Source organism: Hesperophylax consimilis, chromosome 3 (genome assembly GCF_061612785.1).
Source record: "Hesperophylax consimilis isolate HC1 chromosome 3, BYU_Hcon_1.0, whole genome shotgun sequence".
Taxonomy (NCBI): domain Eukaryota; kingdom Metazoa; phylum Arthropoda; class Insecta; order Trichoptera; family Limnephilidae; genus Hesperophylax; species Hesperophylax consimilis.
Window position 1 is genome coordinate 32351778 of NC_142838.1, and position 72089 is coordinate 32423866.

At 34.9% G+C, this 72089-nt stretch overlaps 2 protein-coding genes across 2 annotated transcripts; both read right to left on the minus strand.

Annotated features, from left to right (window-relative positions):
* Window positions 1-6861: 6861 nt before the first annotated feature.
* On the minus strand, window positions 6862-56732 carry LOC149425292 (uncharacterized). The gene is made up of 5 exons (XM_089650758.1): window positions 56159-56732; window positions 29654-29889; window positions 17393-17450; window positions 7631-7875; window positions 6862-7023 (listed from the first exon to the last, which is right to left on the minus strand). Exons 1-5 carry the CDS (start codon window positions 56730-56732, stop codon window positions 6862-6864), a joined length of 1275 nt encoding a protein of 424 aa, XP_089506884.1.
* Window positions 56733-66489: 9757 nt separating this feature from the next.
* LOC149425293 (mitochondrial import receptor subunit TOM40 homolog 1-like) lies at window positions 66490-67446 on the minus strand. Its single transcript, XM_089650760.1, has one exon. It carries the CDS (start codon window positions 67444-67446, stop codon window positions 66490-66492), a length of 957 nt encoding a protein of 318 aa, XP_089506886.1.
* Between the last annotated feature and the right edge of the window lie 4643 nt (window positions 67447-72089).

Below are 72089 nucleotides of genomic sequence, written 5' to 3' on the forward strand. Positions count from 1 at the left end.
GTGACCAGCATATCTGCGTATCATTAAAAAAGTGATGCGAAACGACAAATTCTCTCAAAAAAAGTGGAAATGTTCAAGAACATATTGATGAATTCGACAAGAAATTCACATAAAATATAAGTAATTCCTCGTACACTAGATTGAAATCAGATGTTACTAATAATGAATTCAAGGCAGCAGAGTCCAAAAGAAATACCTTCATAGTCAGTTCTTGCAGGGTTCTGGTTTCGGACAAAAATATTAATCGTAAAAATATAATTTTGTGCGAGGTTACTATGAACCATCCTATACCCGAGGATCTTATAATCGTGCATTTCACACTGCCAACACACAAAAGAATTATTTATTTTCAATTATCGAAAATCTTTCTTATGCTGCGTTTACACCTGATCTATGAGTCTACGAAAGTCAATTTATGGAACGAAAGTTCAAGTCGATTTAACTTTAGGATTCAATTCTTTTACAGACAAGCAATTTCATTGGCTTGTAATATCCTATCTCACAGAGTCAGGAGGCCTTATTTAAATTGGCAACATTGGTTTTCTTTCAGATCAGTAGCGAGGTATTCTTTAAAATTTTTGTTTATCGAAATAAATTATTCTCGTATATGTAAGTTTTTACAACACCCTAAAAACAAACAACAAAAATATTCTCGTATATATCTATACTCATACTGGACACTTGTAGTACCTACAATCGGGAAATTTTCTCATGTCTATGGGAAACCGGCGAATCAACATCATACAGAGAACTCAAAATACGTTTTTTTCGATCCAAGCATTCCGATTTTTTTTTCAGCAACCAAAGGAAATAAAAACTCTTGGAGCCGGGTCTACACTTCGACGCCATTAAACAGCTGATATTAATAGCGACTGATTTTTTTCAAATTTTTCCTACTAAATTCCAACTTTATCGGTAGGTATCTGTAAGCAATATCGGACATAAATCTAAGACACTGCGCAGAAAAGTAAAGTTCGGTACGGTTTGCAGCGCAGCCCTTGAGGGAATTTTATGCGCAGGGTGTTTAGTTTATGTCAATTGCTTACCAATACTCGGTGGCTTTACTAGAAAACGAAAGCTCAAATATAAAAAAGTTATACCAAAAATGAACACCAAATGTTTGAAGATGTATGTTCTAGTTTCCCGCTTGTACTACAAGTTTTCGGATACTGTGTATATTTATATGTATAAAGTAGTTTTTTCTGCACATCACGTGTCCGAGAAAAATATATTTAGAGACATAACTTATCTTCATAATGCGTAAACTAGATAGCCTATACCTACCGGCTCAAATTGAAGCATGATTGCCATTAAAAAAGGTATATACTTATTCTGGTGCCGTCTATTGGAGGTTTGTGGTTTCATCAGGGCAATTCCCCCTGCAGGCTGCAGAACAACTCTGTGGAACCGCATTTATCCTCATCATGTAAATTTCGCTGTCCGGATGAAGTTACACAGGGTTGAATTTCACTTACCAACTTTATTACACTGCCAGAATTGACGAAATTACACTTGAAGAGAATTACACCTCTTTAAATTACACATTTTTACTGGAATTTCACACGTCAAAAAAAAAAACTAAAATTAGGTTAGGTGAGTTTTTGATTTTACGTATTTATTCCCAGGAGGTGTAATTTAAGTAAGTAACGGTCTCCGTGGTCGAGGAGTAAGGCACTCACTAGCAGTGGCGGCTCGTGACTTTTGGGTGTACCAGAGTGCTAATATTACAAAAAGTGGCATTATTGATGTTGTAGCTCATAATGTCATCTTTCTTTTTTTTCGAAAATTCATTTTTTATGAATATTTTCAGGATATCCATGCGACGCACGGCCAAAGTAAAATTTCCTGAAAATCTTCATACAAAAATCAAATTTAAAAAAAAATCGTTTTGGATTAAAGAACACTAATAAAGTAGAATTTTTAAAACTTAACACTATATCGCGCCACTGCTCACTAGCAATCTGGAAGTCACGGATTCAAATCCCAGCGTGCGCAAGTAAATTTTATTTATTTTATAAGCAATAATTATTAGCCTGAAACACTCATCCACATTGAAAAATCTCCTGATAAAAGATACATGACGCCAACGGGACATGAACCCGTGTCCTTTCGATTTCCGGTCGACAGCTCTGACCACTGAGCTATGGCGGCTTATCTCTTATCCGCGAAATAATTCAATATATACTAGTGTTTCATACGCTAGTTGTTGACGCCAACGGGTATCTTTTATCAGGAGATTTTTCAATGTGGATGAGTGTTTCAGGCTAATAATTATTGCTTATAAAATAATTGTTACCCATTGTGCTATGCATAAAAAATCTTGTCTTAAACATTAGTTTACCAAAAAAATAATAATTAAATTTTATTTGATTCATTTGTGTTATTAAATCATTTAAAATAATTTAAGGTGTATTTGCAGCACGTCCAGAAGATACTCTCAGTATTTCCCTGGTACAAGAGCACCATTCAGAAATTAAACGTTGCTTGAAATGTCTATAAATAGCCATTTTTGGTGACCAGATCTGAAGAGCGGGGTACTTCCTTACCTTCCTCTTCCCCATCCCCTTCCCACTACCTTCAGCCTCACAACATACTCCAATTAGGGATTACATAGTCTCACTGGCTCCAGGCGGTTGAGAGCAATCGGGACTTTTGTGCGGTATTTACATTAAAAAAGGAAGTAGGTAATTTCGTCGTGTAACTGTATATTTCGACGCGATGAAGTATGGCCTCTTAATTTGTTAAGTTTTCAGCTGGATTATGAAATGGGTAATCTTGCATTAATTTAGCTTCCTTATAATATGTGAATTTTCTTATTTTTCTTATGTTATACAAGTTTTAATCATTCGATGAAGAACTTAAGATTACCCAACCTGTCAAGAGTATTTTGAGAATGCGCATATAGGTACCTATTTATTCACATTTTAAATGGTAGGTAGCAGTGGTGTTCAAAAAATGGCTGAAAAACTATGCATACCCTAAGAAAAACAAATGAAAATGTATTTTTTCCATAAATTTGTGAATATTTTTATATCACAATCGTTCTACTTTGACAAATGAATGTTTCTATCTGACAAAATTAGACTTTTCAGTTATACGATAAAATCGCCATTTTCAAATAGTCAAGGCGCAATGAATTATTATTTATAAAGTACACAGTCTACCTTAGGTCATAGTTCAGTGCAACCCACTGAGAAAAGAGTTAGCGAGTGGCAACCAGCTTTGACCTACCGAAAAAAATAAACCATCAAAATAATATACATACTCGCATATTAAAAAAATGTATTTTTTTCGTGAATTTGGAAAAAAAAAATTGTGAGCACATTTATTCAGTTGGCCACAACAATCAGCGGGAGACGATAATAATTTTTCCAATATTCAATTATTCGTACCCGATCTTAAAAAAACTACACAATCTACGTTTGGGCATAGAGCAGTGTACCGGTGATAGGTAGGTAGGTACCTATCTCTTAAAAAAACATTTCTGCCATATTCTATTAATTTTTAATCCGAAATAGGCACATGCATGCAACAAAAACAACACGAAAAGCACATAATTGCAGTATTGCTTTAGCGCAAAACAATCTAAAAAAACAACCAGCAGGGGCTTCCCGTATCCCCTCTGACGTATCTCCTGCCGCTGTGCGCTGATTGGCCCTAACAAGATTAGCATCGGTTGTTTTGTCTGATTGCTGCGGCCTGTACACTGTACACCCCTCCCCTCCCCCCTTGCACTCGGCACCCCCTGCACCCCCTGCCTCTGAGAATTGGATCAGCACCTACCCCCAGCTGCATAGTAGACAGTCGAACCATCTGAATACGGCGCTTTTCCGGGTCCGCAGCGTTTGAATTTGGAACGCGAATAAAACAGATTTTTCCATGTCATTTTTTTGGAAGTAAGAACTAAACTTACAAAAGTTTTTGCGTAGGTACCTACTTATTCAATTCTAGAATTTAACAAGTAGGCAAGAAATATATTTGTACCCACTGAAAACTCTCGAACGGTGTACGGAACGGAAATTTCTTGGTTAACGTAACTATTTCCAGCTCCCAATATCATTTTCATTTGTAAAAAACTTTGACTGGACGCCATTCTAATTGTTTGTTCCATATACTGTTCGTAAAGGATGTGAGGAAGTTTTCTGAAATAAATATTGTATCCGAAGAGTAACCTAGAATGAAAAAGAAAGCTGGGTAGTTACCTACTGTAAAAAAAACAGTAACATTTTTTTATAGAAACATTAATTTAATGATTTAACTTATACCTAGGTATGTGTATGTACATTTACAGCTAAAATAGATAACATTTTTACATTAAATAATAATATTGTGCTCATTTTTTTAATATAACGAAATACAATATGTTTGAGAGATTTTTCTTCACAAAATACAATAATTTCTGAATAAAAAACACCAAACTTAATTTTATTTACAAGCCATGCAAATATTTCAAATCTTGTTTGCAATTTCACTAGAACCGATATCTTTTATCGAATGCATGTAAAATTATTATTTAAAGAAATTCTTGTTACTTTGAATATTACTTATTACGGAATTCACCAAAAAATCTATTCGCCATTTTGCCAAGTTGACTGAATGTGTTCTGAAAGAATCTGAAAATGATTAAACATCAACTTCGTCATAATCATCTGTCGACGGAAGGTTATACGCAATGAAATAGATATTTTAAAGGTGACGATAACTCAGAACATCTGTACCGAAACTGTCTGTAGTTAGTGCTTTCACCAAGTGGGTTTTTGGAAACTGTTTGATACCCACACAAAATTCCGCAAACCTGACAAATAAAGTTGTTTGATGTTGGATACAATTAAAATCGAAGAATTATTATTGAAATAATGTTTCGTTGGAAACTCATTGGTAGGAAAATTAATGGCACCAATTTCTGTAGAAAGTCTGTCACTGAAAGAAAAAAATGCATAAATATTTCATCGTATACACGTTAAGAAAACTATTTATTTAAGAAGGACATATTATGCATACTGTTATGTAATCAGGATTATTAACACGCCATTAGATTTAACCACATTCAAATGGTTTTCCGACCCGTATTAAAACGAACGCGAGGGCCTGTTTTACAGAACATTTTATTTAGAATTGAAGGCTATATGTAATTAACTGAACGAAGATAATAAATCATATTTATAGTATTTTATATCTAGTACCTACCTAACCGCACTGGAGAGGGTATTTGGATGTTTACTTGTAAAAAATAAGTAGGCGAAAAAGAGAAAAGAGTGCGATTTTTTATGATTTAAATTTATGAAAAAAAAATTGGGTTCAGCTACTATGGGAATATGGTAGAGTAAAAAAATTTAAAATGCGCTTTGTTGGAAAATCCATTCTAATTTTAACAGTAGAATAGTTTCGCCATTTGGTCACAACTCCCTGCCAAATTTGCCTTGTAAAATGAAAACTTTGTTGTGGCCTTTCTCTATTGTGTAATCAGAAATTAATAACCAAGAAAAACCTCTCCACCGCATTAGATATTATCGAGGGCTTGTAGATAAACAACAAAAAAAAACATACAAATAATTTGGTTTGAATTTAAGTTAGGCGATGTTGTCTATAAAAAGAGATCTCAATCAGGGTCGGCCCTGAGCCAAACGGCGCCTGGCGCGAGTAAAATTTTGGCGCCCCTTGTGGAAACCAGTAGACGCCTTGGCAGGTGATCACTATAATCAATATTTTTAGAATGATTTGTTTTTATGAAAAATAATCTCAAGGGCGATGTGTCGGTTTGTTAGGTGTTAGGTATTATCAGTGCCTTGGCAATTTATTTATTACAAAATAATATACAAGATTTTAAAGTACGGGTTTTCCAATAAGAGGTGTTATTTTGAATATCCCGCTATTTCGGTAGATGTTACTTTTGAAGCTGTCATTTTTTGACATTTGACAAGTAAAAACTACGCCATTAATAAAAATGGAACGAAATTATTAAAATTCACTTGAGTAAATCAAATGCAAATCATCTTGAGTGATGAGGCCCATTTCCACCTCGCTGGCTTCGTCAACAAGCAAAATTGTCGCATCTGGGGCTCGGAAAACCCAAGAGTTATTGTTGAAAAGCCTCTCTATCCTCAACGTGTGACTGTTTGGTGCGGTTTATGGTCCGGCGGAGTCATTGGACCTTACTTTTTCGAAAATGAGGCTGGAGCAACAGTTACGGTGATTGGATTGCGCTATCGAGAGATGATTAATGATTTTTTATGGCCGGAATTGGATGGTATTGATCTGGACAACGTTTACTTTCAAAAAGACGGCGCTACGTGCCACACAAGCAACGAAACCATTGATCTTTTACGATTGAATATCAAAATAACACATCTTATTGGAAAACTCATAACAGTATGAAAATAAATATCTTTTTCCTAATTATTCTACTACTCCATAAGGTGGGCTCCAGGAGCTCGTGTTTATGGGAAGAGTAAGTGTATACAATAATAGTTATGGTGTGTATTTTTGTGAATAACGTTGGTTGACTTTAAGCCCTCAAATTGTTGGTATATTTTTCATATAGGTATTATGGTTATTTGACTTTAAGATCTTGAATTATTTGTATGTTTTTTTGTAAATAAGATTGTTTGACTTTAAGCCCTCGTTATATTATACGCCATTTCTTAGTTAGTTTTGTTTTTTTTAATTTTAAATGCAAAACAAATATTTGAATAAAACAGGTCCCTAAATCGTTCCTTGTATCAATCAATGGCTTTTGATTCATAATTTGGGGAGTTCGGTACCTCCCACCTCAGATTATTATAATAATATATATTTGAAAAACATCGCAATCAAATGGTTATTCTACCCGTATAATATCAACCAGTGGAGTGTGGTTGTGGTTTACCCCGGGGGCTGCGGGCGCTCCGGGGAGCGGGCCAGGAGCGCTAGGGCTGCGGCGTGGCGACGCGCCTTGAGCCGGAGGTCTGCTATGGAGGAGGATTTGCAGCGCGCAAGGGAGGCCAAACCAAGTGGGGAACCGAACAGGCCGGCTGCTGCTGCGTACTGTGGACGACACAATCATTATTACGGTATTTAGTAAGAAACATAATTTATTGGGTGATTGGAAGATATTATTTGGGGACCCCCTTTGAAAGCCATAAACCTACAGGAAAACAACAAACTACAAAATAATGTTTCTATGATTTTATTATTTTTCGGAACTTCAGCATCCCAACAATATTCAAATGGAGATCCTTTACTTAAAAAGAAATCTTTTTATATTGTTTAAAACGGAAACCTTTAAAAATACCAGCTTAACCGGCTAGTATGTAGCCTATTGGTTAAATTCGTAGCTAGCTAAGTCCTCCATCATTGCACAAACAACATTTTACGCTTATTTCCTGTGGCCTCAATGTGTATCATTTTAGCACCTACTCGGGACCCCCTTCCGAGATTGGGGCCCTAAGGAAAATTTGACGTAAAGACGGAAATGGCCCTGGTGAAAGGTCACGTCAAGAGACGGAATAACAAAAGATTATATGAATATGAATGAAACAAGGATTACGTATCAAATTTGAATTGTGTGGCGGTCTATCTTTTCTGCCTATCCTTTCGGGAAAGCAGACTGATGGTAAGTTTGTTATTATCTGATTTTGCAGGGTTAGTTTACCTGTTGGGCCGCAGCCGACAGCACCGCCGGATCAAAGGGCGAAAAGGCGGCCTGCGGGGGCTGCAGGGGCTGGTGGGTCGCGTGCCCCGGGTGTCCGGGGTGCCCCGGATGGGCGGGGTGCCCGGCGGGCGGGCTGGTGTAAGGCGGGGGCGCGGGCCGCAGCCTCAGCGCTGGCACGCTCACGTAGGGCGCCGCCCTGCACGGCTCCAGGGGCGTGCCGCCCGGGGGGCCCGACAGCACTAGTCCTGGAAAAAGATTTGTTTTAGTAAAGAGTTCAAGGTATATTTTGGACGTCGGGAAAATTGAATGCTTTCTACCGCTAAAACCACCTCAATCCAAGACAAGACACTAAATCAAGTTGGCCTGATATATATATATATATAGGTTCCCTCTATTTAACTATGTTATAAGCCATTCTAACTTATATAAGCACTTCATTGAAATATTTTGAAATATATTCGAAGGATCTTAAATAAATAACAGGCTAATATGATTCAGTGTCCTGGCCTCAGTTAAGGAGGTTTTGCTTAAAGTAGGTATGTGGTTTGTTTGTTATATTTACACACCTAAAAACAGCCTACATGCCCTATTATGGGTATTCTATGGTATCAACATGACGTCACGCTGTTCCCATCAAATCAATAATTCCTTTAAGGATGGTGTGATTTTTATTTTTAAAAAACCCATCGGGATTAGATAGATATGGTCCTGCCGCATGCCGATGAGAGCTCCTTTGTGATCTCTTTATCTGTCACAAGCGTCGTTTATGAGAAAAATGGAGAGGTTATAACAAAACTCTCAGCGTTCTACCTATCATGCTAATTTTCCTATTAATAAATGTATGAATAATATAATGTGGTACACCTACTTCCGAATGTGATAATCCCAGTGCAATCGGTTTTACCTACGTAGGTGAAAAACGTACAGTCAAAATAAATTCAATCGACACATGAAAAAGAAAAAAATGTGGAAAAAATAGAAATATAACAGAGCTCGAATTGTCACTTTTTCAGTTATAGAACAATTTTTCAGCTAACTGAAATCACAAACCGAAGCAGCGTTTGGATTCGAGTACTGATAAAGCAAAAATATACCATTCCAAACATATTAATAATATTGGATTCTTAGCTTAGAAGAGTTAGTTTCGGTAATATTTTCAGACGTTCTTAGGTACTTCAGAACAATCACTTCAATTTATTATTTACAAGGATTAAAAATCTCAGATAGAATACTCTTTCCTTGACTTCACTCTTTCCTTGACTCTCAGATAGAATACTTGTTTGTTTGACTATGATTTTTTAAATTTTTAATGTTTATATAGACAGCCCCGATTTACTTAGCCTAATTATCTTCCGCACACCAACTAGAACAACTCGATCAAAAATTATTATTAATTTCTCCAGCAATATCAGGACTGAGTCATTCAGATACTCGCTTGTACCTAGATTGCAAGCAGTTGGCAAAACATTTACAGAAATAGTAGATATTTTCAACTGCACAGAATTTAGTTACAAGAAGGTTATAATAACGTAACTCATAAACAAATCTTATTATTCTTTTAAATATGTTTTATTTTATAATTTCTTTGACAAAATTCCTCTAAATTATTGTGTATGTCACATGTTGTAAAAATCCTTAGGGGCGTTAATATAAATTATAGATTGTTTTTTCTCGAGTGTTAAAAAACGCGAAACTGGATGATTTTATATTTAATGACCTTTTTTTCCGGCCAAACTGTTATCATTTCAATATTATAAAACCCTTTTTGGCATCATTTCACTATCATTTTAACGAAGTTAATGTGAACCATCTACCAGAGAAACTTGGAAAAGGTTTAACGCAATCAGAATATTTTACGGTGACATTTCACATGTAGGGCTAGTAATTAATTAAACAGCTAATAATTTCACGTTAGAGCCAATAGGGTAAAAGACGAACAATAATTTGTACAAAAAAAAAACAAACATGAAAATCAATAAAATTCTCGAGATGTGCATCAGATCCTATTTTGACAAGCGTTGAAAACTTAAAATGCAATTTCATAGCAATTGATTCAAAATATACGTAATATTTGTTCAACCCCAAATAACAATTCGCCAAATTCCAGTCGTTATTTGAGAGGGGATAGTTTTCCGTGGTTCAATAAAAAGTTAAATCGTTAAAACCACCCTTTGATGGCCACCCTATATAACAGATGTTGCCACATTTTCACGGATTGATTTTGAATAAAGGGTAGCTTTTGATTAAAATGGAAAGATTTCAATATCATTTTCAATGAATAGTCTCTTCTTGAACTTTTTGGACTTGTGATGAAGCATTTTATACACCAGTTTTATATTTGGAAATTAAAGTGTCGCCATTAACTCATATGAAATATTGTTAATTTATTAAGAATCTCTTCAAATTATTCGTAATTCGTTTAAAAGGGGGACTGCAGGTCCATAACGAAAAATTGATAGATTTTCTAATTAACCTTTGGTAAGATAAAAATGTTTTATCACGATGTCGGAACACGTTATTTTGGGAGGCGGGTATAGATACCGCTACCCCGGGAAACATTTATTGGATAACCAACACCTCTACCATAGGTCACCCCAAGCGGTTATCTACGTTTGGTTACTTAGCAGGGGTGCCCGGGTTCGTGGGGTGAAGTTTGTTTGCTGTCCATCAACTGCATAGCTGGCCGGATCGGGTGATACTGGTTGACGGAGACCTCTTGACCTCTCCAACAGGACTCTCTCGGAACATCGCCTTGCACCGCAGTGGGAGGGATGGATTCTTACGTACGTCACTCATAGATTAACAGATTACTACCCACCCCTAGTACCTTCTTGCTTCCCAGAACTTCCCGTCCTTCCTTTCCTAAAAAGATCATCCACACAGCATCCCCAAATGTGACAAAGGCCCTGGGAGGAATTATTTTCCTCAGGGCCTCCTGTGGGGAGAGCTAATGTTAAAAAAGTGTTCTTTAAAATTCGAATATTTCAGCGTTTCGTCATTGTATATTATTAAGGCAGACGCAGTTGCGTGAACACATGTTCCGATATATTAGGAATGTACTAAAGATTTAAATAAATCAGCAATACTCATTTCTCTCCGCGCAGCTTCCAGAGAACAAAAATGTTTGTGAAGCATTTATTGATAAGCACGATTACAGCGTCAAGGCAGACACATCTTTAGCGAAGAACCGTAAACTCGAGTATTCCATTTAGCGTGAAACAATCGTACGATTCTGTTGACACGGAAGGTAAGATGGGATGAAAGAAAGCCGGTAAATGATGACCAATTGGGTGCCAAAGTGGAAGTGATTCGGAAGCAGAACGAGGAAGAGGTAAACTGACTGCGGGAACAATATTTGAGCAGGATATTAAGAATTATACGCCTGTAGGGTAACTTACAGGGAGTTCACATCTCCCTAAAATAACAATAATATTTACAGTTCCCCCACATTCACGTGCGACTGGTAACATTACAACCTCGCGCGAGATGCTTCACGCGGAAATCATTTCATTCTCTCTCCAGTGGTCTTAGCCGCCGGTTTAGCCCTAAATCCCATCTAACTAACGCGATATGTTTTGTTCATAAAATTATTGTAACGTGAGTTTGTTAAAATATTCGAATTCTGATTTTACACACCGAGAGTAATCACGCAACCTTGGGTTCTGTGGGTTGGAGAACCACAGAACCATCCGGCCAACCATCCATTTAAATTGGCGATAATCATAATCCTCCAAGCGCCCTTGAGGTGATTTTGCACAAAAACGGCGCTATATAAATCATCCAAATATTATTAGTAAGGCTCGAAGATCAGAGATAAAGAAATGACTTGGGATTGCTACCCCGTTGGAAGCATTTGCGGAGAAGACCAGGGATGATGGTGGTGATGAAGAAAGAAGTCAGTCGACCACCAAAGAGACTTCTCTACAATAGGTCTGCAGGAAGGAGTTTTTGGATGCCTAAACGTAGATGACTGAACTGTGCAGGAAGAACGACGCATCTTCAGGAATGAGCAACTGGGTGGAAACATCCGGAGATTACAGAGAAGTGCAGGCGTGTAGCGTAAGGCGGCTTGGATTCTCCGTGGGATGTAGCGTTGATGATGAATAAGCTCCGACAAGAATATATGCAAATAGGCCACTCATCAGTGTGTCTTTAGCGATGTGTATTGGGTAGGTACTCAAACTACATAACAGTCAATTGAACCATTTTCGCAAAGCTTTGTGTTATTTTTTCAATCTCCTATTATACGTTTCTAGTTTGTACAACATTTTTTTGTGCAATCACTAGAAATCACTGTGTTGGGGTAGCGTGGGGGTAGCAGGGGCATGATTTGTCTTGTCGGGCGGCGATAATCTGTTTAGTGCGGGAGGAACGGGGAGAGATGGGTAGTGGGGCGCTAACCGGGTGGGGGTCGGACACCATCGATACTAAATGGCCGGTTGTTGTGTTTTAGTCCGATGGGTAATGGGCTCCGACTGTGACATATCCACCTGATTCCCATTGAATTAAATAAACGAAATTTCGATGTTCATTACAATTTTATTGAGAAAAAATAATTTCTTAGTGTACCTACCTATTTGCCTTTCAATCTGTAAGGCATGTCAAATTAAAACGACCATACGAAATTATTCTTTGGAATATGGTTATATGAACAAAAACATGAAATTGTGGTAGGTACCGATAGATACAGTAATTCCTTCATATTTGAATGTATTTTAGTATTTACGCAGACCCTTATTAATCATGGAATGGTCGTAGCAGGGACCGGTTTCGGTAGTTTCCGGTCGTTCGGCGTTTGAGTTAAGAGCGTTGGAGGTAAAATTGAACTAATTGAAGTAAAAAAATTGAAAAAATTGATTTGATTCATGTCTTATGTAAATATAATATGGACTCTCTCGACAAATCAGTTCCAATTTAGAAATGGCAATTAAAATAATTTTCTGTTGAAAATATTACATTCCCACCCGTTTGTCTGAACTCTCCAAGCAAACACATCCAATTTTGAAGTTCTTTGAACCGGAGTTACAGACAGTCACAACCGAATTTAGTATTTTTAATAAACGCAATAATTGATAACTTACATTTGATACGGATTGCAAAAGTCGCGGTTTCCAAACTCGGCGTGCACATTTTTTCAATAGGTATCTAATAGTAAGTATAAATAGTATTACACCAGGTTCCAGAGTAGTTATAGTTATATTTAGTTATTTTATTTAGTTATAGTTACTCTGGAACCTGGTGTAATACTATTTATATGATGTACAGATACAGATAATACAGAGTGAAAACTTTTGGCTTGAAATGGTACTAGGAATTATTCATTTTCAGCGACCATTTGGGACTCTAACCTAAATTATAATTACAATTAGAGAAACCTAAAATTAATTTGCTAATTAAAAATATGTGTATTTATATATATTTGAATTATTCGTCCCTCTGGGCTTTTACAAACATGTGATATACATAATAATTTAGTGGAACATTATTAAAGAAGCAACATTTTTTTAAAGATACTATAAAATAGAACAAATGCAAAATAATAATGAAAGCTAACACACAGAGTTACAATTAGGGTCGCTACCGCGTACATAATATCTAGTCAAAACTTGTTCCACTATTAGAACGCGATAAGCAGTACGCGCAGGTCGGATTCGGTAGTTTTAGTTAGAGCGTTGGAAGTAAAAAAAGCAGAAACAGAATGAGCTAACATTAATATTTACTTATGAGGAACGTCATTGTAGCCTTCTTGTAACTAAATTCTGTGCAGTTGAACACATCTACTAATTCTTTGAAAGTACTGTCAACTGTGTGCAATCTAGGTACAAGCGAATATCTAAATGACTGACTCCTGATATTATTTTTACACGGAACACGTACACGGAAGAAAATACTTAATTAGGCTGAGTAAATTAGGGTTGTCTATAATACCACTTAGACCACTTACAATTTAAAAATAAAAGTCCAGTCCGAAACAAGACTTCTATCGTAGAATTTAATAATTTAATTCTTTTTTCAAGTGGTTTTTACTTGTTTTTTATCGGTTGATCGAGTGTATAGTTAATATATATTAGATTTTTTTTTCAATGGAATCTGAGCGGTTTTGAAAATGGGGATCAGATAGAAGAATTATATTCGACTTGACTTCGATATAACTAACTATAAGGTTATTTATGTTGAAATGTTTTAAAGTCTACCATTACGTAGCATGAAGCCAAGCATTGTTAATCCTTTATTTGCTACTGTATGGATGTGAGAAATAAAATTAAAATTCGAATTATAAAAGAGGATTCTGTTTTGTACGCTACTGGAACTTGAGAGAAAGAATTAAATATTTTTTATGTTTAGATTACACAATGTGCACCACCCTCTCTGCTCCGCAGTCACTTATTTGATTAACTCGGGTTGTTTAATGCCCCCTCGCCATTTTTTACGTGTCCCCCTTATGATTATTTTTTTACATTTATTTATGTTTATTCGGTTAGTCTCGGACACTCCGTGCTCTGAAGGGCTGCGCCCCCTCTCCCCCACCGCAGTTCCACACAACAGGTACCGTTAAATCAATTATCTCATTTTAGTAAAAAAAATGAGGCAAGTGCCTACCGAAATTATTAAATACCTAAATACCTACTTTATTAAATAATTAGATATAATTATTTAATAAAGTTTTTATTACATTTAAGTAGGTACCTACCAATAATGGAAGATTTCTATTACAGAGGTGTCTTGCAACTATGCAAATAATGGTTTAAAATTTTTTTATTCGAAAATATATTACATGACCTGACCTCGGTGACCGAGTGGAAAGCTGAGCTTAAGAGGTCGCGGGTTTGAAACGTATGTATTGTGTGAATAAATATAATTATGTAGGTACATTGTATGTAAGTACACTTACACTACTATAAGGTACACGGGAAAAACTTACTGATATAAAAAAATCTGTTGAAATTATTCGTTTTCTTGTTAAAAACGGAACTGCAGGTCTTTAACGAATGAATTCATAACAAACTATCAGTAAAGCACGAATATGTTACGAGGAAGTCGGAACAGGTGTTCTTAAAAATTATAATGTTTTCGCATTTTGTCCTATTGTTCATATATATTCTGAATGTCTAATATTTTATTAGGAATCTTTTTGTTAAATCGTCCGTACTCATTTTTCAATATTTCATATTCAAGATATTCGGCATCGTTCTAGAGAGACCAACATTCTAAAACGACATTTCGGTGGCAAAAAATTTCATATTCAAACAGACAACCCATTTTACGGAAGTTTTCGAGAATTTTTTGAGACACAATTGTAATGTTTAGAAAACTAAATAATCTAAAAATATAAATATGTTCTTAGAGTCTTTAAAAATTAACATTTTTGTCTATCTTAGTCACCAGCCAAAATAAAAATTGTTAAAAATCTTTTATTTTCTGGAACAACCTTTTGTCCTTATTTTCTTTAAATCCCACTTATCCTGACCTCCAATATTAAATCCTCTAATGTACAAGCAGTTAACCTGCTCCACCCCAACACATCGGCAAGGGGCCACCCCCCCCCCCCCCGTACCGCCCCATAGAGATCTGGGGGGGGGGGGGCGGAATGGGCCCCTTGGGGAATTATTTGATTTGATTGCGCCCCCCCTCTCACCCCCTGACCCGGCGAGGGGGAGCGTTTTTATCCCATCCGTGGAAGAACATAATCACTGCAAAGTGTTACGGTTTAAGGAACAAGAGAAAGTGATACAATGGGATTTTTACACGTACTTGTGTGTTTTATACTTGAACGCAATGTTACCTTTATATTATGTAATACGTTTTACATTTAAACTTGATTATAATACATAATAGGCTAATTGCGATGTGGAAATATTTTTTAAAACTAATAGACCAACTGCATCACATTAAAAGAATCGTTTTGCCAAAAAAATAGATTCTGTATCACTTTTATTCAATCGTATTTTTGAAACCAATTCAATTTTCTTTAAATTTAATTCCCAAAAAATGGAGCATTTTTTTATAAACCCGAAAGACCGGACATCATTTTTTATGGGTGAGAAAAAAAAATTATTTAGTTATTTTCATTATAGGAAAATACTTCGGCTATTAATTAATAAAAAGATTTTTCGTTGTAGCGAGTCAAATAATACATAAAAATATGTACAAATAAATCACAGACCGGACTTTTTTATGTAGTGTCGTTACGAACTATAAAAATGGATTTATTTATTTTCTCTATCCTAGTATAAAGATTTTTCACCACGATTTTTCCAAGTCATTATTAAATGCATGTAAACATATATTACTTGTAAAAATAAATAGGCTAAATTGTGATATGCCTGGATGTACTGCATATCGCCCTACCGAGAGATCACCATTCAGAATCAAAAAGTTAATTGAATCAGTTTTATTACATCCTATTTTGACGCAGTCAATTTTTTTTTTGTTTTACAAAAACTGTCATACAGCCTCGATAAATTGAACGCTTCTGTTGAATAGCTAGCTCCCAACTCCCAATTTTCCCACCACCATGCCTAGCCTCAAAACATATCCTAAAATATAGGATGTCGTAGCCCCACCAGCTCCGAGCCCTGGGACTATGTCACGATTAGAATGAAAAAAAGATTTTTCAGTGGCAATACCAAAAAAAGGTTAATCTGTGATCTGTTGATAAAAAAATCAAGGTATACGCGTGGGCGGCCCTAGCGCACCAGGGATGTGTATCAATTATTCACCGCCGTGAGTTATGGCCGAATTAAAAAACTGTTATCCGGAGCTACCCCTGTCCGGAGCCCCCTCCACCCTCCCCTACCCACCAACCATCCCCCACCTCCTCACAGCCTGAAGAATGAGATTCTTTAGGTGCCTACCCAAATCTTATTACGGCAATACATCACGGAGATATGACTGGTATTTTTTATTCTGACTCGAACAGTGCTACCTGAAATTTATATTGTGATTCGATGGATGTCAAGGTGGGTTTGTTTTTATGGTTCAATTATTGGTTAAAATTGAGATATAACCAGATTATAAATCAGAAATAATGGTTCTTGTAGTGATAAGAAGGCTATAAAACCCCATCATGCTCACAAGAAACTATTACTTTGGTGTAGGTAAGGTTTACCGAAAGCCATTTAATTAGTGCACGGAAAAATATTACCGATATAAAATATTGCTAATTTATTAAAAATCTAGTCAAATTGTTTGTATTTCTGTTAAAAACAAGACTGCAGGCCTTTAAATAAAGAATTGACGGATTTCCTAATAAAACATAAGTAAAACACAAATGTGTTATGATTATGTCGGAATTCGTATTCATAAAAAATTATAATATCTTAGCAATTCGTCGTTATATTTACCAGGATAAGCGCAGCTGCATGAATACTTGTTCCGATATATTCTGAATGTACCAATTTTTTATTAGGAAATGGCATGCCATCACATTTTAAGAGGATTTTAATATATTTTAGCAAAACTCAGTTTTCTTCTTGTGTAAAGTTCCAGGGCTTGCACCAATACATACCATGTCGGAAAATGTATCCGTCAATAAGTAAGAGAGTAGAAAACATATTTTCTAAAAGTAGTTTGATTTCAAAAGCAAAGAAAATCTCAAATAGAAATGGAGGGAATTACCGCTAAAGGCGATCTTTAACGTTCTTGTATTGGCAAAGGCTCACACAAACTCTTTTTTTTAATATTATTGAAAAACTAGTTTTCAAAACATTACAAACAAAGTTAAGAAAACTGTAATAAAGGTACAAAATTGAGTAGACATACCTTTGTGCATTTGACTCTCATGCTTCCGACATTTCGCCCGCCGATTTTGGAACCAGACCTGAATAAATATGTAAACAATTATTAATATTTGATTATATATAATTAACGACAAACATTTCTTTATTTATTGTTTTTGTGTTTAATTCGTAGAACTCCATTTAATTTTTTTATAAATTTAATTTAGATTAAATTTGATAATATTATTATTAAGTTCTGCAAGTGTTTTAGTTTTTTATTATTGTGACAGCTGTTTCGGCTTACAAGGCCATTTTCAAACTGTGGTTAGTCCACATTGAGACGACGTTTTTATACTATTTCTATTTCTATACTATTTATAAAAAACTAAAACACTTGCAGACAAACATTTCGACTGTAGTAAAAAAACACAAAAAATGACAACTTCCCAGATGCAAAAACAATCACGTACATATTCAGATTCCTGTCACATCTGTCCATATCAATCTGCATTTTAAAGAACTGTGTTTACACAAAGCTAAAAATCTTTCAACTGATAAATAACAAAGATAAAACCTTCGGAAGATCAATAATAAATAAATAGGTACATCATTTGTTTGGAAAACAAAACAATCGGTACTTAATATTGCCTATTTATCAATAGGCATTTCTAGGACACCCTGACAATTGTTTTGGCGCGCTCAGCGAGGGTAGCAAAATGGGGTGAGTGCGTGCGTTATGGGGTGAGGAAGGGACAAGAAGTGGAAATGGCCTGAACTGGGGTTAAGTCCCGTTTATCTCACACTTAGTCCGACACAACACACTACTTACTACAATTGATTCTTTTATCCTCGATCCCGACACTGATACAAAGGGGGAAATTGCGTGCAAATTGAAAACACCGAGACAAAAGGGATAACATTACATAAAAATTTGTAAAATGTGCCATTCAACGATTGGACTTTTTTAAAAGTATCGTTTACTTTACTTGATTTTAAACTTCGTTGAAACAGGGGATTATCTAAGAATTTCTTTTACTTTCCAAACTATCCTCGTGAATCGTTTCACGGTAATGCATTCAGTGTTCATTGAATAATTTAGGTAATTTTATAAGATTGTTTATATTATGTTGCAATTATATTAATTTTCTGTTAGGAAAACCAATATGAAAGATATATAATATCACCATTTAAGGCGATGCCATACGTAGTAATGCAAAATCATGTGTTTTTGGTTTGAAAATTTGGTGGCCTAGAATGTTTCATAATACATCTTGGCCTTTGAAATTATCGAGTATTTTTACATAAGTCTTTATATGAGCCCAGAAAAAAATAATGTACAAGGCCTATGAAAACTGCTTTAAAGTTCAAAATCTCCTACTTACGAACCCATTTTCGGTTATTATTTTATTGTATAATGTGGAAAATTAAGTTGTTTATAAAATGATCGAAAAACATTCCAATATTTGTGCCTGAACATCCACAAAATAAAATAAAAGGCAATTTTTGGCCATGTTTTTTTCTTGCATAAATCAAAACAGGCGGATGGTGTTAAGCGGGAATTTAAACCTTATCGCCATCTACGTAAGGGTTGTTATTGATACGGGCTCAATTAAAAATACTATGCGATGTAGTTCATTGCCTCAATCCGACTAATCCTGGAGAAAACATAATCCAATGCTGAACAGAATTTACAAATTGGCTGACGAAAATCAGAATGATCCAGAAATAGGCAGAAATTGATGGAATAGGTAACTAATCTAGCAAATGAGATAGAATATGATTTTTTAATAGCGGCTACGCATATTAATTTAAATAGCAAGACGAGTGATTTGATTTCGTTATGATCTGAAAAAGGTTTCCCGTTTCAAGCGATATGATAAATGATAAGCAAGTCAGCATTTTCTGTAAAACAAATGCAGACTTGTCGCTTTGCAGAACGTTGTTTGTGGAAGAGGGAATTTAGTTTTTGGGTGACAGCCAAAATAAAGCTAGCCAGCTCGTTGGAAATCTATGACTGTAATATAAATTGTAAATAGCCATTCAACATGAAAATTCTCCAAACTCTCGACTGAATTTTGAATATCACAATAAAATATACAGAAGTAGGTACAAACGTACTTTGTGAATATTTGATGTCATGATATGATTAATTTTATTGTGCATTTTTATATTGAATTTCATAGTAACTAAATATCGAAAATGATATTCGATTAAAGTGGTATATAATGTTTATTATAATAGTGAATGTGTGAGATCAGCTTTTTTGAATTCATGTCTCGTGAACACCTTACTCGGAGATGTATCGAGAACATATTTTTGTCATATTTTTTTAAAATTTTATTTTATTTTTTTATTTTATTGAATAAATAGTTAATACATATCAACAAACAAGTCCTGCTAAGCCAATTGAATTGGCTTGTCAACAGGTGCTTAAAGTTTAGTTTCATATACATTTTTATAAGTTATAATTTTCAATTTGGTAGGCGGGAATGGGTACCGCCGCCCTGGGAACCATTTATTGGATTACCAACACCTCTGCCACAGGTCACCCCAAGTGGTTCGCTACGTTTGGTGACTTAGCAGGGGTGCCCGGGTTCATGGGTTAAGGTTTGCCCGGGTCTTGGTGGCGGGTGCGTCGGCCCACCTTCTGCGTGGCGGGCCGGTTGGGAGATGCTGGTTGAGGGAGACCCTTTACAACCGGTTACCGCTGTCCGGGCCGCTCGATAGTACAGGGGCCCGACCCTCAGGCTCACGACTAAGGGTGGGCTGCCCCATCAGCGAGTGAAAAAACCCCGCCACTGCTGTTGTGCCGGTTCGTGACCGGAGGGGACCCAGCAGCAGCGTTTGGGGCGCATTGGATGCCCTCTCCAGCCGGACTCTCCCAGCCTATCGCCTAGCACCGCAGTGGGTGGGCTGGAACCAAACGCTCATCACTCCTGGACAGCCTGAACCCCAGATTCCTACCCACCCCTCATACCTTTCCTTTCCAGACCTTTCCTTTCACCTCCTACCCTTATAAAAAAAAAAAAAAAAAAATTCATGAACTTACAACACAACAATTTTAACATCGTTACAGCGGCGAGTAGCAGGCTACCCCGGTGCGGGCCAAAACTGTTGGTAAATTTTGCCAACATTCGCGGCCTGCACACAAATTTAAATTCCGTCCATCACCATCTTTTGTCCCAACGACCCAACCTTCTTTTCCTATCCGAAACTCAGATAGCCGAGCCGCCAGACTCCTCCTATATGGACTGCCCGGGCTTTACCCTCGCAAGCAAATTCCGACTGAAAGGAGGAGTCTGCCTCTATAGTCGAGTTGACGTTAACTGTGTGCGACTATTGAGTCTGGAAAACTCCAGATTCGACGTAATGTGGGTGCGCGTCAATCTTGCCAGTACGGCAAGATTCTACGCATGTCTATACCGCTCACCGAACCATAGCGAATCAGACACTTCCGAGCTCTTCAAACATTTGAGCGATACTATTGATGATCTCTTGCCCCGCTACCCTTCGGCCGAGTTTATTGTTCTGGGGGACTTCAACGTTCATAACGAACCATGGTTGAAGTTGAACCCAACGGACTCGGCTGGCCGACAGGCGGAATCCTTTGCCATTTGCTACGGATTAGAGCAATTGGTTCAGGAGCCTAGAAGGGTTCCTGATGTCCAGACTCACCGCTCCAATCTGTTAGACCTATTCTTAACTACTGTGCCACACGGTTATAAGATTGACGTCACAGCGCCTCTGGGATCATCTGACCACTGCCTAGTGACGACATCAATCCCCGTCAGCCTCAGACCAACCAATGAGAGGCTGAGGAGAAAAGTGTGGCACTATAGGTCAGCAGATTGGTTCGGTATGCGGGCCCATTTCAACGCTTTTCCGTGGTCAGCTGTTTGTTTTCGGACTTCGGACCCTTCAAGATGTGCCCAGGAGATTGGTGAAGTCATCAAATCGGCGATGGATGGCTTCATACAATCGACTACTAAAGAAACTGGTGTGGGCTCAAAGCCGTGGTTCAGTCGACAATGCTCTGAAGCAGTCCGACGAAAAAACGCGGCTTACCGAGCCTACAACACATCTCGAACGCCCGAAAGCAGATCAGCATACAACAAATCGGCAAAGGAATGCAAGAGAATCATCAATAGGTCGAAATTCGAACACGACCTGCAGATCAGCAAAAAGCTGGCTGCCTGCCCGCATGGCAGCAGAGCATTCTGGTCGCTTGCGGGCTCAATAGGTCGAAATTTTTGCAAACCCAGTTTGCCACCTCTTACCAGACCTGACGGCTCACTAGCAAACACCGCCACCGAAAAGGCTAACTTATTAGGGAAAATGTTTGCGGAAAACTCGACCCTCGACGACGGGGGTGCTGTTCCGCCGTCGGTTCCTCACTGCGGCTTCTATATGAAAAAGCTGAGGATCCGGCATCGGGATGTACTCCACGTCATACGGGGGCTCGATGTTAACAAAGCTAGTGGACCTGATGGAATACCTGCCCTGGTATTGCAGAGGTGTGCTGCGGAAATAGTTCCAGTTTTGACAAAGCTCTTCAAAATGTCCCTGAAGTGTGGCACTGTGCCCTCTGGTTGGAAAAAAGCGGTCATTCACCCTATTCCCAAGAAAGGTGACCGCTCCAACCCGGCCAACTACCGCCCCATAGCGATCACATCAGTTCTGTCCAAAGTGATGGAACGTGTGATCAACGACAAACTGCTCACATACCTCGAGAAGAACAAAATTATCAACGACCGTCAATACGGATTCCGGCGGAACCGCTCGTGCGGTGATCTTCTCGCGTATGTGACGCATGTTTGGGGGCGGTGCCTGGAACGTCACGGTGAGACCCAAACGGTCGCACTAGACATATCCAAGGCCTTTGACCGGGTCTAACACCGAGGACTTGTCAACAAATTGCATTCTTACGGACTTCCCGCATCCCTGTGTACGTGGATTGCTGACTTTTTAAGGGATAGGTCGATTCAGGCAGTTGCTGACGGTTTCACCTCTTCCTCGCACTCCATAAATGCTGGCGTCCCACAGGGATCGGTTCTGTCTCCGACTTTGTTTTTGTTGCACATCAATGACCTTTTGACATGTGCACCGATTCATTGTTACGCGGATGACAGTACAGTTCATGATAGCTTTTTGTTTGACAAGCCCCCAAAGGGCACACAAACTCCAACGGCTCGGAGGGCTTTGAAGCAGAGAATGGACGGTTATCTCGAGAGTATTTCCTCCTGGGGTAAAAATAATCTCGTCGAATTTAATGTTTCAAAGACCCAATCCTGTCTGATTACGTCTAAAAGGGATCCAAATGATAATCTAGTCTCCTTCAACGGAAGCAATCTTCCGAACAGGCCTTCCATTGATATGCTTGGTGTAACTATAAGTGACCAGCTCAGGTACGGGGGCTCCATCGAAGCCAGAGTAAAGTTGGCCTCTCAGAAGCTGGGCGTACTGTACAGGGCCCGCAGATACTTTAATAGTACACAACTGCTCACCCTGTACAAATCGCAAGTGCGCCCTACTGTCGAATTTGGCAGCCATCTCTGGTCTGGAGCCCCAAAATACCTGAAAAAAACCCTTGACTCTGTGCAGAAACGGGCGGTCCGTTTGATAGATTCCCCAATCTTAACAAACGGACTGCAATCTTTAGAGCACAGGCGTCAAATAGGTATGCTGTCCTTGTTCTATCGGTATTACAATGGAAGATGCTCTGAGGAACTAGCGTCATTGATCCCTTCGGCACCGGTGCGTAGTCGGGATACACGCCAAACGCGCGCCCAACATTTGTACACAGTTGACACTTGTCACATGAGACCGGGTCGCTTCTACGATTCGTTCTTAAGTTCAACAGCTCGGCTGTGGAACGAACTGCCGGCCTCTGTGTTTCCTCCCTCCTACAACATGGGACTCTTCAAGACCCATGTTCACTCCTTCCTCTCCAAAAAAAGACCCTCCACACAGCATCCCCAAAGATGACATAGGCCCCGAGGGAAATTTTTTTCTTCAGGGCCTCCTGTGTGGAGTAAATATAAAAAAAAAAAAAAATTTACATCTTATATCTACAGAATCAACAATTTTTTCATAAAAATTTTCATACATATCAAAGTAAATATTTTTTTTCCGATAACCAATTTTTCACCATATATTTAACCTTATTCATAGATTTACATTGCTTTATAGTGTCAGGTAATAAATTAAATATCTTCGGTATGTTGTATTCAAACGTTCTCTGTCCGTATTTATTATTAAATTTCGGAACTATTAACCCGTCATTGCGCGTGAATCTAGTACTGTATTTATGTTCTAATTTTTCTTTATGCTGCGGGGTAAATATATATTGAATTATGATTTTTTGCCATAGAACAGCCTTAACAGGTAAAATTTTGGCACTCTGAAACAGCAGCGGTGTATTATGTCTCTGTTTAAAAATATTAGGGACAACTAGTAATTTTACAATTGCGTTTTGTACAACTTGGACTTGTTTCAGATTGGTTATACTTAATAATTAAAACATTAAATCTTACTTAACCCTTCGGAGCCGGAGCTCTGCAATTGTAGTGTTGAAGAATTGTGCCCACGCACGTCACGAAGCACTGCAATTGCAGTGATGAAGAATTGTACCCACTCACGTCACGAAGCACTGCAATTGCAGTGTCGACCTTATACATTTATTTTGCCTTTGGATATTACTTCTACTGGGTTTGTCCAAAAAATTAAAATATGACTTTATCCAGTTTGATATTGTTTTCACGTTGGCCTTACCAAAAATTTATTTCTATTTATTGAATATTCTTCGCAGCTCTTACAAGTTAAACGTTTCCTAATTCCTTCAGTTTAATAACATTCATGAAATCGGAATAACATAGTTCCATTGGCTCGTTGTAGTATAAACTCTATTAGTTGATTCTGTTTTTAATTCGTAGATCTACATTTAACTAAAAAATAAGGTAAATCAATTTTAATAATGTTATTACAAAGTTCTGCAAGTATTTAAGTTTTTTACTATTGTGACAGGTGTTTCAGGTCATTAAGGCCATTTTTAACTTATTTATGATTTATTTATATGATTCTATTTCAGAGTTCATAAAAATTGAGTTTGAAATAGAATCATATAAGTAAGTCGTCTCAACGTATCCTATCCACAGTTTGAAAATGACTTTGATTAACATTAATTTAAAAAAAAAATCATAAAGTTCTTGAAAGTAAAAATAGGTTCATGACAAATCGCTGACAGTTTTGTTTTAAAAATTATACATTATTTATCACACATAACTGCCTCAGTAACAATCTTTTGTATTTATATGGTGATAAATTGAAGATGTCCCACTGACTGGGTATGATTATTTCCCTCAATTAGTATTCTGGCCAATGAGAAATACATATGGTAGTTAGTCCCAGAATTTCTGCACTGAATTAAATCCCGACTTATAGTATTACGTAGTGGAATCCGAAAGCTTATCAATGCAAGTAATTCTGGACTATCAAAAGCATCGCTTAGAACTTTATATATAAAACCAAATCAATTTAAGCTTATTATTCATATCATTTAAAAGAGTGTTGCAGTTCAAGAAAATGCTGACATACCAATAATGAAAATAAATAAATATGCATTTAACATAAATGAAAGTTTGACCGGAGCTCTTAGTGGCATCATTTCCATCTTAGTAGGACATTTGCCCAAATTTAAATTATCAGGAATAGTGAACACTTAACAGCTCCTTAAGGTTGTCTGCCATGGAGGGTGGAAATGGGCAGTGGTGGTGGGCGGCAGTGGGGGGCTAGGGCGGGCGCAGATTGCCCTTCAGGCGGGCGGTGCGGTAAATTCACGCAAATTTATTGCCGCCCTGTCCGCGCACGTCCGTCTAATCTAATTCTTGGACAGCACTGGCAACGAGGGATGGAGGAATAGCGGTGGGGGTGGGGTCCATGCAAATCAAGCGAGCAGCAATATTGTTGCAGTCGTGGATTGCAACCATGGATTTTGCTGCAGCAACCTATGTATTTTGAATTCATAAAATGCACAGCTACAAGTTAGAACCTATACAACTGTAGACCTAAACAAGCTTAAACAATACCCGACAGCTTGTTGTCGAAATGGAAAACTGTTTCCGTGGGTTTTTACAGCAATTATTATAGAAATAATTAAAATATAGCACCTATCCAGGGTGGAAGATACTATCCTCCTGACCCCTCTCTTTTTCTTACCCCTAATTTCGTACTTACATCAATACCAATATTACGAAACCAGACTTCTCAAACTATCAGACAGAAGAGTTTTAGCTGATATATTATTTTTATTAAAAATTATCAAATATCTAATTGACAGCCCTGAATTATTGGAATTAATTTATATGAATGTACCTGCCAGACAAACTCGAAGCAAAAACACTTTTAAATGTAACAATAACCTCAATACTAACTACTCTATTTATTCACCAATTCCAAGGATTCATCACTTTGCAAACAAACACTGTGAACTTATTGATAAATTTGGTGTTAATAATTTTGTGAGTTTCAAAAGGCAACTAATTTCAGACCTATTTGCTGGTTATTAACTTGTATTATTTATTAGCTTTAAAAAAAATGTCTTGTCTCTATACCTTCCAACGTTTAACTCACATACTCCTTAGTTTATTTGTTTTTTTAGACGCATATTAATGACTGTATGCATGTACGGTCATATTTGATGTGTATTATACTTTGATTTACTTTGCCATTTCAAGTACTATTATTTAAATTCGATATTAATTACGGCGTTGGTATTTTGCCATGACCTATTAGTATTTTTTTCTATAGATACAACAAACATTATTTTTTTCTTTTTTTTAACATTTGTTTTATATTTAATATCAGTATGTCATATATATTTATTTTTTATTTACCTTACTACTAGATTATTTTCCTGTTTTCAGTCTTAATGGTTTGCAACAAATATGAATAATTATATGCATATACGAATGTAAAATGTACATACTTACTTTATGTTTGAAACTATGTTAATATGTTATATTATTAACTAACTACTAGGGGTAAGCAGAGAGGATACACCGCAACACAAACACTTTGTCTCGGCACACAATCCTTGCTTCATTCACATTAATGTTATTATATTATATATTATAACTATTCCTGATGTACTGCATGAGCTTTTACGCTAGATAACTATGAAAAAGGTAGACAAATGACGTCTTGAACACACTTTGAGTACAGTATAACCACAAATACAGGGCGCTGTTCGGCCTCCCTTGGCGATGCGGCGCCTTACAGATGTTCCCAAAACGGAAAGGTGCATGGATGCTGTCGCCCAGTGGCAGGGCGCGCCCTTGTACCATGAATAGAGAATTTTCCTTGAGCTACCGTAATATAAGTGCTATGTTAACTATTTTATTTTTCTTATGCTCAATTTATTTATTAGTACGCTTTTAGATGGCAGACAGAGTATTAGACTCACCGCTCTGTACAGCGGAATTAAACAACGTTATTATTATTATATATCCTCTAATACATACTAACATACTCTTCCGTTATCCTTTTAATGTATTTTTACTAAACATCAAATAAAACGCCGAATGATGAACTTATAGGTTTGTGTACAGTACATTTTACAGCAACTTTCTTTCTTCAGCCTTTTACACTAATAGAATCACTTATCTATTACCATTGCGAACAAATCATTAGATTGGATGCAGTGGGATGCAACGATAAAAGCAGCTATATATCCCAATTAAGGGACACTTTCAGATAAGTGGCATTTTTCTGTAAAAGCTCTCGAATCCGAATTCCGAGGGTGGAAAATACCCCGTCATACTTCTGACAAAGGCGCTGAACGCGGGGTTAAATCTATAAGTACATCTCGCTAAGGCTATGTATGTGACGGTCACAGATCTGTGAAACATACGGTGTTATAGTATTAATCTTAACTTTAAAGTACTCTGATTGTACGAAGTAAGAAGCAAAAAACAAACATTTTCGAACGGTGAGCTCTGACTTAATAAATATTGCGGAACGCTGCATTGTTCGTTTTACTGTTTTGAAATGTTCGATGAGAACAAGAAAATATCTGCTGTAAAGCGAAGAACGCTATCGGAGTGCAAATATTACAAAAACGGCTATTATTGATCTTGATCCGAATGTTATTAACGCAAACAATTGGGTGTAAATCATAAACATTGCAGGATTATGTAGTTAATGGTTTCAAGTATTAAGTTATTTAAGTCGAATAGAGCCACGCAAGCGGTGTATTATTATTGATCTTGATCCGGATGTTATTAAAACAAACAATTGGGTGTAAATCATAAACATTCCAGGATTATGAAGTTAATGGTTTCAAGTATTAAGTTATTTAAGAAGTGTTATTATTATTATTTCTATTTATTTTACAGTTCGATTATTTCGATTACAATTTAAATCGACATCGAAGCAATATTTACCGTTTTATTGTGACAACTCCAACACGGAATCACAATTGTACATTCCCGTTTGCCGTATACAGAATTTTGGTAATGAATATAAGGATGTTGTTGAAATATTTAACGTATCAATCAATTGATGTAAACAAGTCTTAAATAGAATTTATACAGGAAAGCAGAATAAAAAATCTGATTTAATTAATTTATTATTCCAGTATTTTTCCATCTTGCATGGAGGAGTATTTTGTTTTTGTGATGTTATGATCATTTAGATGTTCTCTGTGTTAAAAAAATATGTAAAAGCCCAGATCGGCCATAGCGCTAAAATTGAGGCGCTAGGGAGTACTAATATCTCGTTGAAACTTATTCCACTATTAGAACACGATAAGCGGTGCATGTAGGCCGTATTCAGTAGTTTTAGTTACAGCGTTGGAAGAGTTGGAGGTCAGTTGGAGGTCAGTTGGAGGCCGGGGTTGGATTCCTAGTTTTATCCGTTATCTTTTTTTAATTTTCTGTGTCTTGTTGTGTTTCATGATTCGTTTAGATTTGTTAGTATTACCTTCTTCAATATTTATTACATTGATGGGTATAACTTTTAAAAGTTAAAGAAAAGTTGTACCAAAAAAAATTAAATAAACATTTCCTTGTACACAATACACACAGCTTCTGTACATAAAAATGACGTGTACTAAAAATGATTTAAATATTAGGCGGTCACGTGCTTTTTTTTTTTAATAAAATTTCGTTTCCACAATACAAGTAAATCTTAAACGATGTAGGTGAATATTATAAATATGAATATGTACACGCTTTTAACTGTTACCAACTTTACAATCAACACATTCCTCCAAAACTAAGCAAATTGTAAATTGATATAACGGAAATTAGTTTGCTCCAGCTTGTTCGTGATGCTGCGAAGGCAAACAACCTCAAGGGCACTGTATTAGGTGGTAGGTATTATCAGCGCCTATTTGTCCGGCGCCCCGAGCGGACAGCTCCAATAGCGCCTTCAAAGGGCCGGCCCTGGCTTTTCCACTCTACTACTACTAGTTATATTATAAACATACCCTCGTACTAATAAACGTGTTTTAAATATTCATAATCGTTTTATTAAGAGTTGTGCAAATTTTAAATAACGTTTATTATTAAATGCCGTCTTACTTGATATAATATTTTTATACGTCAGTTCAACGTTGGTATGATAGTTAACATTAAGGCCCCGTAGTAAGTGTTCAAAGATTGTTTGAGAGGGAGATATGTAAGAACGAATGTTAGAGGGAGCACGCTAATTAAAAAAAAAAGATATTTAATAAAACATGACTCGTTTGAAATAGAGCAAAAATCTTTCGGAAAATGCTATCGTTGTATTTAAAGATACACTGTGAATTTTTCGGTGAGCGGATAACTCATAAAAATGATAATTCATCACATCTTTAAAAAGTTATATAAAGTCATGAAAAGTGATGAAACAAAAACTTTATTAACTGGGTTAAGAAGGTTAGGTTAGGTTCAAATTTTTTTTTCATCGTTTCTAATGACTTTATATAACTTTTTAAAAGTGTGTTGAATTGTCACTGTGTTGAGTTATCATGGACCCGAATTATTCATACCAATAAAATACAAAATAACAGAACAAAACGTATTTTTAATAATTTGCACAGCTTGCTTTGCCTTTTTTGTATCGAGGGAATTTCATATAATTAACGTTTCTTCATGCAAATGTATAGATATTTTTTTTAGAACTTAAAAACTTAAAGAGAAACTTGCTATAAATCTCTAGAAATTGGGAATGCCGGGGAATGCTTAAGCCTGGTTTAAAGCCGTTTTAACCATACCCGCCGTGGTAATAAATGAAGCAATTCAGAGAGAATAAATATAATATATACCTGCACTCTGGCTTCACTGAGCCCCAGCCTCTGGCTCAGTTCCTCCCGCATGAAGGCGTCGGGGTAGTGCGTCTCATCGAACAGCCTCTCCAGCTCGCCCAACTGTTCGAGGGTGAAGTTGGTCCGGGAGCGACGTTGCTTTGCGCTGCTAACGGAGTTGCTGTTTCCGCCAGTGCTATTGCTGACCCCGTTGGTGCCGCCGCTCTTGCTGTTCACAGCAACGGTGCCTTCACCACCTATTCAGATTTATAAAAAACAATGAATTATTCTTTTTTAAATTACAAATTTGTATAACCATTGGAGTGATTGGTGTCATTTGTATACATTTAACCTATTATTTAATTAATACCATTTCTCAAAATATAAATACAAAAACATATAAAACTGATAACGCGAACTTACTGCTTTCAATTACATAGAAACCGCACAGAAAACGATCTTAAAGGTAATACTAAAAAAACATAGACTGACTGATACAGACCAAATATTCAACAGCTATGACGTACTAGATATACGCTAATTATACGTTAAAACACTACTAAACTACATTTTTGACAAAACAATTATTTTCAACATGCACAAAATAACACTAACAGACCAGTTAGACAAGCGTACAAAGAAAACTTAAAAACTCCGACAGTAAATTCAAGCTTTGGACAAAGACACTACCAATACCATGCTATAAAAGCTTTCAACAGTGTAAAACTGGAAATTAAAATTGAGGAAAATAAAAATAAATTCACACACAAAATTACAAAATGGATTAAAGAACAAAAAAGACAATATTACCAAAATGTCATAGCATAAAATAAAAATAAAACCTACATGTAACACACAAAACCAATATAAACACACCTCACTCACAAACACACAAGATTATTTTCAATGTTATTATTTTATAATTTTAAATATATTATTATGTATTTATTAATTTTAAATGTATTATGTAGATTATATTTTCATATTATAAAATGAAGTCCTCAGCACGGGCAAGCCACCTAGTGAGGCCTACATTACTGGAAAACTTATAATGTAAAAAATATTGTACCAAATAAAAAAAAGTTATTGAATCTACCTAGATTTTACCGTCTATCCCATATTTATAGGTTCTATAAATATGGCCCATTATGAGAAGCGATCACTCGAAACGTTTTTGCAAAATGTCAAAATATGCCAAAAATCATGCCAGTGGATAAAAAAGGTGTAAAATATCTAATCAAAGCTCCAAGTCCATAGATAGGTACCTACTTATATTCGAAGTTTGTTCAAAAAGTATCCGACCTCATTTTTTCCATTCATTCGGAAAATATGAAACACGGGAAATGTACTGCGTTGGGATATTTAAGGGTACCTCCATGCGCCCACGCGTAATATTGTCCACCTTTTAAAACTATTATTTTAATATAACACGGAGAAAATTTGTATATATACACGGAGAAAGATAAGTACCTACTGCTTTTTTAATCAAGCTACTGTTAAAATGTAACTGCATGACCATTTCCTAATAAAATTAGTCATTCAGAATATATCTGAAGACGTGTGTACTGTGCACGCAGGTGGCCTTGTCCGAATAAATATAATGGGCGATATGCGAAAGTATTATAGTTTCTAAGAACACGTGTTCCGACTAAGTAAGTAAGTAATAATTTTGTTGAAATTTGTTAAATCATTTGCCTCCAATCCCATTTTTAAAGGATTTTTAATAAATTAACAATATTTCATATCAGAAAGTTTTTTTTTATAATGATACATAAATACTTTATGTATATTTACGAATGAAATGTTATTCATTGTCCTTTTCTAGTGTTTGCCGTGTAATGCAGAAACTTTCTCATCACACGCGAGGGCATTTTGACACATTTTACGCAATTTACTTAGACGTCGCACATGACCTTACGCGATGCTTAACAGTTTAGTACTACAACTAAGAAATCGAAAGCACGACAATTGACGTTTCTTTTGCTTGTCACTTTCAGAGTTCTACAACGCGTCTACAAATATTGAAACGTCATTGGGTATACCTACAGTAATCTGTCACGTGGTAGATATTATTTTTAATATAAGTGAATAAGTTCCTATCTATTTCAAAACTTCACAATAGAGGCAAATGAGCAGATTTCAGAATTGAGGAAGATCTTGTGACGATTTTTGGGGAAAGGAAAAGTTAACATCGGTCTTGAAGAAGCGCAAATCATTTCGAATCTGCGCTGTAGTGCAAAAGGTAGGTGTACATTTCAGAAATGAGTTTGTCGTTTATTTTTATAGATTAAAAAAGTTACATATTGAATAAATTAAGGAAAGTACTTGAACATACACCTTCGAGTACTTGCAACATGAACCTAAATAATACTTTATAATAAATAACCCCCCCCGAACAATTTCAGCAATAATCTTCCAGCAGTTTACTACAGTTCCACAATTTATCACTGCATATTTAAGTGTTAAATCCTCGTATTCTTGAACATCACACTGCCTTTGGGGGAGGCACCCTCCCCGCCCGTCGGGAAGTGACTAATGACAGGCGGTCGAAAGTCTGACGCGACTTATTCATCAGATGAAACCGCTGACGCAGATCTGTCTGGTGTTTAAGAAAGTCTCACACGGGGACAGAGCCGCGAACACTAGGGGTTGGGAGAATGTAAACAGCAAGAAAAAGATGCAAGAAAAACGAAGCATTTGAATTTCGAAGAAGATAGCACTTTTAAGATTAGTGATGGCCATAATCGAAAAAAGAATTGTATAGGTACTTCAAAATATTTTAATAAACATAAAATAATGCTTTGAAATAATCGTTAGTAGGTGGAATAACGACTGCAGTTTATTTCCTAAAAACACGTTGACTTTCTATTTATTTTAGTAAAATAATAATAATAATTTTAACGGTCTATATAGATGATTTATATTATGAGCAGAGATGTGCAAAATGGGTACCCAAAACCATTTGAAATGCAAAATGGAAATGGGTCAAAACTTTTCCATTTGAAAATGCAATGTGCAAAATGGTTTTTAGAAAAGCATTTCAAATGCAAAATGCAAAATACTTATTTTCACAATGCATTGAAAATGCAAAATGGTTTCTCAGGTCAAACAATTAAAATTATTATAGAATTTTAAAACAATTTTGTCATTTAATAATGGACATCAATGTAGAACAAACATATTACATGATGGTAAATCCAAAAACACCACGACTAGAGACAAACCACAAAAAATTTGCGCGGACGTTGCCAACGTAAAAACATAGAAACTGCTCTCTAACATTTAATATTACAGCGTCATGGCCCCATGTTCAGTATTTGAATCAGTATTTTTGTAATGGTATCACTCAATTGCCAGGGCTCCTACCAGGGAGCAACTTGACAAATGTAAATTATATCTCATAGCGAGGTTGAGGACGGACTGATATTTGGGGCTTATGAAAAAAAGATGAGTGGAGATTGTAGGAAGAATGTTGCCAAAAAGCAATTAAAATGGAAAATGCATTGATAAAAGCATTTAAATGGAAAATGCATTGAAAAAAGCATTTAAAATGCAAAATGCAAAATGGTTTTTTGAAAAGAATTTAAAATGCAAAATGGAAAATGGCCATTTTGCATTTCCATTTGAAATGGATTTATTTGAAATAAAGCACATCTCTAATTATGAGTAGTCTTAACTATAAATTTTCATTCTCGAATTAAACTAGTAATTACATAGTTATTGGAGTTATCACCGATTTCATTTCCTTTCACAGTACAAAATATTGAAAAACCTATTGAGTCAAATAAATCTTACAATTCTCCATTGGTCATAAACGAAGTTAGTGACGTTAACCTAGTTTCAGACAGAATAAGACTTGATTGCAGAGCTTAACTTCACTGTTATTTTTTGGTGTTTAAGAACTTAGATATTCTTTATGGTAAGGAAAATTCACCCAGATTAACTGATTTTTAAAGTAATTAAAATTCAACGAGATTATCTGATTTTTATAGTAATTAAAATTCACCCAGATAAACTGATTTTTTTAACCCTTTATGAAAGTCAATATACAATAATATTATTTATAATGAATTCACGTATTATGTATTTCTAATGCTTATTATAAATCTATTTCTAAGCCACACTGTTAAGTTTCTATAAAAAAGCAGTTCGAAGCCTTTCGCCACGCAACTGTCGTCAGTTTTCAAAATCATCAGGTTAATTTAACATATTTTAAGCACAATAGTTTTCAAGCCTAATTCAGTTTAAAAAAGTTATTATAAAACTTTGTTAATTGGTATTGTTCTAGTTTTTGTTAAATATACCAACCATCTGTAATTTATGAAATTGCATTTTTTATTTTATTATTATTATTTATTATTTATTATTTATTTATTGATACAATGTGTATGTTCAAACATTATTTGATTGATAATGTGGGCCTCACTGGGTGTTTGGCCCATACTGAGGCCTCTATTTTACAATTTAGTAAAATTCGATAAAAATAAATGTACATATTAATAAAATGCATTGAAATCAGTAAAATAAAATATAATGCGGTAATTAAAAAAAGGCAAATATTATGAAGTACGGTTGTTTATAGTGAAGTTGTATTGTGTATTAATTAATGTTTTGTCCTTTTACGTTGTAAATTTTTTGCAAGATATCCTTTTTTGTTCTTTAATCCGTTTTTTAAATTTTATGTGTTAAGGGTTTATTGTTTCCAGTTTATTAAAGGTTTTTTTTTGTTTTGTTTTATTTTTCACAACTTTTTATTTTTATTTTTTAAATTCCCTGCTCAACCTTGCGCCCACAGATAATAGGCATAGGCGGTACACCTTGTGTTTTAATGGTTTCTTTGCTCTACCACAAACTTGCTTCAACATTTTATTTTTTATTTTATTTAGGGAACAAACAGTCATTTATATATTGAGCATAAACGGCAATTATTTTACAATATTAGACCGATAATGTTCCATAAATTCTAGTCGTTGATTCGATATTTGCAACTATACAATATGTTCATAAATCATAAAGAAATATAAAGAATAAACATTATAAGGAATTACACAATGTTATAAAAACAACTAAAGACAGTTAGTAGTAATACAGAAAACATCTCGATGAGTTTCGGGCTATGTTTGCTTTTTCTACTCAATAAAGCGACAAAAGACTCTAATAACGGAGGTTCACTTGAGGTATTATACATATTTTATTAGAACGTTCCCTACAGATGAAAGTTATTTATATTTAAGATCAACTAAAAAGTACCTTACTACTAAAATATTTCATGTAAAAAGCATTGTAAATTTTATAAAAATATTTTTTTACTATAAAATAAGCGATAAGCACCAGATTATATTTTTCTGGAAGATGAATTAGTAACTTCCAGAGGAATCCTTCTAGATACATATAAGAGTATAGTAATATTAATGCATCAGAATGAATTTAAATAAAACTCACGGAAAGATACATTTTCTAGGCCTGCTGAATATTGTTTTTACACGACTTCAGTACTTATGTCGTTAAGATTTTCACTTTATATTAGAGATTTGCTAGGGCAAATTCAACCGTAGCTCTGTCCAAAACACAGGGCTGAGCGTCTAATAATTTTGTGCATTGTTTCTTCGATTAAGTCGTTAATATTCCGACGTTATTTTAGGGTATTGGAGTAGTGGATTCCACCCTTAAGGTAGCAAAATTTATAAACTAAAAATACAGCGATTTATCATTAAAACTTTGGAAAGCAGACGAAAACTGAACTTAATAGAAAAATGAAAACTTCAATAGTTGGTGAGAATGTGCGATGTTTGGCAATGATTCGCGTTATGGAAATATCTTCCCGATTCTTTACATGATTAACGCTTCTGCTTTGTTCTTAAAGGGGATGTTTACTCACTAAACTAAGGGTAGCTTGGTGGGTGGCAGTGGGACGGATGACTTCTTCACTACCCCGAAATAGTAAGTTATATAAAGGGTGTTATAAATACGAATTTTTTTTTGCTATAAACAATAGTTTCATACTTACACCGCAATATGTTTCTAAAGCTTTCACAATAAAAATTGATTTAAAAAATAATATAAGCTAGGAGTTTATGAACTGGATGTGTTCCAGCGTCATGAAATTTTGTCTGATTTTTTTTCATGAGCATCATTTCTTTCAGGTCTAGACATCATTTTCATTATGAGCTATGGAGCTTTATGTTATGACTTTTAATTAAATTTCAATTAATTGAATTATAATTAATTAAATTTCAATGAATTGAATTATAATGTACTTTATGAATAAAGAAAAAAAATAAATTCAATAACAAATAATTTAATTACAATTATTTCAATAACAATTAATTTAATTCATAAAAAATAATGAAACTTGCAAATTATTTTATTCCTGCGTAAAATTATTACTATGAATAAATAAATCATCACGTTCAACAGCACAGATTTGCTTTGAATATAAGTTACAATTTGTGAAATATTTAATTTCGAAAGTAGTGTATGGGTACCGCCGTCCCGGGAACCATTTATTGGGTAACCAACATCTCTGCCACAGGTCGCCTCAAGTGGTTCGATGCGTTTGGTGACTAAGCAGGGGTGTGCGGGTTAATGGTTAAGGTTTTTCTATGTCTTGGCGGCGGATGCGTCTGCCCAATCTGTCCGCCGGATCGTGTCTTTGTCAAAACTGTTGGAATCCAATTAATATGTGTATGTTATAATCCTGATGGAATTTTAATATCACGTGATTTCTCTCGGGCCTGCGATAGTGTAGTGTATTGTGACACGTTATATAGTGGAAAATACCCTCAGCCATTCATAATCGAAACGTTCCTTGAAATGGCTTTAGCCGTATTTGGTAACCATACTGATGAGCCGAGTACTATCCCACCTTTCTTTCCCCACTTCCCTAAGTAATTAATTAATGTACAACGCAATTATCGTACCACACATAAATTACTGTAGCAGCATTCTATTCTTATCCAACGACGGTTTAATGAAACAAATGACAATTCTACAAAATAGAGCAATGCGAACCATATTGAAGAAAAATAGATACACAAAAATTAAGAACATGTTGAAATAGTTAAATATCTTGTCATTTAAACAAATTATTTACTTTAATACCATTTTTTTAATCTACAAGATAATCAATGGCCATACGTCTAGTGAATTCCTAAGAAAAATTGATAAACTACAGAACAAACATACACATGAGACGAGGAAAAGAAATGAATTCCTGAATCCCCTTCAGGAAAAAAACAGAGTCAAAAGTCATTGATGTACGGAGCGTTGAAGATATTTGGAGAGCTACCAGAAGAAATAAAATCAGAAGAAAACATAAAAACATTTAAAATTAAACTACTAAAATATGTGATTGATTCATTTTAAATGTGTTACTATAATTATATGTATATAAGGATTGTATTAGGACATAGATAACTATGTACCTACTTAAAATACCGCAATAAACAATAAACAATAATAAAATAAAATACTTTTTTGTTTTAAAACCACGATATTTATTAATTTAAGAACCGACCGGTTTCGCTTTACTTAAGCATCATCAGGGTACAAATTAATACTAAACAAGAAGTACATAATGTGTGCATATATATAACAAAATATAGAGGGAGACAACATGATACAAATATATTATAGAGGGAGACAACATGATACAAATATAAGTAACACAAAGACGGTCATAAAATACATTAACATAAGTGCACAAGTAATGGAAAAACCGCCAGATAATTATGTAGACTAATGGGTTATACCAATAAATCGGGAGAAACAAAGCATCAACTGGCATGGTGGTAAGGAGGTAAGGAGAACTGGAATTTTTTTAATTTTTTTTATGGGTTTATTGGAAACAGACCTAATATTGGACTACTTGATATGTCTAATTGATTATTAAGTATCTGACTTTTGGTTTTTACAGCTTTTTTAATTTCTAGTGCCTCTAAGTTGTTTAGTCTGTTAACATGCCCGTTTTTATGTAAGATGTTAGCACCGGTGAATGTAAGATGTTACCATGCCCGTTTTTATGTAAGATGTTAGCACCGGTGCTAACATCTTACATAAAAACAGGCATGGTAACAGACTAAACAACTTAGAGGCACTAGAAATTAAAAAAGCTGTAAAAACCAAAAGTCAGATACTTAATAATCAATTAGAAATATCAAGTAGTCCAATATTAGGTCTGTTTCTAATAAACCCATAAAAAAAAAATTCCAGTTCTCCTTACCTCCTTACCACCATGCCAGTTGATGCTTTGTTTCTCCCGATTTATTGGTATAACCCATTAGTCTACATAATTATCTGGCGGTTTTTCCATTACTTGTGCACTTATGTTAATGTATTTTATGACCGTCTTTGTGTTGCTTATATTTGTATCATGTTGTCTCCCTCTATAATATATTTGTACCATGTTGTCTCCCTCTATATTTTGTTATATATATGCACACATTATGTACTTCTTGTTTAGTATTAATTTGTACCCTGATGATGCTTAAGTAAAGCGAAACCGGTCGGTTCTTAAATTAATAAATATCGTGGTTTTAAAACAAAAAAGTATTTTATTTTATTAAATATGTCAAACCACAAAGTGATTGCTTTCTACAATAATAATAAACAAAAAGTTCCTACAACCTGATACCATAGACCCACTGGCCCCAGGGACTGTTGTGTTGTATTCACGTAAAAAAATGTCAATTGATCATCTGTTTCCACATTGCTTATACTCCTTCCTAACCTTTGACCCTATTATTATACGTGATTGGGCCCTGGTGTCAGAGACCCGTGACAAGATCATCGTAACGGCCAGTTAACTGCCACTCGGCGCGTAATCTGATAGTTAAATCGTACACCCTAAGGGCTACTTCTAGCTACAAGCTAGTAGCTACTTCAGGCTTAAGTGACTATGAATCCATTACCTAAATTATGACTGAGTGAACTACCCTTATTAAACTAATACTGTGTAACATTAAACATTTCATAATATTTTACATGTTTATCGTTTCGACAATATCATTCAAGCAAAGCTTGCATTATACAAGAAATAAATATGCTTATAAAAGAAAGAAGTTATTAATATGAAGAAAAGAGTTATTATATAACATTATTTATTATAATGTACATTGTCGAAATGACACCATAACAATTTTGTACGGTTATCGTATCCTACGAATGTTTCTGATTCAGTTCCTGAAAGAGTAAATAAACCCTCCTCCCCGTCACCCCTGGTTCCACCACCCTCCGTCCCAACCGTCCGACGTGTTATTTCATAAAATTGCCGAGTTATTTATTTGATTACATCGCTCGCTACGATCCTCTACAATCCGCTACGCCACTCTTTCTTCAACTGTGTGAACATTATAATAATGTACAATTCTTTTCAACACCTTTTGAAGGTTATATATACGTTTTACACACCAATTTAGTATTCGATCTTTGAAGAATAAGATAATGCTCTGAAATCTAAACGAAACATGAAAAATATGGGGATTACAGTTGAAAATAATATTGGTAATTTTTAAAAATATATCGATCTGTAAGATCGATGAGAATGACGGAAAATAAACAGGTCTCAGTAGTTCATTGGTACAGTGTAGTCGCGATAAGATAGAGGTCCTGGAATCAACTGCCAGTTGCGACCGTTACCTTTTTTATTTTTGTGTCATCTTCTGTACCATGTTTTGTTTAAATGTTTTAATAATCTTCTTATTCAACGTTTAAATATTATATTGATGCGTATAACCTTAAAAAATTAAAAGACAAACATTCTCGGGTTACGAATAACCTGACAATATTTTAAAATCTCCTACTACCACCACAGCAAGCGGAAAATGTTGCTTTTGTTGTGATGGAGGACTTAGCCAGCCGAGGAATAGAGCACATTACGCCTGGTGGGACCCAAACGCAATGACAGCTCAGCCACAATTTGGACTAGTAATAATAGTAATATTGAAAAAGTCAATAGGAGTCGCATATAAAACGAATCGGCATAGAACAGATATTGTCTAGTGAGTCGGGTAGCGCACATAATTTGTAAACAAATATTGATGTCAATAAACGCCCGGGTTACCGGCAAATTTAAAAAAAAAAAAAAAAAAAACATTCGGGTCATCAACATAAAAAATTAAAAATTTAAAACACAAAAATATTTTCATCATCTAAGAAAGATAATAAGTTGATATTAATATTTCAAAGCGTTAATTTTAAAAACGAAAACCTAAGATTAATCTTTATTATACAACTCTTTAAGAAACAGTGGTCTACGCCGGGTCTACGCTTAACATCTGTCGGCGTAGATGCTGCGTCTCTCTCTCGCCCACCGCCCGCAGCGAGGAGGGGACTGAACAGCAGTATCTCCGGTGGGGACTATATGACATGATTTAAATTGCAAAAATGGGCGTTTTTATGTTTTTATCCAATTTAATCCGGAAACGTTTGGGGGTGGTGGTGGTGGGTGGTCGGGAGGTTTAAAGCGGTGACCGGATGTTGTGGAATGTTTGTGGAACTTATTCAAACGTCCATTTTCAGGTTTTGGATAGGTATTCGTAGCAACGTTGCTCGTATACATAATATTATTACTAGTAGTTCTGTAGACCTCCTCTAGTTCTCCTCCTCTCCATTCCTCTATAATCATCAGATTTATAAGTAGGTAGTTAAATACCTTCATACTTAATTACATGTAATCCATATATTTTGTGAATTTTTTTTTTCGAATTATGCAATTTGTTCAAAGTAGTTCACTGTATAAATGGCAATTCTTTTTTCAAATTTTCATCGGGAAGTAGGTACTTATAATATTGAAAAAATGTGAATGAGAATGTCCAAATAAATACGGCGCTTTCACATTTGAAAAAAGAATCTTTACTGAACCATTAAAACGGCCACCTTCTTGAACTAGAAACGGAACGTAAAAACAAATTTACACACAGATGAAATGCAAAACGGACGAGTTAAAACCGAATTTAAATTATAAAAACAGCATTGATCGTTCGTGCCATATAGGCGAAACTAGATTTATTATTTAAGTTTAAGTAGGTACAAGGTATCTACATAATTGTTTTCGTGATACCATAGATTGTGTCAATATTTATGTAGCAAATTATTAGTTGGTTCACATACAAAAAAAATGATGAAATAATACGTTTTATGATTATACTAGTAGTTCTATGAACAAAAGTCCTAGCTAATGTTTATAATTTTCGCTTATTTCATAAATGAAATCAACAATTCGTATGAAATCATGTGGTACTTAAATACTTACCAACTTAAACATTACGTACGTGAAATATTATAATTTATCTAAAGAATTTCCACGATTCCAATGACAATTCTTTTTATTTAAAATTTCTTTGCATTTTTATTCATCCTGTTAAAAAATGGACTGCAAGCCGCTTCCTGATAAGGGTATATTCATAATAATATCGGAACATGTGTTCATCCACCAGCGGTTGTCTTAATAATAATATCATGACGAAATGCAAAAATATTAGGACTTACGTGTGACAAAAGATTGGCATTTTACTTAAACGTGAATGCCCTGCAATCCCGTTTTCAACAGGGATACGAATAATTTGAAGAGATTATTAATAAATTAGCAATAAGTTTTGTCTAACTAACTAACTAACCATCATGCCGTTTCCCCGCAGGGGTAGGCAGAGAGGACGGACCGCCAAACAACTCGGTATTGGCACACACTTCTTGCCTCATTCACATTCATACATCGTCTCATACATACTCTTCTATTATTCTAACTCTTGACATGGCCCGACTCGAGTATCTGATTCACTTGATCGTGCCATGTCTTCCTCGGGCGTCCCCGACTTCTGCTACTGTTTACTGATCGTGTGAACTCCGTGGGATAATAAAGCAGTATCGAACACGATCACCATTTTGAACCGAAAACTGGAAGTATAAACAATGTTTTACCTACCGCATCATGTCGGCAAATAAAACTAAAGATATTAAATGAAAAAAATATATTAAAATGAATGTTTGTTTGTTTGTCCCCTATAGACTCAAAAGATAGAAATAAACTACTGGACCGATTTCGCTAAAAATTTCAAAGTTTGTTCTTATTAGTTTTAGGAGTGTTTAGAGAGTGTTTTGAATGGTAGAGGAAGTCGGGGACGTTTGGAGAAGACTTGGCATTATCTCTCAACTGGAATGAGAAATAATATTGTTTTTAATAGTAACAATGAGGTATACAGTAGTGAATGGCAGATTAACGCTGGAATGAGATACGGAGACGAATAAAAGTCGATATAATGTAGTTTTTAATATTAATACTGTGGTATACATTAATGAATGGTAGGGACGCCAGAGGAAAAAATGGCACGATTAAGTGCAAAATAACATTTTTCTAATCTTTAGAATAATATTATTTCCACCTTAAAAATAGACTCAGATTTCAGGTAGACTCGAATTCACAACCTCAAAACTGTACTTCAAACGATTCATAACCCCGAGCAACTCCGGGTGCACGTTAGCAGACACTCTGCCGTCACCCACAATAACGAGAAATGTTTGAACAGACAATCTGCCGTCACCCACAACAACGAGAAATGTCTGAACAGACACTCTGACGTCACCCACAACAACGAGAAATGTCTGAACAGACAATCTGCCGTCACCCACAACAACAAGAAATGTCTGAACATACACTCTGCCGTCACCCACAACATCGAGAAATGTCTGAACAGACACTCTGCCGTCACCCACAATATCGAGAAATATCTGAACAGACACTCTGCCGTCACCCACAACATCGAGAAATGTCTGAACATACACTCTGCCGTCACCCACAACATTTCGTTTCGCCCAAAAGCTGTGTTGTTATTATTATTAAAAATCAGGTGATTTACAATATCAGGTGTTTTCCCAAGTCGTCTTATAAAGCTGGTATAACAGGTTGTCTTAGCTGCTTCACCCTTCTGGTTCTATCTCACCCCACGCTCCCCGGAAGTATTTGTGTCTTCATTACCGTAATGGAATAAAATTAATCCGGATGTACCCCCCTCCCCCTCTCCTTCACGGCCTTTAGATCGTTCCGCTGATTTAACGGCGACTTAATTTATAAACTGGTTTTCGCAAATTAAATTAACCCTTCCAAAGGCTTTTAAAAGCCGTTTCGGAAGTTACAATTTAAAATGACGTAGAATCATCTCCTAAAACTAAATATTTTACCATTAAATCATCGAAATACTAGTAGGTGGTTTAGTAGAACTCGTGTCCAAAATACTAGTAGGTGGTTTAGTAGACCTCCCGTCCAAAATACTAGTAGGTGGTTTAGTAGAACTTGTGTCCAAAATACTAATACACCGTAGATTATGAACTAGTAGGTGGTTTAGTAGACCTCCCGTCCAAAATACTAGTAGGTGGTTTAGTAGAACTTGTGTCCAAAATACTAATATACCGTAGATTATGAACTAGTAGGTGGTTTAGTAGACCTAGTGTCCAAATACTATCAGGTGGTTTAGTAGACCTCGCGTCCAAAATATTAGTAGGTGGTTTAGTAGAACTCGCGTCCAAAATACTAATATACCGTAGATTATGAACTAGTAGGTGGTTTAGTAGACCTAGTGTCCAAAAACTATCAGGTGGTTTAGTAGACCTCGCGTCCAAAATATTAGTAGGTGGTTTAGTAGAACTCGCGTCCAAAATACTAATATAACGTAGATTATGAACTAGTAGGTGGTTTAGTAGACCTAGCGTCCAAATACTAGTAGGTGGTTTAGTTGATCTAGTGTCCAAATACTATTAGGTGGTTTAGTAGACCTCCCTTCCAAAAACTAGTAGGTGGTTTAGTAGACATCGCGTCAAAAAGTGTTTTTTTTAATATTTTATATTTTTTAATAAATCGCAACCGAAATTTCATCTGAAACCATTCTTAGTAGGTGCAAAAATACCTACCTACTTAATTATCTTTTTTTTGTAATGTGAAACCGCACAAGAGTTCCAACTTCTCCCATCCGTCTGGAGCCAGTGAGACTATGGCATCCCCAATCGGGGTATGTTGTGAGGCTGGCGGTAGTGGGGAGGGGAAGGAGATGGGAAAGAGAAAGGTGGGGAAGTACCTGGCTATTCAGATCTGATCAGCAAACACGGCTAAAGTCATTTAAAGCAACGTTACAATTCTGAATGGCGATCTTACACCAGTGCGATACTGATAGTATGTTAAATGAGTACATTTTGAAATAAAACAATTAATCAAATAAAACTTTCTTGCGCACGCCGTCGTAGCCTTACCCCTCGCCCATGGAGGCCGTCATATTAAATAACCTGAATATTTTAAGTAACATGAATGAGAATTATTTTTTCTAACCTTCTTCAGGCAGGTAGGTACCATAATATTGATCATTCCGATTTTATGGCTTGTAGTAGGAACCATGATAATGCGAATTCAGGTGAGATAAAAAGGTAGTATCCAACACTGCTACCACCTTAAACTGGAACCGGAACGTAAAGAACAAATTTACAGACAGATGGAATTACTCAACTAAACATAAATCGAGATGCTGAACGTTTTGAACGTTTTATTAATTTCTTCTTCCATGACTTGAAAACCATATATAACATGGAAAAATCCTTACGAATTCTTTCAAATAAAATTTTAAATGTAATTAATTATCTTTAATACTTAATGAGCCAGTAATTTTCCAAAAAAAAGTTTGGTTTTTGAGAAATCCAAGAAAAACCACGGAAAAGTTGACACATTTTCCAAAACGGGGGCGTTTACTTAAAGTCATGACGTCATTTCATTTATTAATCAAAATGTCTGAAGCAACATAACTGCATAGTTTTAAAACTATTTCCACTTCAAATGCTGACATGACTATTGACTAGGCTTGTGAGCCAACGTGTGTGTGTGTGTGTGTGTTTGTGTACAACGTGATCATGTTTACAACCCTTCAATAGGTTCAGATAAGTCAATCCATACATATTGTATTTTAGGTTTATTTTAAAACTGCTGCAAAGTTCATAATCTACGGTCCAAGATAAAAGGCAGGCAATGGCCCTTGAAGTCCTGTCAAGAGGTAGGAAGGGGTGAGGAGGGGGTTCCCGAAGTCCCCCCTGTTTTGCCTCTCTCCCCCGAGCCCCACTCGGAGCGGAACGGGCCCCCCGGGAGCGGGCCTTCACACCTCGAATCACTTACTCGACAATTTACAAATTAAACGCAGAGCCATACGTCACACGGGGCAGGGGCGTACGATGATTCGATGTTACGATGAAATTTAACATTTTATTTAATCTCATTTTTATTACTCAGTTACTTATACTATAAAACCTTTTTTTCTATTAACATAGAGTTTTTTTAGTATCCAATATGAACAGTCCATAAACCTGGTTTAGGCACTAGGCACATATTTTTTTTCGGCTGCGCGGTCTTTATTATACAAAACTTAGTTTTTGTGTTAGGCCAAAATACCCAAATTAATGCTGAATAATATTTTTTTAAATCAAAAATTATAGCAAATATTTAGTACGGATATAAGCTGTTTTATTTATTTGTGTTGTTAATTATAAAATATAATTAAAATCTATATTTAATTTACTATGCCTTAGTTCAATCCACTTTACAATACGCTATTATTAGTTGGGGATCCGCGTATAAATGTAACCTTCTTCCAATTAAAATTATACAAAGAACAATTATTAAAATTATATAAAAAAAATCCTTTGACTACCCAACAGAACGCCTGTTTGAAGAATTTCAAGTACCTACATTTAAAGACCTATATATTAAAAACTCATTAATCCAAATTATAAAAGAAAAAGATAAATATCAATTTTTAAATGAAAACAGAACGCGACTTAGACATGTTTTTCTATGCCCAAAACTAAATACGTCTTTTGCACAACATCATTATACTTACCAGGGAAGAACTTTTTTCAATCGTCTACCAGAAGAAATCAGAAGCATTAATGATAAAACCCGAATACTGCTCTCTGTCAAGAGACACTTTAAAAATATTCTGAAAAAAAACTACTGTCACTTAATTAATCTCACAAATATCCTTAGTTTTCCATAACTTCCTTTCTTTTTTAAAAAAATTTATTATATTAATATATTATCCTTCACTACTATCAAAAAAAATACTACAGCAAACATACATTTATGTACAATGAATTATTTAAGTACTAACTAACAACAACATTTATGTACACTCCTCTTCCATACACAAGCAAATGCTTTCAATGGAAGAGTAGTAAAAAGACTTGAGATGTAAAATGAATTATGTACCATGTAAACATATTATTAAAAATAAAAAATAATTACAAAAAAAAAATATATATTTGATATTTCATGATTTTAAAGATAACTATGGCAAAAGTTTGGCATGAGTTAACCTTTTCAGCCCACATTCAAATTAAAACGAACTTTGTGATTTTTTTTTACCCTAACGGCAACGATTTAGAACCATGTTTTGGTTTTCTTTTTTATTGTAATCTATTCTGTGGCGTCTATTTTTTCGCTCGTTTGAAATCCTTATTCCTATTTTGACATCTGCTGATTGTGAGTTTCATAGAATTTCTGCCGTCATTGATTATTTTATTTAAGGTGAGATATCAATATTTTCTACGCGAATTAAAAATATATGTGTTCTATAATAATAACATCAGTTCAATTCACTGTTCACAGTTATTCGCCAGAATATGGTAAATGAATTTCAATGTTCATTCAAATTAACACTGGTAGTGACGGACATATTTTCGACTAGTGTGGCGAATTTTTAAAGATAATTTTTCCCAGATTATTTCTGAATGAATTTTAGTTAAACTTTTATTTGTTTCAAACCTTAGAGATTATCACTACATTACACTAAATGTGCATTTTTGACATGAAACAGTTATTTGTATTACTTTTGTGTTATGTTTATTTTACCTTACTATTTAAAAAGTACCCTCTGACGTCCAATTTTAAGCCAAATTAACGCAGAATAACTATATAAAAAAAATTAAATACCCAAAATTTTCAAATAATTTTCTGTGGTATTATCAAGCATTACATATAGTATATATGTGAAAATAGTAATAAGGGTGTGAAAGGGTTAGTTATAATTATTTTAAAAAAATAATGTACGGTCCACCTAACATATAAATATGGTGAAATATAAAATAAATAAAAAAAAACTATTGAAGGTCCTTCTATCCACAGCGATTTGCATGCGCAATCAGTTAAATGTGCACAGTTTGCGCAAAAAAGACAGTACAATGTGCGGCGTTCATAAAACAGCTTTTCGCATCCACAGTTTGTACAAAAATCGCAATAATTTGAAGTGACATCTTAACGTACTTGTGCAAATTTAGTTTGCGCAAGTTAATGTTTGTGCAAGCCGTTTGCGCAGAATACCCCTTTGCCGTTTTAACGTACAAGCTAACTTGTGCTAGTAAGTTTGGGTATGTAGATGGACGAAGCACTTCGATTTGCGTAAATTTAAATTACGAACGACCGATTTACATTGGAATTAAAATTTTAGAATGTAAATTCAAAATTCTAAACAAAAAGGCTTTCTTTACAATGTTTATTTTAATATTATTTTTCATAGTACACAGTAATAATTATTAAAACTCACAAAAAATTGCAACTCAAACCATGGAAAGTTAAATTCTTGAATGACCTTTATTTTATAATTAAAAACACGAATGAATAAAAATAGCCCACATTTGTACTAGATATTTGCAATATCTTTTGATTTAAAAAATAAATGTTCAGTTTGGTTGGGTATTTTGGTCTCAAATTCGAAATTAAGTTTTGTATGAAAAAGATCTCGCAGCCCTCAACCAAGATAATGCATAACCTGACAAAATCTAACCTTCTCTACTACCATATATAATGCGAAAAATGTTGCTTGTGGAATGATGGAGGACTTAGCTAGAACACGCGACGCCTGGGTTGGACGCTTTAATAAGCTGTAATAAATATTTATTGGAGTCAATTGGAAAACCAATTTAATGTTTTTATCTTTTCGCATTGGAATATTCAAATAATCAATCATTTCATCCGTCTCATTAGCTGAATGTATTATAGGTAGTAATACTGTAGGAGTAATCTATTATTCCTTCTGTCGGATCTTGCACAGAATCGATTTGTTAAGCGCACTAGCAGCGCAAATGGGGGATACACATTTATTCGTTTCATTCAATTACAGGAGTAGATTTAGCCCCCGCGCCACCCCGCTCACCCAGCTCCTGCCGGATTATACGGGGGATAAACACTCGGGATGTGTAATTTTGCCGGGAATGTTCCGCAAGGTGCCTTGAGCAAACGAGTTGAGTGCCGAGGGCTAATTGGTGATAGTGGCTCTCCGGGGACGCAACCCCTTCACCCCCAACTCCCGAAGCGCTACGCCCTTCAGCCCGCAGCCCTGGGGCGACACGGACAGTCTTAACCTGACACACTGACATTTTGGTTCTTTCTCTTATTATTATTGGTTATTGATTATATCCAAAGTCCAATAAGAGAAAAAACCCACCAAAATAAAATAAATAACCACCAGTAACAGCCCTGATTGGACATAGCGGTGAAACAAATAATGTTAACCTAACAATTGTTATTTATTTTACTGGTACCATCTCAATTTACCGTTTTTCACTTTATTCTAGCTTTTTTAATAGCCCTTTACACTGAGTAATACAAAATCGTACATGCAATCAAATATCTCAATATCGGAGGTCCTCCTATCTAACATAACCACCTTACATTATTTTTTCATGTTTTAAATTTTCAATGTGTATATTTCGTATTCACTAAATACATAATAATTAATTATCTTTACAGATTTCGGCTACCTCGGAGAGTCGACACAGTTTATTTTTTTTATTTTTTTATTTTTTATTTAATATAGATATAAGTGGTTACAGTGGTGTTATATAAATTACATATCGGTACAAAATATATTTATAATCGCAATCTCACCAAAGAATAAACTGGTTCTTGTTCTTGGTGAGCGAGTTACTAGTTACACTATGTCAGATAATTTTCAACTATTTCTGTTATTCAATCGATGTTGGCTTTTTGGCATTGAAATGTTCTTTGGTACAACAAAAAGAGCCTGGAAAAATCAGAAAATTTCTGCAGCCCCTCAAGTAACAATTCTGTTGAATCTTTAAAGATACGATAATATCAAATTACAAAGTATTTTGACTCTGAATGTTATTGATCATTTCTGAAAATAATTACCTAAATTCATTAAATAATTATTACTAACAAAAAAATAATAATAATAATAACTTTTAATACTAACATAATATTGAACTAGAATTCCCTCACCAAACACATGAGCATTGTCTCTTTATGGAGAGGAAAGGCTACTTTAAATTCTATTGTTTTATATCTTGTTTATATCCTGTATACTTATCTATGTAAAAAAATATTTTTTTCAAATATTAAATAAAAAATAAAATAAAATAAAAAAATAAATAATCCTCTCAACAAAAATAGGAAAGTTTTCGTTACCGACTGAAAAACGACCTGGCAAAGATTTCCATCTCTATCAAATCACTTATAAACGAAATGAAATGGAATCTTCTATCACTCTCTCTCATCAAGATTCTTTGGCAATTTTTTTTCATGTATTTATTGTTATCAAGTTTAATTTGTAGAACTCCATTTTAATTTTTGGTTTTTCTTTTGTATTCAATAATATTATTATCAAATTTACAAAAAAAACAGTTAATGTGTTTAATAAAATAAAATACTTTTTTGTTTTTATGTGTTTAGTTTAAACAGTTTACTTTAGTGCGTAATTCGCTCGCCAATCCTCGATACGTTTTATAATGCCTTCAGAAGGCGAAACAGCTGTCACACGTAGTAATATGGTTCCTATTTTATCAAAGTTGATTATTTTCTTAAAGAGGGAACTTTTCCAGATAGTTGCAAAATTGCTAAGGTAATACCAAATCACAAAGGTGAGTTCAAAACGGATACCTCAAATTACAGACCCATTTCTATCTTACCAATCTTATCTAAAATCTTTGAACGTGTAATCTACGATAGATTAAACAACTTTCTATCAAAAAATCGTTCTTATATAAAAAAACAATATGGCTTTAGGAAAAAATCAAACACACTTGCGGCAATAAATGACTTAATCATTAAACTTAGAAGCAGCATTGATGGTGGAAATTATATTTTATCCATACTAATTGACCTTCAAAAAGCCTTCGATACAGTAAGCCATGACATACTTCCCAAGAAACTCGAGAAAATTGGTGTAGTTATTCCTGCTCTTAATCTATTCAAATCATATCTTAGCAACAGAAAGCATTTCGTTAGCATCAACAATCAAAATAGCAACCACCTACCTAACTACGGAGTTCCGCAAGGATCCATACTAGGACCACTTCTGTTCCAAATTTATATTAATGATATCTCCCAATTAGATTTAAACGGTGAAATTTTTTTTATATGCAGATGATACTGCAATTTTATACGGGGATAGAGATTTAAACATCTTACTAGAAAATGCACAGAGTGACTTAGATAAAATTAACAGTTGGCTCCAATCAAATATCTTAAAAATGAATGTTAAAAAAACAGGATATATGATTTTAAGCTCAACTCGTAAAATAATTCCGCCTCATGTAACCTTAAAAATTGAAAATAACAACCTCCAAATCCTGATACAGGAGAAATATCTTGGGCTGTGCATTGATAAACACCTAACTTTTAAACAGTATATTTAAGATAAAATCTCCCCCTTAATCAATTCAGCTGGATATCATATCTGTTACCAAATAAAATTAAAAAAGGTCTATATTATTGCCTCGTACACTCACATTTAAACTACTTGATTGAAATCTGGGGAAATACATGTGAAACATATATAAATGAACTACAGGTAACACAAAACAAAGTAATCAAAAAGCTATTTCATTTCAAACCTAGAACATCAACAAAAAATTATATATGGAAACAAAACTATTAATATTAAGAAAATTATATGAATATAATACATGTCTCCTTATTAACAAAATAAATAATAAACTCATACATACAAATACAGAACTCATTAAAACGTCCCAAGTACACACACACTTTACACGGCAACACGTTAAAATACATTTAAATACCATACATACTCATTATGGCAAGCAATTCATTGGTTACGAGGGAAGCAACATATATAATTGCCTCCCAGACGAAATTAAAAATAAAAAAGTATAGGTACATTTAAAAAAAAATTCTTCAGTTTTATGCGAAATCAACAAAACAATGAAAGTGAATAATATCGGTGTGTAATATATTTATGTGTAATATATATGTTATTTCTAGTTAAATAAGTGAAAAATGTAATTTTCTTTTATCTAGAATAAAAATATTAAAAAAAAAATAATAATTACACAGCAGAACTTGTTTAATAATAAAAGACCCACATTGTCAGATCTGTTGTTTCTATATAATCTACCAAATAATAAAATAGATAGTCCCGAATTGCTATCCGTCATTGGTTTAAATGTTCCAACGAGGCGTACCAGGGACACTGCACTTTTTCATATTGAAGCCAACAATACCAAAGCAGCAAACAACTCAGTAATTACTCGCGCAATCACAACTTACATCCACTACGGAAAATTACTACATTTAGACATCTTTCATGATTCCTTTCTAACATACAAAACTAACTTATTAAATTTCTTAGCGTAACATATGTCAAAAACACTTTCACTATATTTTTCAAAACTTCTATGTATCAACAGTCAATTACAATTCGTGAGCATATTATAATTCTTGAGTTCAATTTATTTTTTTCTCTAGATACACTTTATTCCTTTTATAACTTTTACCTACTCATAGATTAATTTAAATTTTAATTCACTGATTTTAACTTAAATCACTAGTTAAGTTTTCAGAACAATCTCAGGCGAAATTACGTAATGATATTTTATGTACATACGTAACAGGTACTCAACTATGTAATAAAGAAAATTTCCTTAACTGTATCTTATTGTACTGCGTATGTCTTAATAAATAAATATACTGTTTTTTGTAAATTTGATAATATTACTATTGAATATAAAAAAGAAAAAAAATCTATAATTGTATTTTTTTTTAGTTTAAATGGTTCCACTCTACTTGGTGTCTTCTGTGATGTTTGCTCGATTGTTCCAACCGCTAGCCGGCGTTCCACCGAACTGGTTAGGTTTTAGAATACATCCTATTCTAAAAACTTCTGTAATAAAACTGAAATTCACATTCATTATGCGTATGTTATTTTAACAAAGCTTTCTAACAATCTCGAAAATAAACAAATAGAATAATATCATATTCCTGGCGTTCGACTTATATAGTTGAACGCGATGGAGCGCGGTTGTTGTAAAGAGTTAAGACAGGATAACCTCTTCCCGCGTCTTACAACGGCTTGAGTAGCTCTTTGTTCTCACTTAAAACAATTTGCCAAATTGAAAAGGCTTACTGTTTTATTTCGCAATTATGCAAATTGAAGGATTAACCCTCGCGCGCGCCCTCTAGCTTTCTTTTATAACCCCCCCACCCACCCACCCGCCCCTTGCAAATCCCACCCGACATGCCTTTTTTATTTTGCTCAGTTTATTTGGGCTTCATTTCAACAATTTAATACACCCCTATATTTTTTATTGAGACGTCCGCGCGTCCGTGCAACGCGGAGGGCCTCGTTTTCATTTTGAGAACGAGCCATACAATTTACGTGGACTGCTTTGCTAAATTTTTGAGTTGGTCTGCAATATTTTATTCATTTTTCGTACAGCTTCATAGCTCAGAAATCTATTTGTACGGTTTCAAACCTAACGAAGTAAATAACGAATTCTAGTAAATATGCAATAACTTAACAACAGACTCCTTCCACCGGACCTCCTCGGGGGCTGTGGTAAGGCTGAGGGTAAGGCTGTCGACTACAAATCCGTAGGTAGCGGGTTCAAATCCCGGCGTTGGCAATTACATTTTATTCAATTAATTTGTGTTGTGTCACAATGTAAATAAGTTAAAAGTAAAACAATATACACGTAGTATCATTAGTATATTTGCGGTATGTTCCAGACAGGAAGATTCTTTCATTTTTGCCCCGGAGAAAGACCACTAGTCAGAATTGAAAAGTTGCTTGAAATGGCCTTAGCGGTGTTTAGTGACTATAATTTTCTCGTCTGTCTCCTTTCCCTCCCCACTACCTAAAGCTTCACAACATACCCCAATTGGTGATGCCATAGTCTCACAGGCTCAAGACGGTTGGGGGCAGTTGGGACTCTTCGCGTATTCGCGTATTTCTAAAAAGACTGCAATCATAATCTAAATTGAAGTTTTTGACCGTACCTAGACGGCGACGGTTGGGTATCTTCTAGAAGAAAATAATCAACAATGCTCAATCCCGCTACACGATGAGCTGAAAGCTAGACTTTTTTAATAGTACACACATCACGATTTTCAAATATTGTCAGGTTATTCGTAACCCGGGAATATTTGTCTTTCTTTTTAAGAAAAAAAATGTAAATGATATGTGAATATCGTGGTTCTTAAAAACATCACCTAATATTGGGTTGCATTAGTCTCTCACGACTCCAAGCAGTATAATACTCGGGTGTGGGGCTAGTATTCACATTTAAAAAAATCCTGTATGCCTTTCTAATCGTATGTGCCTGAGCAGAGAGCCAAACTTCTCCTGGTAAATTCTGGTGTGCCAGAAATCACGATTAAAATTTTCCCGATGTAATCGGTAATAGCGCATTGTAAGCGAAAAATTGGTTTACACAGTGTGTTACTGAAAAAGTATATCCTATATCCATTCAGCAGCAAGAGATCCGACGGTGTCAGTTAGATCAGTTTCAGATTTGAATTTTTATTTAATTATTTTCAATCAATTTACATAATATTTAAGTGCATTCTATTTTGAGGTAAAAACATCTTGAGAGACACAGCAAAGCTTAAAAAAATCTTGTTTTATAATTATTACCTACAAAATGCGCCCGTTTCCACAAACATTACCGCTGCGTCCCCTGCGACCGTTTTCACATACATTACTTTAAACATTATCACCAACATTAGCGCAAACATTTTTGTTTTTGTCCACATTTCCTCTACTCTCTTTGTTGAAACATTGAGACGCTGTGGGTGTGTCCATCGCCATATTGTAATTTTTTTGTAGATGTTTGATGAGGAAGATGTGTGTGCTTCAGTTTTTTGCTGTCAACTGTCAAGATGAGTTCTCACGGGGAATATGTTTTTGCAGTTTTAGCGATCGCAGAAATTATTGCACCATTTATGGTGCAATATTTTCTAAGGATAATTCCTTTAGGAAACACAGATTTCGGGTTCGACCGTACCTTCGACCTCGAAATTTTCATTTATATCAGGAATTGAAAACGTAAGACAGCTTTGGTTTAGGTTATTTCTTCCGCGTCTCTGAAACTGATTTTGAATAGTTATTTTTTTTTATTCGGCCAGATATTTAGCGAAGTGACTTAATTTCACCAGAATGCGACTTGGTGTCACAATACGATTTCTCGCATTTGGAGGATTCATATACAAGCCTGATAAAACACTAGAGAATCTCAAAACAACAGCTGTCAATTTTTTTTCAATAATTGCCTAACAAACTTTAATACAGAAACAGATATACTACCGCGTGGTAATAAGTCCTTCCTATTTTCTCCGCGTGAAAAATGTTTTGGGGAATTTATGCCATTATAAATTAAAAACAAAATGATCACATATGTATTTATTGTTATTTTATACTAAAGTTAAGTAATTTATTATTAAGCTCACACATAACCACAAAAACTCAAAAATGAAATAATCCCCTCCCTGCCTTCCCGTTTAGAATGTGCGGAGAATGTTTTCCGTCGGCCACTGAAAACAAAAACATTGTGTTTTCGAACAAAAATGTCAACGACACGCCCCCATTTCGAATGTTTGGGCTAACTTTCGTGGTAATGTTTGAAGTAATGTTTGTGGAAACAATGAATAAGGAAACATTGAAAGAAATATGAGTTTAGCTCGTTTTTTTAATTTATTTCTGCAATTAAAACATTGAGGGCCAGTTGTTTCACAGAATTTGAACAATTCATCACAAGTTAATTTTTGATCAATTCGTCAAATTTCATTTTCAATTTATATTCATGTTATGTTATTATTTCATTATGAGCATTTCATAATTTGAACAATTCATCAAAAGTTAATATCTGATCAATTAGTCAAATATTATTATTTAAGTTGTTCATGTTATGTTATTATTTAATTATGAGCATTTCATAATTTTGGTTTAAAAGTTAATTTTTGATCAATTCGTCAAAGATCATTTTCAAATTGTCTTCAAGTTACTTTATTATTTCATTATGAGCCAATTACAGAACTGAAATATTAAGAAAACTTGAAAAGAAAGTTAAATTTGATGAATTGTTCAAATTTTGTTAAACAATTGCACCTAAAATTAGGAATACTGTATTTGAATAGTGGAGAAAATTTTTTTGTTTTTTTTAGAAACCAATACAATAATAGAGTCGGGTAAGTAAAAGTGAAATCAGTTCTGATGTATTTTTATAATTCCGTGAAAACGAAAAACCATTTAATTTATTTCGGACATAAAAATCATTAGCACAACAAAAAACTTTGTCAACATTCGACCTCGAACTCCTCAAATCAAACTTTCTCAACGTTTGACTCGAACTCCTCAAAATTATAATATGTGTAGGTTATACCATTACCGTACGAAAACTGAATTAAGGTAACAACTATTAACATTACATATCCGGGCGATTGTATTTCCACGAATAAACGATTTATAATACTCGAACATTAGTTAGTAATTTATATACAGTTAGTTCTGTGAATAGTAGTATTTTTATTTAATACAACTTTTAATTAAATCTCTTATTTAATAAATCAAAACCAAAATTTCTACTGATATTACAAGATTTGTAAGTAGGTACTGTAATAAATATCTAACAAATTACAAACCATAGTTAGTTTACGTAACATTTTTTTAATATTTCAAATAGGGAATTATACAATTTGTCTAAAGAAAGGTCATGATCTCTGTAAATCTTTTTTCAAATTTTCTTCAGGATAGTAGGTACTAGAGACCATAATTTTGATTATTTCGATTTGACAGCTCGAATCTAATTTAAAAGGTAGTTTAAAACTTGGCCACCATCTTGAACCGGAACCGTAACGTAACAAACAAATTTACAAAGGTGAAATGCTAAATGAATGGGTTCAGTCAATAATATTGCATAGTAATCAATGAGGTGTATTTTAATTTTTTATGTTTTCGTAGAACACCATTAATTTAAATATTTTTTTTAAAATTTAAAGTAATATAGTTTAAAAATGTTATTATTGAAATCTGCAAGTAGGTAATTTAGTTTTTATTATTGCGACAGCTATTTCGGCGTCCAATGACATACCATCGTTCGAATTAGAACATCTTGTAAACAGGAATGTTTCCTTACTAGTTAAAAGTTATATGATATGTTCACATCGAGAACTGATAGTCAAAAAGCTCCCGGCGACTTTTTATATCCAATAACTAAGTGGATGTGAGAGTGAATAGTGAATAACATTACCTGCTCCTACTTCCCTATCAGTCTTTCCTTCTTGTTCCCCCGTCGGTTCTTCTCTCCTCTCCACACTCTCCTTCCCAACGCTTCCCGACCACTCTTCGTCATCCTCCACGTTCACATTCTTGCTCTCATCATCAGAGCAAGAGTCTTCCGTATCACCCGAGGGTCGGTCTTTGGAGTAATTGATCACACCACATTCTGCGTCACTATCACTGTGCCCAATGTTTGTTTCTTTTGCTTTTCTGACATCGTCACTGATACTGTCCAAGTCTTGTTTGATTCCCGCTGTGATGAAAGCGTTGAAAAATCTTCTAGGTTCTATGCGAGCTGGAGTGAAGTTTGGAGGCTTTGGTCTGCGTTCGCTATCTGGTAGTAGCCAGTTCTTAGCTGGGGCCGCTGTAGAAGATAGTCTTCCTCTTTTGATTAAAGGGACTGGACTCTCCCGTCCTGGCGAGCCAACTTCTGTTATGTCTATCTCATCAGGTCGATCTCCATCTAAACTAGAGGTTTCATCTTCTTTTATTCTGTTATTGTTGTACTCGAATGATTTTGTGACGAAATTGGAAAGTTGTTCCATGATTAAATTGTTTTAAACAACTAGCATTTCGAATCGTTTTGGACGCACATTTAACACCAAACAGATCAACGTTCAACTTATAATTTATCACCAAATAAACTAATCGAAAAGCGCAAGAAACATTCTAGGAACACGGGTAGTTACTTAATAATATAAAGTTATTGTTTTTCTCTAGCACTCATGTTAAAAATAAAGAAAATATCGCACTTTTATTAAGTTGCACATTGCGTTATTACTCAATGACAGTTTTCACAGATATTTTCCTACCCCGATAGAAACGTCAGTGTCATTTTCCGGCGCGAACCATATTTCCGACCGCTTGCTTCCTGCCTCTGTAAACTACTTGTTTAGGAGATCACTTCTCCGGGGGTAGGCGGTGGAGGGTAGGGCGGGAATGGCGAGTGGGCGGCGGGAGGACACGTGCTAGGGGCGGGCTCAGGGCGGACCCGCCCCCGCCTCCCATTGGCCGCCGCTAATGCGATAAATGGGGTGATTTATGTCCGACACTGATAGAGGAATATAATGTATGATTAGAGGGGGTATTAGGGGAGGTTAGGACGCCCACTCCTCCGTGACTTACAAGCGAGCCATTATATGCTGTTGTTCTGCATCTAGGCGCGTGATTATGTGTTAAGTATTTGTTATGTTTGTTAAACATTCTGAATTTATTTATTTATCCATGCCCTACTGGACTTTTAAATTTAAAACAACAGTATAACGTAAATAAAAAATCATTTATTATCACACTTACTTTAAAAAAACTCTTGAAATTTAATGCACATGTAATAAAAATATTTTGAAAAATTAACTAAGCATATTATGCCTAAATTATGATAACCTACTCGTTATTTACATGAACTAAAAAATGCTGAACTAATTTGGATTTGTATATGTCTAGATTTAGAACAAAAATATCAGCGACATCCATGAACTCATTTCCCAGCCTATATACCATCTCTATAATAGGATTTTATACGAAGTTATAGTTGTGATATACCTTGGTGACTCACTAATATGGGTCTTCTTAAAAGCAAAGATCTGGAACCACAATATCACAATTGAATTATAATCATCGGTAATAGCAAGCTGCCTATTTCATAATAAAATCATCGGTAATAGCAAGCAATATTTCATAATATATGCGTGCATTTCTGAATAAAAAAATACTGTTTGTTGTTTTTTGTACGAATTACTATATAAATTTTGTTATCATTACATCATATGCACAGTGCTATTTACATCCTATTACCATTTTTAATCGGAAGGTACTTACCTACCCTTTTCATTTTGATGGTACCTACTTTGTAATAGGGCGTTCCTGTCAAATGAGACGTTACTGCTCTTAAAAAAAATATTGCATTTTGCAAACTAAATACATCTTTTAATTTATGTGGGGCTTTTACGTTTTATTAAATTAATAATTTATTTATTTTGTACATTGTTTTGCTATCGTAATTGCCATTTTCATACAAGTAAACTGTTCAATAATCTCCATTTAAATACCTAATGTCTTTAAAACATTTTATGGAAATCGTAATTTGTTATTTTTAAATTTTATTATTTTAAAAACACTACAAAATTGTTCGTTTTAGTACGTTCTTAAAGACAATTTTTTATGTAAATAATACATAAAGGCAGTGGGTAAACAACTTTAGGTCCTAGTAGTAAAAGAGCTTGCCTTTTAAATGTAGCTTCATTGATGCTGAAAATGTCCACATCCGAATTGATTCTGTTTATCAGGAAGATTGCTCTCCTCACCGGCTTGACCATTGGCAAGTTAGTCCTGCAAGCTGGAAAATGCTGTCAACAGTCTATGCTGTCAATAGTCTTTGCTGTCGCTGCGGAGAAAACTTTCCAGAACTCCAAGATGGCAGATTTTTCAAACCATCCTCGAATCTGTCTGATGAAATATGTAGCAATATCTACTAAAATTAAATAAAAACTATGGAACCTTCCATTTTCTATTAAGAATATTGCCAATTTATTAAGAATCTCTTCAAATTGTTCGTATTCTTGTTAAAAACGGGATTTTTTTTTTTTTTTTTTATTTGGTACAATATTTTTTACAATTCAAGTTTTCCAGTAATGTAGGCCTCACTGGGTGGCTTGCCCGTGCTAAGGCCTTCATTTTATAATATGAAAATATAAACTACATAATAGATTTAATGAGAAAAATTATACATTTAAAATTAAAAATACATAATAATATATTTAAAATTTAAAAAAAATAGTACATTGAAAATAATCTTGTGTGTTTGTGAGTGATGTGTGTTTATATTGGTTTTGTGTGTTACGTGTAGGTTTTATTTTTATTTTATGCTATGAAATTTTGGTAATATTGTCTTTTTTGTTCTTTTATCCATTTTGTAATTTTGTGTTTGAATTTATTTTTATTTTCCTCAATTTTAATTTCCAGTTTTAAACTGTTGAAAGCTTTTATTACATGGTATTGGTAGTGTCTTTGTCCAAAGCTTGAATGTACTGTCGGAGTTTTTATGTTTTCTTTGTACGCTTGTCTAACTGGTCTGTTAGTGTTATTTTGTGTATGTTGAAATTTATTTTTTTATTCAAAAATGTAGTTTAGTAGTGTTTTAATGTATAATTGGCGTATATCTAGTACGTCACAGCTGTTGAATATTTGGTCTGTATCAGTCAGTCTATGTTTTTTTAGTATTACCTTTAAGATCTGTGCGGTTTTTATGTAATTGATAGCCGAGTTTGTTGCTCCTTGATTGTATCCTGATAAACTTTAAGTGAAATACTAATGTTTTTTCACGATGTCCGAATACGTATTCATAAAAACCCTAAATTTTTTTCATTTATTATATTTATATCATTAAGATAAATGCAGGTGGATGAACACGTGTTCCGATATCATTATGAATTTACTAAAACATTTACAGGAAGATGGAAGAGATTTTTTTATACATTAGCATTACTCATTTTTCTCCGTGTGATTAATTCTAAGCGTACCCAAAAGATAGTCGTTATTAGGTATAGTCACGGGCAATGTATAGCCATACAATATCGAGAAATTCTAGAAATTAGTTTGGTTAAATAATATAAGTAAAATAATATTTAACACACAGGCACCTAGTTACTGTTCATGAAATTGAAAAATACTTGATTACACAACTTTTTTTTTACTGTGTTTTTCCACGGTAACTCAATACAAATAGCGATATTTTAATAATTTGCAAGAGGAATTTATCTACAAAAAAAGCTGTGAAAAGAACCCATAATTTTTGGTTAACGAAGTAAATAATTTTTATATTGTACAGTCGAACGATGGCCTAAATAGGTCTCATCGCTCTAGGCCTTGAGCGATGGCTGCCTAAATTTAGGTAGATGAGGTAGAAGATTTTTTGAAATTTATGTCGAAATTCCCACAAACAGCTCAGTTATAAAAACCTAAAAATATGTGATATGCGATGAAATATAGTTGGATTACCACAGTAAGCAGTTAATATGTTTCCATATTCGGAGGTAAGATTTTTTTGAATGAGCGCGGAAGAATCCAAAACCGAATGCCTCGAAATCTCCACAGCTCAAAGCATTAATTTGAAAACACGTTATGGCTAACCCATAACTATTACGGCCTCCTGTTTTAGCGGTAGTAGTGCATACTGCATAAAAAAACATTCTAATTTATTAAATAAAATGTTTAAATAACGCTTGACACAGTATCGATATCAGGAGATATTCTACAGGTTGGTAGTCGGAAAATAAAATAGTTCCCGCTCGTTAAACTGTGGATAATAAAATAAATTAAACCGATGCCACTCGGAATCCGTAATACAATTAGGGCGGAGTGTCTTGCATTTAGGATTGCTAATTACTCTTGCAATAGTTAGCCGATCGACTGCTTCCCTTTACTGTAGATACCTATAATAGACCTGTACTTGCGTATGTACTAAACACTGATTACACTTGCTTATGTAAAGGGTGTTCATTGAAATGAGTCGGAAAATAGAACGCTATTTATACACTAGCCGTTCCTCGTATATAGTCAAATGAAGAGAACGCTATTTATACACTACACGTTCCTCGTATATAGTCAAATGAAGAGAACGCTATTTATACACTAGACGTTCCTCATATCAAGTCAAATGAAGAGAAGGCTATTGATACACTAGTCGTTCCTCGTATATAGTCAAATGAAGAGAACGCTATTTATACACTAGACGTTCCTCGTATATAGTCAAATGAAGAGAACGCTATTTATACACTAGACGTTCCTCATATCAAGTCAAATGAAGAGAAGGCTATTGATACACTAGTCGTTCCTCGTATATAGTCAAATGAAGAGAACGCTATTTATACACTAGACGTTCCTCATATATAGTCAAATGAAGAGAAGGCTATGTATACACTAGCCGTTCCTCATATATAGTCAAATGAAGAGAACGCTATTTATACACTAGACGTTCCTCATGTAGACTCAAAGCTGAACTTTTCAAACAATGCAGACTATACAATTAAAAAAAAATCATTTCTTGGCAGAGTACAAAACAAAGTAAATAAAGAAACATTTCAGATAATATATTATACAATTATATCACCATATTGTAATTACAGTTGAAGTATTCTTTTTCTCTGCAATGAAGAGAAAAAGAAAATAATGCAAATACGAATATTTACACTGTTAAGAGACATGTTAAATGAGCTAAATTCTATGACGTTATAACACCCGCTCATCTGGAATAGACTTCCCTCAGCTCCCCCAGCTTCCAGCTACTAATCTCCAGAATTTGGCTGATTTTAAAAGGGCTTTAAAAACAAAATTATTCAAAAAATCTTTCCATTCATAAATCTTAACTTCTTTTCAATATTTTATAATAAGCTATATTTTAAACCTTTTTAAAATGTCTGCTTAGAAGATTCTCATTTCTGAGCACAAACTGCCTTCCGTTTTATATTATGTTTTGGTTTTAATATTTTTGTTTTGTCCTGTCCTGCTGTTATTGTTATTCTAAGTTTTGTTATCACTTTGTATAAACAGCATATTTAGTGTTATAATATTAGATCTGTATTGGGTAAGGCACAATGTAATAATAATTTTAAGAACATGACCACTAATACTGAATGACCGTTTTTAAGTTTGTTATAGTTGAAGTGAAATGTCACTAAACTGCGCTATATAAATGCCATGTTATTATTATTATTATATATTTGAATGTACTTATTTTTATACATAAAATTACAATATGGATGATTTCTAAGGAACTCAATAGAAAAATAAATTACAACCATGAGATACACGAACACGGGACGAAAAATGCAAGGAAAATCAGATCTCAAACAAAAAAAATCAAGCATCCAGAAATCTCTTATGTACCAGGCCGTCCAACTGCATACCAACATCCCGAAGAAAGTTACTGATATTGAGAAGATGTTTAAGTTTTGAAGAGGAATTGAGTAAACATATTTTCCTCAAATATTCATGTTTTTTTGTGACATATAATATGTAGGTTATTACATTTAAATATTTAAAGATTCAGTGTTTGTCAATTACTATAAATTTGTTTACATGTTTCTAAAACTATTAGTACACACGACGATATGAGCTAACTTAAGATCAATAAATAAAATAAATATCTAGTCAAATCAAGAGAACAATATTTACCTGTAGGTACACTAGCCGTTCCTAATATCTGATCAAATCCTTCAAAAATTACTTGTTATTTGTGACGTACTCGGAGAAAAGAAAAGATATAAAATATTGTTAATTTATTAAAAATGTGGTAAAATTATTCGTTCAAAAGGGTAGGTAAGTACCTTCCGATTATGAATGGTAGTTGGATGAAAATAGCATTGTGCCTATGATATAAGGATAAAATTTATATAGGAATTCGTACAAAAATTATCTCAAGGGCGATGTGTCAAGTGTTAGGTATTAGGTATTATCAGCGCCTTGGCGCCTCGGTAATTCGGCGCCCGGAGCGAACTGCCCCGATTGCGCCCGCATAGGGCCGGCCCTGCTTAAAACCACCGCCATCTGGTAATAATACAGGTCGTGCTGTAGAAAATAAACTGACAGTTAAAAGTATTTTATTAAAAGTTTATCAGGAAACCAATCAATTCATTCGCAAAAGGCCTGCAATGTTGTTTTTAACCGGTTTACGAACATATTTTCCTATTCCCTTACGCGCCGCGTAGTTTTTACACCGTGATCATTTAAAGTTGGTAAATTAGTAAAATTATTAAAAAATATATATATGGCACCTTGTATGGACCAGTTAAGCCGGAGATAAACCTTCAGAGCGGAGGCTGGGAAGATCTCCATCCCTCTCTCACCACCACTCTCCCCCCGCACCCACCTCCAACATCCCCCGAGTGAGACCTCCCTAATGCCCTCGCACTTACTTTTAATTAAGTGTTTCATTTACCCAGAATCAATCTTAATGAATTAATTCGACCATGGCGTTTTCTAGGGACGGAGGCCCTTTTGAATAAACTAACATTTTTCCATGATTTTATCTGAGAAATGCTTCATTTGAATATAATTCTATGTAAGCAGTTAGATAATTTGGATTATAATCTAATAGTCATGCGGGTGGGAAACATAAAGACTTTGTTGCTAGGCAGCGAGATTACACAAATTAGAAATTATCATTTTAACGCAGCAACTTTACAAATAATAAAAATAAAGTATGTAGAAGTTTAAAGAAAAACTTTATGAATACACAATATAAAATTTAACTTATGGCTGCATACTCATAATTAAAAGACTAATATGGGCCTTAATAAATTCATAAATAATTGAAAAATAATTAGGTACTGATAACACTAACTTACGATTATAGGCAAATAACTGACCTAAAACTAACAAAGAGCAGCCAGCAATCCATAGATCAATAATAAATTATTAGGCAGGTACATATTACAACGTAATGTTATAATTATTGTTTAATAAGTGCATACCTATATGTTGACGCAACTATTAATCTTCCATTAACATTGTCCTTAAAATTTTTCCCATCCTATTTTACCTACAAGTAGGTACCTGTCATTATCCGACTATACCCATGTTTGTGTGACATTTTAAAACAATAAAAGTAACTGTCAAACCAGTTTATTGATGGAGCTTGGTTGAATAACATCTCTGTATGATCGGTGCTTTTATTGATATCAACTCGGGGTAGAAGGCTGTGCAGTGAACATATTCGGTTCACTCAATATGTTTCCTATCCAACCTGGATGTTATGGAAGCTTGTGCATTAAATAAATTATATCTCCTGTGAGTGAAACCAACCATCAACATCTTTGAAGAACATCAAAGTCTCTCAAGTCTCTCTCATCTCCAACCATAGTTGTGTCAACTTCGAATTTCACAATTAATTTTTACAGTCCACTCTTGATTCGCCTATTGCGATTACACTATATTAATAATAATAATTTATTCCAGAAGGCATGCAGCGATAGTGCAATGCAATACTTCCATATTGCAAAGTAATACAAATATACAAAATATTAAATATATAAATTTAAACAAATAGCCGTTTATGTAGGATGTTTGACCGTTTCCCGTCTCCTGTCTGGCCATCAGGGGGGACTCCATCCATGCAACCATGGGAGGCTTGATGGTATTCTTGGATTGGCAAGGATCTGAAGGTGCACTTGTCTCTCCAGGAACATTTCAGTGGGTTGCAGTATCTCCGTAGGCAGAATAATTATGTTGAACGCAGTACAACATAGCATATTTGCTATCTTAGGTTATACTGCTTATATTAACTTCCATTCATTATTTCATTAACTATTTTATCTTAACTTTTCCATATTCATTTATAATATTGTTATCCCTGTAGAATAAACTACACTTTCTATTGTGTCTTCACGGTTCAAAATGTATACATCTTTATAATTTATATTTTAGTTAAGTATGCATGTATCAAATAATATGTAAATACTAATTTATGTATCCAATACATCTGTTTCGACACAGGTGTTTCCTAGTGAGACAGATATCGAAAAACACCTGTAAAACAACTTTATGTTGATAATAAAAATAAAATAAAATAAATATTATAGGTACTCTTATATGCATATTTCATATCTAGAAAGCAATTTAACATATTTATTTATATATTTTATATGCCCTTAAGGGCCTTTACGAACATTTAAGTACTTAATAATTCAGTGGAACAGTAATCAAAAGTAAAATTTTCTTAATTATGCAAAACCCACGCAGAAGATAAGTATCATGCTAACCTTAATTGTTATTATTACTCAGATATGTTATTTTAGCCTTCTTGTAACTATATTCCGTGTAGTTGAACACATCAACAATTTCTGCGAAAGTGTTGCCAACTGCATGCCATCTAGGTATAAGAGAGTATCTAAATAACCTGATATTATTGTTGCAATAGAAAAAAATTCGATCGAGTTGTTCTAGTTGGTATGTTGATGGTAAATAGACTAAATAAATCAGGGCTGTCTATCATACGAAAGCTGTTATAGTCTAGGCTAGTTAGGTTATAGGAAGTCGTATAAGGATGTAATGAGGTTAAGGTTACCTCAAAACGAAAAAGGCTATATAACTGATAACTAACTACGATGCTTTAAAGTTATTTATTGAATCAACAAAAAAATAAAGGTTTCACGAGTTCCAATTTACAGAATGATGGTATTATGCAAATACGATACTGATACATCTTCCACTAATTGATTAACGAATTAATAAAAATATATTATAAACCACACACCACCCTTTGCAATCTAGCCGCTAATTGATTGAGTAAGTCGTGTTTCTTGTTTTGCTTCACCCCCTGTTTAACTACCCACCCTCCCCTCAAACTCCCACTTCACCCTTAAATCTTACGACCGTCTCATCCCATCTCCCCGGGCCCTGGCTTACTGCACCTTCTCACAACGGCGTAATCGTGAAGGTTTATAGACAAAATGTGTAATTCTGCCTCTCATAACATTTATATTAATTATTGTAATGATGATAACCCTTTTGTAAAAAATTGAATTTTATAATCCTTTGTGTGATTGTGACAAATCCATCAGACTGATTGAAATAGTCGAATTAAAATAATTAAACACGATTCGCTTTATTGCTAAAATTAGGATCCATCCATCAATCATTTCATGTTTTTAATCAACTTGCCGATGATTTGTAGGAACTAAAAGGATAATAAAATATAAAAAAATAGGTAAATTGGTTTTAATATCATTGTTGGCATTGTTAATGATATTTTGGATGCCAACCAAGTTAATCTGGTATTCTGGCTTTCCGATGAATCTTGGCTACCAGGGAAATAAATATGGTCATCGTCTAAAACAGTAATAAATTAATATTGAGATTGAAACAATAATGGTTTCCTTAAAATAATTTAAGGGAAATTACCGTAATTAATTATAATTAGTGTCCACGCTATACAAACCTAACTTAACCTAGCCTTGTTAGTCCCCCGTGTAGTCGAGATTGGTTACCAATATAAGCGCGTACACTTATCAACAAATCATCCGGTATATACGTAGGTACATATTACGCCAAAGTATGCGATATTTATACCAGTTTTTAGATGGTAATATAATGTATTGTTATTTTATAAACTTAAATGAAAAACATGTGTTCCGACTCCAAACCCTGCAAACAAATATAAAAAAAATAAAACATTGCCATTATAGATCTATTGTAATATTCTATTATATTATCAAAATAAATTGAAAGAATAAGTTAACGCAATATATTATACAGTACAAACGAATAAATAAATGAATACAGCATTAGGAGGAAACATGTAAATATCTAGATATACCCTTCGAAGCCTATCCCAAGGCGAAACTTGCTATTCCCGTGGTTGAGGAGCCCACTTAGTTTGAGGGCAAAGTGCGCCGAGTCTCCCTGGAACATGGTGGTTCTGATGGTGCACGCCACCAGCCCGTCCGTGGCTATGGAGGCCTTCACCACGGTGCCGGGGCCACGCCAGCTGCCGCCCACGCGCGCCGCTGCCCCCGTGCCGTCCCAGCGCGTCCCCAAAGTGCCCCCCACCGCTAGCCGCCCAGCCAACTGCCTCCACCAGTAGGCCTGCAGCTCAACCTGGTCTCCCACCACCCCCACCCACCCTCTTCTCATCCTCTTTGCCACAGCCAGCCTCGCTCCTTGCCCCGCATTCCACTCAGTACCAAGAATCCAACTATTCGCAATCCTCCTCACATATTGCAAGCCCAGAGTCATCAGAATATTATTCTTGACTTCTAATTTCTCGAATATGTCCGCATCGTGTTGGAAGGCTTTAAAAGGGACCTTACAAGCAGACAGAGTAATGGCTGTTGTAGTTTTGGACTTGCTGTACTGTATTGATAAGGTGCCCACAGAATGTTTCTTCCACTGGAGTTGTGAATCTAAGTCCAATGATATACTAGGAGATAGATAAACTTTCGTATGCAACGCTGTGGCCCCAGATGGAGATAATGTGAACTCCAAATCAGTCCGCTTGCCTCTGAAGTCGCTAGCAAGTTGTCCTCCGCTCGGAGTAACCGCGCTGAAGGTCATATTATATCCAAGATCTAAGTTCTTTGACAGTTTCTTCCTGACCTTCAAATGGGCCCCCTCGAAGCACTTGGGTAGAATATCCCTGGTTTTGGAGTCCAGATCCTCGAGCAGCCCCGGCCCCAGGCAGTTGCGATAGGCGGGCGGGTATTTCGCAAAGTTCTTCGGAAACCTCTTGATGGCAGGCTTCCCGCTGCTTTCATTTTGACCCATTCTTCGGTTACATTTTATAAATATTTACACCAAAAGAACAAACGTCAAATATGACGGTGTCCGTGGTAAAAACAAAATACAAAAAACACTTCGATGTTCAAAACTAAATATCAAAAAGTTCAATGTAGGTAATAGTACCAACCGCCATTTAAAGAATTTAAACAGGGACGAATGGTGCAGGGGACCTGTCTTATAATATATCGTATTGTAAAAAAAAAGCCACAATGCCAGGGAATATTTCTTCTTCTTCCTGTGTCAACTGGGAGTAGAGGTGCATCGCAAAGCCGGCTCTGAGCAAAATTGTTGCACCTTTTGTCAAAACATGTAGGTATCCGCCGAGGTACGTGATCAGTGATCACTGTAATCAATAATATTCGGATGATTTGTATTTATGAAAAATAATCTCAAGGGTGATGTGTTAGGACTGTTAGGTATTAGGTATTATCAGCGCCTTGGCAATTCGGCGCCCGGAGAGGACCGCTCAAAGATATTAGAAGAACGAGATGTGCTATGAGCAGTTCATACTGTGTGGAATTGTTTTGCCCAGTGTCGCCGGTTTTGTTCACCAATACTACTGCACACCTTCGCTTACGCTAAGGTATCCGCACTAATACAGAGAACAGATTTCTGTGCGTACACGTCCCGATAGTATTCAAAGTACCCTAATTAGGTAGTACTCCGCCTACGGTCCGGCGGCCAAGATAGCATATCTCGTTCTTCTAATATCTTTGGGACCGCTCAAATTTCGCCCGTCTAGGGCCGGCCCTGGTTTCATGAACGAGGAGATAATCATTACTACTCGTTGAAGGGCTTTAGGGCTTTATTGGAATCTGTATTATTGGAAATTTTTGAGTCTGCTTGTTTTGAGACAGGAGGCCCCAAATATTGTTTATTAATTTTGTCTTTTGCTTACGCTGTTTCTTTTCTTCCTCTTTTTCTTCCGCTTTTCCATTGCTTTTTGCAACAGCAACCTTCGCGACTGTATAAATCCCCTACTGTATCTAAATGTATGCCTTGTTATGATAGTAAATTTACACATAGTAATACTTTATTGAATTATGAATTCCCCAGCAGTGTAAATTAATTCGCTTGAGCGGGTGCGCCGTCCCGCAATACCGCCAAGCGAAGACATCACAACACTATCGCCTCAGTTATTAACATGAATATTTTAATGGGCGTCCGTTGCTGGGGTGACCATGATTCATTGCCGGTCCGGGGATGAGTTACCGAGCCCCCCTCCCCCGGAACTGCCCCCCCGGAGCCCCCCGGCCCCATTAACAGCCCAAACACGTCGCGGCCGGTCGCAAACTGAGCGAAACAATTTGTGGAATTTAAAATTTGCGCCGCCCAAAAAGCCGATACGGAAATTAATCACATTATGACAAACGTACGGAGCGCTCCATTAAATTTACTTAAGCACACTCAGAGAGCATTTGGCTGGCAATGGCTGCAGATATTTGAGTGAAACCTATTTAAAGAAATAAAATAAAATTAATAGGTTGGTGGTTTGGTCATATGAAATGATTCACAACGGAAAAATGTAAGAAGAATGAAGGAAAATTTTGGGGTCAATCTCATGAAGCCTGGCATGATCATTGAAACCTCCTAAACCCACCTGGTCTCACGGATTAAGTTAATACATATTTAGGACGGGTTGTTACACATAATTCCTCAAATTTCAAAGATAAAATTCGAGTTCCATTCGAATTCTGTTAGGACCGGTAGTTTCAGAGATTTGAACAATTCTTCAAATTTCAAAGTTCGTTGAATATCTAACAGAACTTGAATATGACTTTCACAGAACCCGAAAATGAACGTTGAAATTTGATGAATTGTTCAAATTCTGTTAAATATCACATCTCTAGGACGGGTTGTTTCGGAGAATTTGAACAATTCGTCAAATTTCAACGTTCTTTTCCGGGTTCTGTGAAAGTCCTATTCAAGTTCTGTTATTATATCATTATAGGCTAGTTGCTTGACAGAACTGAAATAATGACAGAATTTGAAAAAAATATGTCACAGAACTTGAAAATGAACTTCGAAATTTGATTAATTGTTCAAATTCTCCGAAACAACCCGTCCTTGTATAATTTGAATTCCAACTTTGAAATTTGGTGATTTGGTTAAATTCAGCGAAATAACCCGTCCATCAAATTCGATATAATATAGGCATCTAGTACCTACCAACTTACAACTGGTGAAGCCAAAGTTTTGAGTTTTTTAGAATGATTAGCGCTATTCTAAAATTATTATTCTCTCTTACTACCTCTTCGAAGATTCGAAATCACTAAATAGTAGGTTCTCACATGTATTGTTGGTTAGTTACTAGCCGGATTCGTAAACTATTTTTAACTCATTTTTTGACTGCACTCATGAAATGGCGTCATGTCTTAAAAAAAACAATGATAAGTTCATAATTCCAGAGCTCAAAGTTTGCGAGTTTTTTTTCTGTGAAACGTAGGTTTCGATTATTATGACATTAAAGTCGATAAGAAATAAGTTCTTAAAATAAAATCTAATAAACCACGATTTAAAATCGAATTAGTTTTCGTTACTGTCGCGAGCTTTCCTCTTCATTAAACCCCCTCTGGATTGTCTCATTGTCTGGTTGACAGTATAAACTTAATCGAATTAAAAATTCCTACAGCGATAAAAACACCACAAAACTAATGACGGGACCCTCCTCTTCGATGTGGAAACTGATGTTGGGAAAATTAAAGCAACTCTCCTCGTCATTAATCTTGTTGAAGGACAGTAATCAATTGTTATAAGGAAATCTGTTTTCACGTCCTCACAAGTAGTATCGTGCCCACCGACTATGTTTGCAAAACTTATTCAATTGAATTTCTTTAAAATCCTAATTCATTTCTATACAATTAAAGTCTTAAACTGGACACACACAGTGTGTAGGGAAACTCAAATGGCCGAGCTAAAAAAGAAACCAAGCCGAGCTAAAAAGTCGTTTCTCGGCTCGGCCGTATATACAAATCATCGTCGTGTGGTGCCGTTTGTGTGATTTGCAAAACCCACTCAGGGATGCTCAGGATATCATGATCGCATGATCAGGATCAGCTGGATATTACAGAAATCTATTTTATGTACCTACAGACCTACCCATATTATTATTTATTAATTAATTTTAATCAAAGCTTTTTTTATGTATTTAAAAAAGTTTTATTAATAATAATAATAAAATGGCATTTATATAGCGCCGTTTAGTGTAATTTTACTTCAAGTGCGCTTAACTATAACAAACATAAAAACGGTAATTCAGCATTAGTGGTCATGTTCTTAAGGCGATGCACTACGTCGTGTAATATTTTGAATCGAGCCGCCATCATTAACACTCCTTACGTAGATAGCGATAAGGCTTAAATTCCCGCTTAACACCATCCAGCTGTTTTGATTTAGGCAAGAAAAAAACATAGCCAAAAAGTGCCTTTTTTAATTTTGTGGATGTTCAGACATAAATATTTAAATGTTTTCCAATCATTTTATAAATAACTTAATTTGTCACATTATACAATAAAACCATAACCGAAAACGGGTTCGTAATATTCAAAGGCAAAATAAATGTAAAAGGTCGACACTTCAATTGCAGTGCTTCGTGACGTGCGTGGGCACAATTCTTCATCACTGCAATTGCAGAGCTCCGGCTCCGAAGGGTTAAGGCGATGCACTACGTCGTGTAATATTTTAAATTGAGCCGCTATCAATAACACCCCTTACGTAGATAGCGATAAGGTTTAAATTCCCGCTTAACACCATCCGCCTGTTTTGATTTATGCAAGAAAAAAACATGGCCAAAAAGTGCCTTTTATTTTATTTTGTGGATGTTCAGGCATCCATTTTTTTTAATCATTTTATAAATAACTTAATTTTCCACACTATACAATAAAATTATAATCAAAAATGGGTTCAAAGTAGGAGATTTTGAACTTTAAAGCAGTTTTCATAGGCCTTACAAATTATTTTTTTCTGGTCTTATAAAAAGACTTATGTAAAAAATACTCGATCATTTCAAAGGCCAAGATGTATTCTACTCGCAGTATTTATTTAAAGCATATGAAACATTTCTAGGCCACCAAATTTTTAAACCAAAAACACATGATTTTGCATTACTATATACGTAGTGCATCGCCTTAAAATTATTCCTACAGTGTGCCTTACCCAATACAGATCTAATATTATAACACTAAATATGCTGTTTATACAAAGTGATGACAAAACTTAGAATAACAATAACAGCGGGACAGGACAAAACAAGAATATTAAAATTAAAACATAATATAAAACAGGAGGCAGTTTGTGCTCAGAAATGAGATTCTTCTGAGCAGACATTTTAAAAAGGTACAATAAGGAGGCAACAGAAACCAAACAATTACCAGAAGTTTTAGAATATGGCTTATTATAAAATATTGAAAAGAGGCTAAAATTTATGAATGGTAAGATTTTTTAAATAATTTTGTTTTTAAAACCCGTTTAAAATCAGCCAAATTCTGGAGATTAGAAAGAGCTGAGGGAAGTCTATTCCAGATGAGCGGGCCTGTTACACTAAAAGAGCGATCATAGTAAACTATATTATATTATAACTAACCTTTATTATGTTAAATATCTGCTTTCAATAAAACAGTCGTTTTAAG

Bases quoted from the DNA above. Each gene is read 5' to 3' on its own strand.
- LOC149425292 (XM_089650758.1), bottom strand. From the start codon at position 56,732: ATGGAACAACTTTCCAATTTCGTCACAAAATCATTCGAGTACAACAAT. The intron at 29,890-56,158 runs GTAATGTTATTC...AAATCTGAATAG, and splicing joins TGATAGGGAAGTAGGAGCAG to GTGGTGAAGGCACCGTTGCT. The intron at 7,876-17,392 runs GTATGTCTACTC...ATCTTTTTCCAG, and splicing joins TGAGAGTCAAATGCACAAAG to GACTAGTGCTGTCGGGCCCC.
- LOC149425293 (XM_089650760.1), bottom strand. From the start codon at position 67,446: ATGGGTCAAAATGAAAGCAGCGGGAAGCCTGCCATCAAGAGGTTTCCG.